Raw genomic sequence first — 60948 nt, forward strand, 5'->3', positions numbered from 1 at the left:
GTTTTTCTTTCCTAATTATTTATCGCTTTCAAAGCTACAGAGATAAGAAAGTTTTTACCTTGTCATAATACTTAACTACCCAGCCCTTGTTCGCTTCTCCTTATCACTTTTTGGCAGAGCAGAGCAAAGCTCGTGGCAGGTATTTTCCATCTGACTCCAAGCCGAAACTTAGAAGCAAATATAACCCGGGGCGCTTAGAATTTCCTTTTTTCATCTCACACGTGTTTGAATATCCAGGTTCACTTAATACTGACAAACAATATCCAGGGAAAAATATTAAAATTTAGAAAAATAATCAATTTTGGAAGAAAAAAAGGATAAGAATTAGAAAAAGCGGCAACAATAATAGTTAACAATAATATTGTTAAGATCAACTTAAAGTTAAGTTGTTTGTTGAATTAAGCGCAAAGCTACACAATGGACTATCAGTGCTCTGCCCACCAAGGGTATCGAAACGCGGTTTTTAGCGTTGTAAGTCCACAGACACACCGCTGAGCCACTGGAGGACTGCTTGAAGTAAGCAAGCAAAGGCGGAGAAAACTATAGACTCAAAATCAACGATTTTTAAAGGGGAGAGGGAGAGAAAATATTAAAAATGTTTAATGTCACTTCTTATGTATCCTGTATGTATGAATTTGTTTCATTTTCTCAACGAAAAAATTAAGCTTGTACATATGTATATATGTATTTAAGAGTCAAATATATAACTAAATTTATATTGATAAAATCATAGAATTAATGAAAAAAATAACTTTATATGATAAGTATCAGAAATCAGTTTTATATTAAACTTATCGATAAGTAGTTGCACTTTTTGTGTAATTAATCTTTCGATCGTAAAAAACTATATTTTTTGCAGATTTTCCACATTTTGTCTTTACCCCAAGAATCCGTTCTTATCAGTGAAGCCATGTTCGATCTTGCTATGTTGTTGTAAAGAAAGATATATCTCTTTCTCATATTAAAGAAAACACTATTAATAAAACTAAACTAATGTTATAAATACAACGAACAACAGGCTGGATTGTATGAAAAGTAAAAAAAAAAAACCAAATAAAATTCAAATGTGTTAAGCACTCTCATTTATGTAAATATTCATGTTGATTCTGTATAATTGAAGAGGAAACTACCTTTTGAGATTTATATGAAAAATACTCGAACCATTTTTCACTGTGTTTATCCCGAGAAACATTTCACGAGCTTGAAAAAAATTATTTTGGTTGTTAATTCCTATGATAAAAGTTGCTTAAATGATTGACTTTTAGAACAAAATAGCATAACTTAATCAGGGTCATTGTCATAGATTCTACTACAAAAAAAGCACGAAATCAGCAATTTTGTTCTACTTTCATTATTTATAAAAAATAGTCTATGATTTACTTGAATGCATTAGGTCATCCCTTAAGTAATATCCGATTTTAGGTTCAGAAAAAGATAGATTTCAAACGCTTTTAATGTTAGTTAATCAATAATGTATATTCCATTATCATTAACTATTTCCTGTCAATGATTCACAAGCTTCTGAATGCCACTTTTATAAAATTCTTGGGGTATGGAGGAAAAGAATGTGGAGAGAGTAGTTTTAACGTCTTCATGTGTTCCAAGCTCTTTTCCATCAAAAGAGTTTTGTAAACATCAGAACAGATGATAATAAGATGGGGCAAGGTCTGGAGAATAAGGAGGATATGGAAGTTTATCCTAGTCTCACTCTTCAATCTTTGCAAATGTGATCCTTGCTGGATGGGGCAGTGCATTATCCTGGTGTAACACAACACCTTTACGATAGATCAAACCAAGCCTCTTTATCTTTCAGTGCAACATTCAAGCGCTCGAACGGTTGACAGTAGAAGTCTGATGTAATTGTTACATTGAGTGACAGCAACGTAAAGTGGATCACACCAACAATATCCCACCAAACGCTTAACAAGTCTTTCCTTGGGTGGAGATCCATTTTGAGCTGTGCTTTAGCCAGTTTATTTGCACTGAGTCATTGTCTGAGACACTTAACATTTTTATGATACATCCAATTTTCACCTCCAGTCATTAACCTGTCTATAAAAGGTGAGTCACGTTCACGAGAGTGCAGAGAAGTGCAAATATTTATTCTAGTTCTAAGGTTGACTTCTGTAAAATCAAGGAGAACCCATTTTCCAAGTTTTGACATCTTTCCAAGCTGTTGCAGATGACGGTGAACTGTTGAATGGGTTGAATTAAGCTTCTGTGCTAGTTATTAAAGTGCTACAGCACAATCTTCATCAAGCGCAGCTAGCAGTATGTCATCATTAAACTCAAAAGGACGATCTGAACATGGCGCATCACTTAAGCTGTAGTCATCTGATCTGAACTTCTGAAACCACCTTTGATATTTTCTTTCATTGAGACTCCGCATCATAAGCACCTTGAATATTTCGTATGGATTCTGATGCAATATTGCCTTTTTTAAACTTATAAAGCATTACATGCCTAATGTGCTCCTCAGACACATTCATTTTTATAAGAGTTTATTTGATTAATGATCTGAAAAAGTGAAGTTGGGTTAGTTTCTTTTATTTGTCTGAACATTTTTATACACATCCCACTACACATTTTAGTTATTAAAGCCTTCTACAAAAACAGAAATGATGATGCACTCTCTGTATTAAATTTTTGAACATAACTTATGGGATGATCTGATATTTAAAATGCACTGTACATAAACATGTAGAAAAGCTTTATTTTTCGTAGAACATTCACGAACAGAAAACCTAGCACTGTACGTTAAGAACTGAGAACATTTAATGAAGGTGTTGGAAATGTTTTATGAGCATTAAGCGACACAACAACTAAAGTTCAGTTTGCTCATACCATTAAGGTGGGCTCAGCATGGCCCGGTGGTTAAGGCCCTCGACTCGTAATCGAAGGTCGAGGGTTCGAATCCCCATCACACTAAATATGCTTGTTCTTTTAGCCGAGGAGGCGTTATAATGTTACGGTCAATCCCACTCGTTGGTAAAGGAGTAGCCCAAGAGTTGGCGGTGGGTGGCGATGACTAGCTGTCTCCTTTCTACTTTTAAAATTAATTATAATACCCCCCGCTAGTACAGCAGTCTGTCTACGCATTTACAACGCTACAATCAGGGGTTCGATTCCTCTCGGTGGGCTGGGCAGATAGCCTGATGTGGCTTTGCTATAAGAAAACACACAAACATGCAAAAATTAATTATAAATAAACATTTTCGGATTTATAGTATACCCTGTTCTATTTTTTGTTTGCAAACAATTTCTTCGGAAGTCTAGTAAAGTTGCAGGTGATAAAATCATTTGTTATATGTGCTATCCTTTCTACCTTGTGCTAAGGCCTGGCATGGGCAGGTGGGTTAAAACGTGCGACTCGTAATCTGAGGGTCGCGGGTTCGTATCCCCGTCGCACCAAACATGCTCGCTTTTTCAGCCGTGGGGTCGTTATAATGTTTCGGTCAATCCCACTATTCGTTGGTAAAATAGTAGCCCAAGTGTTGGCGGTGGGTGGTGATGACTAGCTGCCTTCCCTCTAGTCTTACACGTCTAAATTAGGGACGGCTAGCGCAGATAGCCCTCGAGTAGCTTTGCGTGAAATTAAACAAACAAACAAATCTTGTGTTAATATCTGAAAGTTTATTTAAAAAATGAACAAACAAATAATTCAGATTTTATGCGTAATATCAATCGACAAATGTACTTTAACCTTCCATGCATATTTTAATAAAATAAAATAAGTGAATCTCTGGATGAATTTGCAATTTATTTTTAGTATTTCTACTATTCATGCACACACACACAAATATACGCACGTATATGCACAACTATATTTTACATCTAGAAAAAAAGTTATACATTATATTTAAAGTATTTAAGTGAAATGGGAAATAAATTAATACAAAATGCAACTCTTATAGGATTTCTCCTTTTCAAATGTATGCAAATGAACTATACCTCATATGGATTTACATATTTGTTGCTAAAACTATGATTGTCTAAACATTCAACCAGTTAAATAGTGTCACAACAACTTAATAACTATAAAAGTATAGACAGTCTTACCATTCTCAGCATCAATATGGATATTATACTCGAGTCTTCCCGAACAGAAATGGCATATGTCATGTATATGGTAAGAGTAACTAGACAAACCTTTTATACTGGTAGTAGACAAAGTAGAAATATTAAACTATGTAAAAGTGTTGTTAGGTAACTCAGAGCATGTTCTTAACGAGAGACACAAAACGTCTTTAAAAATTTTGTCAATAACGTTGTTGTAAGCATAAGTGAAAATTTTACCTCCGGAACAATAAGATATATGTCAGTACAAAGAGGTATTAATGGTTATGTAGCTACTTAAAAGCCATTGCTTAGAAGATGTGATCAAATCAAAAACTAAAATGAGCATCCGATTTCAAGGAAAGAAATGAACAAATCTGGAAGAGGACGTACTTATTCACTTTCAACTTGTTTGGGAATGATATTTTGTTAAATGGCAAGAAAGAGAACGATATCACGAGGAGAGAACAATACTACATCAATCCCCAATGTGAAGTTTATTTATGGGGAGAGAACAATACTATACCAATCCCCAATGTGAAGTTTATTTATGGTGAGAGAACAATACTACACCAATCCCCAATGTGAAGTTTATTTATGGGGAGAGAACAATACTATACCAATCCCCAACGTGAAGTTTATTTATGGGGAGAGAACAATGCTACACCAATCCCCAATGTGAAGTTTATTTATGAGGAGAGAACAATACTACACCAATCCCCAATGTGAAGATTATTTATGGGAGAGAACAATACTACACCAATGTTCAGGGTTAAGGTTATTTATAGAGTATGTGTGTGTGTGTTTTTTTTTTTACCGAGAGGAATCGAGCCCCTGATTTTAGCGGCATAAATCCGTAGACCCACTGCTGTCTCAACGGGGAATATTTATGGAAAGAGAATATTACTACCCAAATTCCCAGCGTGAAGATTAGTTATGGGGAGAGAACGTTACTACCCCAATCCCCATCACTGTTCAAAATTATAGAAATTCGTGTGATTGGTATATCAAAACCAACGCACCAGAGACAAAGATTAGTATTATTATTGGTCAGCTACAGTCAGTGTGATATCGACCTAGGAAGCTATAACTGTGATTAACGCCTATTAATTCGAAAACTACAGAATTTGACCACGAATATTTATAGAACTTTGTTATTTCTACGAGGACATTAAATATCTTTGTTGTAAAGAGTCAGATAGTGCCAGATGTGTGGCTATCCAAGAAAAGACATCGTTAGCACATGCGAAGTGTAACAAAATCAACTCAGACTTAATTATCTCGTCGTGGACCTGGATTGTTGATAAAATTTTCAGTTCTAGACCGGATATAAAACTTAGTGTTATCTGTATGTTTGTAAAACTCTTGTATATAAACCGTCATTTGTTATAATTGTTAGTAATAACCGTTATTGTAAATTGTATTTTTGTTTATTTGTATATTAACATATTTTCGTATTAAAAAAGGAAATTGTGTGTATCAATCTTGCTGGCAAACAACACAAAGTTAATATACATTAATATTTAATTAACTGCTAAATTAAAATTAAAATTTCCGGCTATCTGAAGTAGTAATACATAACTTACGTAACATAATAAATCGGAAATACGTCCGAAATAAATTATAACACGTAACATAATTTATTAGATAACATTTCTATGTAAAAACGTTGATTGTTTTTCAGGTTCTAATACCATACCTTATGTACAAGATCATATAAATATAAAATACACCAGACAGTTTAGTAGCCAGGAAATATGCCAAATATCAAATCTAAGTGTATTTTTTTCCAAAATCCTATTATTTTCTTTATTTTATATATGTCTAATTTTGCAGTAATTTATAAAATTACCTGGCAAGTAATGGAATAGCCTAGTATAATGATAATTATATTCCACAGTTAATTATAATTTAGCTCATAAACAGCCAATGAATGCCAAGGTAAGCATACATTTTAAAATACTATATGTATCATAAAACCATGTTTATGAATTGAATGTTACTTAAATTATTGTTATTTCCTGAAAGTGGAATTAATGAGAAGTTATTATTTCGAATGCTTTTATCCTTTATAATTATAGTATTGTATGTATATGTTCAAAAATAAATAATACCATTGGAATACTTTATTGCTCTTAACAAGATGAGACACGTTAGTTGAAAAAGGAACCGTAAATAATCTTCCTTCTTTTAATCTAAAACATAAAAGAAATAACCCTGAATCCTCCTTCAAAGAAAGAAATTTTCCGTTTCAAGCTATGTAACGTACACATAAATTGTTTTAATCACATTAGGCTATGTTCGACGACCTTGTGGATAAACACAGGTATATTTACAATTTGTTGATCATTCTGTTGATGTTTGTTTCATATGTTGCTATCTTATCTTTCTAAGATAGTCTCTGTTAGTTGCTAAAAGTTACAAAATGTGTTTCCACTATTATGTTATTGGATCAAGGATTATATTTTCTATAGAGCTTTTGTGTTTATTGTTATCAGGAGTGTTAGGTAAAAATGATTCGATAATCTTAATGGACCGTGAATACAACAAAACATGTTGAGCATTATTGTTATTTGCGAATGATACAAATAGGAATTTCAAATATTAGACGTCCTTAATAGATGTTGTTTAGGTAACCATAAGTTTGTTTTATAACTCAAACATGTCAATATTACGTATATTGTGTTAGAATATCTTAGGAAACAATTTCTATGCTTGAAAATGAAACATTCAGTGATAATTCCGTCAAATATGTTTTGTTGTCAACCATATTTTTGTTAACGCGACGTTTTAGAAATCTTTATAATGGCAGGTTCAACTGTGTAATTTCACTAATCAGATAAGTTAGTTATTTAATTTTACGTCTCTTTAGCATAAAACTTTAAAATTTCTAGCTTAAAAGGGTTAGTTTGTTGTTAAGCAAAATTCTGTACAAGGAGATATCTGTGCTTTCCTCACTTCAAACATCGAAACCCGATGTTTAACGTTATAATCCGTCAGGTTTACTGTTTAACCAAGGAGTGAAACTGGAAAAAACAACAACTTTCATATTAATTTTTTTCCTGTCCTTTGGCGTAGTTATCACTATACGAAATTAAACAATTACCGAAAGGAAAGTAACTTATAACTACTGCACCCCTCAGTAACAGCGATATATCTACAGACTCACACTGCTAGAAACCAGGTTTTCATTCTCGTGGTGAGCAGAGGAAAAATAGCCCATTGTGTAGCTTTAAACTGAATTCCAAACAGCCAAACAATTATAACTACTGTAATAATTTGATTATTTTCCACGTATAGCGTGACATGATTTTTTAGAATACAGCTTGAATTATCACACGATATTTTGTTTAAAAAAATTTAACAAGAGATGAAAGAAAATACTTTCAACCTTTGAAGTTTACATGAGGTTGAAATAAGAATCAATATCATTTAAAATTTATCTTTTTAATCAATTCTCTTAAGATTTTTTTTCAATACACGGAATATCTTCAAAACAATTCAGACTCATTAGGTTATCAGTTCAAGTTTTGTGTTGTAGTTTTTAATGCAACATTCTTTCTTGCTGGAGTTATTTGTGCCTACAAATAAGATAACTGGTATTATGAAGAACAATTAAGATAAAAGGTAGTGGTTGATGTCCTTGGAGTAGATTTTTTTTATCTTTTACTCCATTAGCAATTAATCAGGCCTGTGGAAAGGGCAAATAAATAACATACATTCTTTCCTCGTGCCAATGCATTATTGAAGATTACCTGTTTGTTTTGAATTTCACGCAAAGGTACAAAAGCTCCATTTGCTAATTCATTTAGCAATGAAAGACTAGAGGAAGGCAACTAGTCAACGCCAACCACCATCAACGTTGAGTGCTGACAATGATTCCTCTGATTCACAGATCAATCTCTCTAAACATTAATTCACACTCGACCTACGCTGCTAACTCTCTAAACAGTAAATTAAGAAAAACATTGCAGACTGATTTGCATAAAAGCTTTAAATATTAGCATACATAAATGATGACAGCACCTAGCCCGGTGTAGCTTTCCTATAAGAAAAACACGACGAACTGACAGAATATTTTAGGTATGTGCTGCCATCTGTTGATTGATGTTCCAAGATTTATAAATTAATTATATTTATAAGCTGTAACGCATATTTTCCCCATATTTTTTTTCAAATATTAACAACTTGCTTAACCTTACACACTCTTTGTGTTGAAAGTCGTCACTGCTATAAAAATATTATCCAACTTATAGGCGAATGTATAAATACAGTCCACCTGGTTTTGTTTTGGAATTCCGCACAAAGCTACTCGAGGGCTATCTGTGCTAAGCGTCCCTAATTTAGTAGTGTAAGACTCTTAGGCTACTCTTTTTACCAACGAATAGTGGGATTGACCGTCACATTATACGCCCTCACGGCTGGGAGGGCGAACATGTTTAGCGCGACGCGGGCACGAACCCGCGAATTACGAGTCGCACGCCTTACGCGCTTGGCCATGCCAGGCCCTTAGTCCATCTGGTGACTCAGCTGTGAGATTGAAATTTTATAACGATAAACTTCAGGACTTGACCATTGTGCAACACATAACGATTAAAACTGTTTGCGCCTAACAAAATACAGACTAAAATAACAAGCATAAAGTGACCCGGCATGGCCAAGCGTGTTAAGGCGTGCGACTCGTAATCTGCGGGTCGCGGGTTCGCATCACCGTCGCGCCAAACATGCTTACCCTTTCAGCCGTGGGGGCGTTATAATGTGACGGTCAATCCCACTATTCGTTGGTAAAATAGTGGCCCAAGAGTTGGCGGTGGGTGGTGATGATTAGCTGCCTTCTCTCTAGTTTTACACTACTAAATTAGGGACGGCTAGCACAGATAGTCCTGGAGTAGCTTTGTGCGAAATTCAAAAACAAACAAAATCAAGCATAAATTTGAAGTTGAACACATATTTTGTCAAATACTGTATTTACTTATTTTTTTATGCATTTGTAATCCATTATCCGCCTGCGATAATGCTGCGACGATTCCGTTATGGTTGAAACACACAAGCTTGTTTTGAGTCTGCTAACACTAAAGATTCTACTAAAATATATTTAATAATCGAAAATTTTTTTCACAATCTTCAGTCTGCTTAAAATGCATTTTGGTCTTAACGAGAGCTGAGAAAAGAATCACAATATTCAATAAATTGGTAATTAGTAATACAAAACAAGACCCTTGGCCCATCGAGGTGGGTTCCTGAACATGGTGTTAAGATCTCCTAGAAAATTTTCTGCACTTCCAGTTTACTTCCTCTGGGATCAAGACATTTACATACATTGTTAGCGTTCGACTACCGCATAAAACCGCGCTTCGCAGCAGGGAAGTGGGTGCGCCGTAACAGTGAAAGTCGAATCCTACTAATCAGCTAAAGAAGAGAATTCCATGCGTGGTGCCCCGTGAAGGGGAGGAAAGGATTGTAGTGGTTGAAGGGGTCTTTGAATTCCTGTGGACGGTAGACCTTGGTGTGCTCCCCTAGGGTCAATCGCTATGTCCACTATAACTAGGGTCAATCGAGTGCAGGTGTTTGATGTTCTCAACAGGTGTTGTGGACATTGTGTCTGATGCTGATGTTTGGGTATAGTGCTCATGAACCATTAGCTTTGCTGTAATATATTTGTTTGGCACTACAGTGTTTCACTTCACATTGAGCACTAAACGATATTCTATTTATTATGGAAAAAGTGAAAATCAAACAGATTATCGGAAAACGACCATGTATGGACGACTTTGTTCGCCAATTATCTGTACCTCGAGTTTTGATTACACATTCCTTATTCGAGAAATCCTTAAAGCAAATGTGTCCATTTGTCATTCAAAAGGGCTTAGATGGTCTTGCTGACTCCCTGAAGTCAGTGAGGAAGCTGTGCTCAAGAGACATTTTGTTGGAAACATCACAGTACACCAAACTCCTCTTGATATCGAAGGCTATGATGGATATATATCGAAGAGTTATTGTTGAGAGGGATGTGAAGAAATCTGCAAGTAAGAGATTCTCGCTGGTTTCTCCATCCAAGGAGTTTCTGCACGAAGTTATGTCTGCCAACCAATGTTTTACTTTTGACGTTTACATCAACCCGTTCACCTGCCACCATTAAGGCACGTTACGTAAACTATAAAGTACGATCATGTGTTCACAACCCTCTCTGATGTTTCCATTGTCAGCTGTTTGGTCATTCGTAAACGTCTTGTCGCGATTTTTTGAAGTGTACTCGTTGCGATGTCTAGGACTATGATCCCTACGAGTTCGAAATGTACGCTCACTGTGTTAATTGTAGAGGCTCTCCGGAGGAAAAGAGAGATACAATGTTTGAAAACGGTTCACCACATTTCTTACCCCTAAGCTCCAAAGTTACTGTCCACTACTCCATTTCGGACTATACTGCTACACTGTTCCACTGCTACTGTGGGAGCGCAGACAAATCTCTCCGTGTTTCCTACAGAGTCGTTTTCAAATTACTTGAAGAATCGTTTTTTCTTTAGGGTTAAGAGAGTTGACGAATCAACGTCAACACTTATCTCTATCCCCACAATTCCTTTCAGTGGCTCCCCAGATTTATTTCCTTTAGTTCCAGCTTCTGGCGTTTCCTCGCATCTATCTTCTTCTTTGACCCCGAGATGAAGAACTGTTCTTTGTTCACGCCTTCATTCACTGGAATCTTCCTCTACTGACAGAAACCTGCTCATTCGACCCAGGACTGAATCCATGGAGGTCGATAAACCTCTTTCTACTTAAAAAAATAAAGAGAAAAGACGTGGCCGAGAACAGAAGGGCTCTTCGCCCAATTCTTCTCTGTGTAAATAAAATTGGCTATATTGATACTGTGAAACTCTCGAGACTTCCGTTCTAATTTGGATTACATCAAGGTACTGATTGATTCTTATCATCTTGTGTATCTCTCTTTACAGGAAATGTTTTTGGAACTTGCATATGAAGACGGCTTTTGTTGTTATTAAAAAGTTTATTAAAGTAAAGCAGAGAACATCGTTTCGACCTTCTTAGGTGATAAATGAGTGCAGGGATTTGTGTCACTGTTGGTTGACAAGTACGTGATTGTTCTATCTTTGCCATTCGACACAATCTTGGAGGCCGTACTCATCCGTGATTTCCTGGATAGTACAGTTACTGTTTGTTCTTTCTACTTGTTTCCTGGAAAGAGCTGTGATCAATTGGACCTTAATGCTTTTACTGAACAGATGCCTTTTCCATTTTTAATCCTGGTGGACTTTAATGGACATAATTCCGTCTGGGGAGGTGCTGATATTGATGGGAGGCATCGCTTTTATAGAGCGTATGCTCTCTGATCACAACCTTACTCTCTTTAATACAGGTATTTATAGTTATTTTCATATACCTAGTCAGTCTTTTACTGCTATTGATCTCTCTGTCTACTCCCATTCACTTTTCCTCACTTCTCTTAGAGGTTGACAGTGACCCACGAGGCAGTGATCATTTTCCTATCATTTTTAGAGAGACTGGGTGTGGTCGTTGCCATCTGACCAGCCTCCCTAGGTGGAAATTGGACTAAGGCTACTGACCCTCTTTCACTTCTCTCTTGGAACTTCATCCTGCCGTAGTCTGTAAGCAATCAACAAACGACTGTGTGGCAGCACTAACTGTATTGTCCAACAGCTACTCAATCCATTCCTAAAACCTCGACTCGTTTTCCACGGTATCCTCTTCCACGATGAACTCCCGCCTTTCACATGACAAGGAAAGCTAAAAACCGGGAATGGGTTACCTTTTGTAGTTATCAAATACTTTTAAACCGCATCGCTTTCCAGCCAGCAGTGCAAACGCTCGGCAACTAACACGTCAAAGACAGAAGGAATGCTGAATTGAGTTCACAAATAGCATCTCTTTTACCACCAGTTCCAAATTGATATGGAACAAGATTCAGTAGGTTAGTGGACAGTATATTTCTGACCACCTTTCGATCGTGCTCTCAGATGGCAAGAAGTTGCTGATGCCCGGAGCAAAACTTTTCTCGTACATTTAACACTTCTGCTTTATCCCCACTTTCTTAGCCATCACGACTCGGGGAGAGTGATTACTTTTTTCCTATCGGATTGATCGTCTCTACGACTATATTCGCCCTTTTACACTGGTGGAACTCAAACTTGCTCTTCATCAACCTGACAGTACATCAGTTGGATCTGCTGATACTTACTATGAGATGCTGCATCATCTCTCTTCTGCCTTTTTTGCTATTCTTCTGGTTGTTTTAACTGGATCTGGCAGGAGAATGCTTTTTCTCATGATTGGTGCCAGGCTATTGTCCTCCCATATTTTAAGCTCTGGAAGGATCATAAGATTCCTTCAAACTATCTTCCAATAGTTTTGAAAAACTGTCTCTGTTAGACCTTAGAGACTGGTTAATGCTCGTCTTGTTTGGTTTCTCGAATCAAACAACATCCTCTCGCCCACCCATTGTGAATTTTGACGAGAGTGGTCTACCATGGACCCCCTAATTCGACTTAAAACGTCGATTAGAGAAGCCTTTCTCAAGTAACAACATCTTGTGTCATTATTATTTGACTTTGAAAAGGATTAGAATACGACACAGAGATATGGCAGTCTGCAAAATTTCCACTCATGTAGGTTGAGTGGCCATTTGCCAATTTTTATCAAAAAAATTTAATAAGCTGGCGATTCTAAATTCATCTGCGCTCGACAGTTCCCACAGGAACTTAGAGTCACTCAAAATTATGTCTTGAGTGTGACACTTTTAAGAATAAAGATTAACGCCATCACTGGACAGCTATCTCTTACCGTTGCAAATGGGCTCTATGTTAACGACTTCATACCTTGTGTCAGTCGTCGAGTATAAGGTTTATTGAGCGGCAGCTTTAAACTGTCCTTAATCGTTTATTGAAGTGGACCACAGTAAAAGGTTTTACGTTTTATTTCTCTAAAACTGTTTGTATGCACTTTTTGCTGCCAACTGGGTATTCACCCCTATCCCGAGCTTTGTCTCGGTAATATTGGATATTGTTCTTTCTGTGGTCCCTGAAGCAATGTTCTTGGAAGATGATAAAGAAAATTTACGACAGAATTGTTTCAGTGCTTTTGGGGCGATGTATTGTTCTTCATAGTTCTAAACATATATATGTACCATATGTAAGAATGTAACATTCTAAAAACACTTATTTATTGTTATTGTTACTGATAAAGCTGAAATTAGCTCTGATTTCACAAGAAAAGATTTATGCAAAGTATAGTAAATAAATAATAATATTGATTTACATTCTCTGTTATAAATCACAGAAGTAAATATACTATGAAAAGCAACAGCGATTGTAAAACTTAAAGAAATACAGCAAAAAACAAATATATATGTATACACTGCTGGTCAAAATCTTAAGGCCAATGAACATAAAGAAAAATATGCATTTTGCGTTGTTAGACTCAACCACTTATTTTAGTAGAGCTTCGAAAGATGAAAATAAGAAAAGGGAAAATAAAAATATTTTTTTAGCATTTAATATAGAAAATATGAACACTATGAAATTAGCCTCAATACTAGTTGGTCAAAAGTTTAAGACCATACCAAAAAGAAGTCCTAAACAGGGTAGGAAATGCCCAACAAGAGGTCTCAGTCGTGAGTTGCACGGCCGTCATTGCGAATAACTGGAAACATTCGCTTTGGTATGGTCGATATAAGCGTTTGAAAAAGGCTGGCTGGAATATTTATTCAAGTGGTGAAGATGGCTTCACGAAGATCATGCATTGTTTGGAATTGACGTCCATTTCTATATAATTCCCTTGCCATCCATCCTCAAACATTTTCAATAGAGTTCAGTTCGGGCGAACACGCTGGATGGTCCAAAAGAACCACGTTGTTCGCCATAAAAAAGTCCTTTGTCCTGCAGGCATTGTGGATTGCAGCGTTGTCCTGCTGAAAGATCCAATCATTTCCACACAAGCGGGGGTCTTCAGTCAGGTTCTATCATGATCTGGGGTGCTCTCTCCAACATGCCAATGTAGCCAGCTGCTGTTTGACGACCCTATATAACCTGAAGCTCCATTGTTTCATGGAAGGAGAAAGCACTCCAGATCATGATAGAACCTCCTCCACTGTGTCGTGCAAAAAAATGTCTCCGGTGGGATATCCTTATCATGCCAGTAACGTTGGAAGCCATTTGGACCATCCAAGTTAAATTTTTTCTCATCAGAAAACAAAACCTTCGTCCACTTTTCTACGTCCCATGTTTGGTGATTCTCAACAAAGTTTAACCGAGATGTTTCGTAGTGTGGAAGGAGACGTGGCCTTTGAAGACGTTTACGGTTTTTAAAGCCTTTGTCTTGTAGATGCCGTCTTATTGTTCTTGAGCTGCATTCTGCGTCCGTAAGGGCCTTAACCTAGTTTGACAATCGGCTGGGGTCTTGCCAGACAAACCGTTGAATCCTGCTGCTCAATGCCGGCGAAATTTTCTTGGACCGACCACTTGAAATTCTCGTTCCGTATCCCTCAGAGTCTTAAGAAATTTGCAACAGCAGTTTTACTACGCCCAATCTCACGAGCGATGGTACATAGAAAAATACCTTGCTTTTCCAGCTCGACAATTCTGCCACGTTCAAACTTTGTCAATTTTTAGCCTTTGCCGTGTTTTTACCCAGTGTAACACAGGAGATATCAGTGGGAGATATTGACAACGCTAATGCTCGAACACAAATGACTAAATTTCGTTATGTGTTCACCGATTAACGCTTCGTTTCAGTATGGTCTTAATCTTTTGACCAGCTAGTATTTAGGCTAATTTCATAGCCCACATTTTCCCTATTAAACGCTAAAAAGTTTTATATTTTTATTTGCCCTTTTTTTATTTTCATCTTTCGAAGCTTTACTCAAATAAGTAATTGAGTCTAACAATGCAAAATGTGTATTTTTTCTTTATGTTCATTGGCCTTAAGATTTTGGCCAGCAGTGTATATGATAGTTCTACCAGGATCTCTGTCTTGAAAATATTGGACTCCATTCACCATCTGGAGCTTTGGCTTTGTACAGGAGCTTTCCACAGTTCTCCAGTCTATTGTTTCTACACCGAGTCTCATGAATCTCCTATTTTCCTCTGCCTTTTGCAACTTTCTTTACTCTATACTTCGAAACTTTGATATTTACTACTGCATCACGCCTGTAGTTGTGTTTTCTTTCCTCAAAAAGGCTATGCTTTTTCAGAATAGATGGTTTACCATTATTCCTTTTGGACTTTGTATCCAGACGCAGCTGGCTGAATTGAATCTGTCTTAGGGTGGCATTGCTATATTCACTGGTCAGCCTATGCTACCATGGCTATGATTATCTACAAACGTGGCCTTTCTTTGAGTAATCTAAAGAAGGTGGATACTTCCGATTGTAAGTACTATCCTCTATTTGTTGAACATATTTTGAACCATTCCTCAATTCACATTTATACGGATGGTTAGAAATTAGTTGACTCTGTTGGCTCTGCCATGGTTTTTTGTTGTTAAGTGGTTGAACACAGGATTCATCCTACAGTTTTTGTGTTCACTGTCAAATTGTATGCCATTTCCCTTGCTCTGGATTACTTAGAAGCTCTGCAGTGCACGAACTGTACTATTTATACCGACTTACTTAGTTCTTTATTGTCTCTAGAATCGCTTCACATTAGTTCTCACCTTGTTCTCGTTGACTTACTGGTCCATTTCTTTTTATCATCTATTTCTATCTATCATTTGTGGAAAGATGATTTGCAAAGTCATTTAACAAAGCTTAAAGTTTTATTGGATTGTCACTGTGGTTTCACTATGAAGAAAATCTTGCCTTAAGAATCTTTTAACATTCTTTGAAAATGTTACTGTTTATGCAGATGAGGGTAACGGTATAGATTTTGTGTATCTGAATATTCAGAACGCATTTGACCAGATGCTACATAAAAGGCTTGTAAAAATTCTGCCTGTAGATGAGGTAGATAAGTTGGGTAAGTGGTTATAAAAGTGGCTGTATGGAGGGATCTATAGCATTGTTATAAATGGAGGTCTAGATTAATGTTACAAACACGGTATCTTACTGCATTTGATCGTTTTGATTTACATTAATGACACAGATAAAGTAATTGTCAATAAATTACTAAAATTTGCTGGTGATATTAACATCCAGGGTGTTGCTAGCTGTGAAGAGGAGAAGGATGCTTTTCAAAAGGATTTACACCACTTACTGAGTTGGGTGAATAAATAACAGATGGTTTTTAATCATAATATATGCAAGATAATGCATGGACCTACTGTACTTTTAATTATAAGTGTTATTTTGATGGGAATAACCTTAGTAGTGTATGAGAGAAAGAAATCTTGATGCAGTTTTTGCTCAGTCTTTTAAGCCATCCAAGTGGTACAATGTTGTACTAGCAGATGAAATATCCTTTATGAATATTGAATGTGAGTCTACAGAGTTTATAATTCATTAATAAAGCCACATTTGAAGAATTATGTTCAAACTTTGAATCCTTACTTTAGAAAGAGCATTGTATTCTTGGAAAAGGTTCAGAGAAAAGTTACTGAGATAATGCGTAGAATGAAAGAAAAGGTTGTAATGAGGTAAGGTTAAAATATTTGAAATTTTTTTCTATTCAAAAAAGAAGAGTTTAAAGGAATTTGACTAAGGTATTTAAGATTGTTAAGAGGATTTATAGTATTAATGTATCATAAATTTTCGTATTTTATAATGATAAAGGTATGAATAGGAACTCAAATATAAATTTTGGCAAGGCAAGAGTTATCTTCAGATTAACTGATTTTGTTTTCCTAATAATGTTTTGTCCTTTACACCTGGTTGCCTTCAGATGTGTTAGATGAACTTAAAATAATATTTAAATGAATTTAAGAAAAAATTGATAAATGTTTGAATGGTAAGGTTTGGCTATAAGTTTTATTTTAGACTTTAGCATGTCAGCTAGAACAACCTAGATGGACCAACAGGTCTCTTGTTGTTCTTAAGTAATTTATGTGTAAACTCTACTGTTTCTGGGTACAGTCTGGCTGGCATTGAATAACCTTCTAATGTAAAATCAGAAACTTTTTGTCAGGTTAAAATTAACTGATAAGCTCTGAAGAACACTCATTCCAAGAATTTCGACTTCAAAACTGAGGTTGAGATGACTAGCTTCATTCTGTGAAAAATGCCTTTTAGGCACAGTTGGAAATTTCGTTTCTACGTTTACATCTAGTTTATATCCACTTCCTAAAATGAGATCAGTGTCAACTAGCTGTAAGGTGTGACTTTTTTCTGTGTACCTGATACATAACAACATTTACCAATATTTTGGTTACTCTTCTATTAGCCATAAATACCGCCTTTTGCCCCTTTTACTCTATGAGGCACATATCAGACTTGTCCAGCCATGAGAAAGTTGAGCACCACCACTTGTCCTTCGGTATAAGCTATTTTTTGCACTTCCACAAACTGGTAACCAGGTTCAGCTTTAGCTTCATTAGTTTCCAGAAGTTGTAGCAGCAGAATTATCCACTTACCTCTGATAGTCATAATTTTGCTGAAATTTTAGTTACAATTGAGAGCATTACCTAACCTATTGTATGGCAAAACATAAGAAATTGATTTATAGTAACCCAACATGTCAAAACAAAAGCATATGCTTTACCCTTTCCTTTCAGAGTAATGTTTAGGCTTGGAAATCATTTATGGAGATTGTGGTATGGACACCACAAAAGAACAATAGTGATCTGGAGATGTACAGATGGGTAATTGACTCTAACGCCCTGTGATTTTCTTCATCTCATTGGTTAGTACTTCACATATTGGTCAATGAATATATTATTGTTATCTAATGAGCCTATTGCAAAGAATACTTTAATCTTGCAAATGGTATATATTATCTGCATAAGTGGTTACTTTCTTATTGGTGCTCCTGTTTAAAGCTGTGAAATCAGTCCAATAATTTTCCATCAGGTTGACCCATAATTGGAACTTAGCAGTGAGTTTATCCTAGTCTCAGAGTTGTATCTTACTCAAATATTTGATGCAGTCAAGGGCTGGATTGTCAACCTCAAGATCAGACATTGTACCACCTAAATCTGGAGATCAGCCATTCCAAGTAGTCATTTTCATGAAACAATTTACATGAAAGTTTCAAAAAAATTCCAAACCTTATTTTGAATGCTGAAGGTAAGATCTGTTTCATCTCACTCACATGGATCAATCTGTGGTTACAGCCAAAGCCTCTGCCATGTACGTGAGGTGTTCTAGCAATTGTATATACAGTGTGGTAGGCATATTAAAAAACACTGACAATTTTACGAGTGGTAGGTTCTTGTTTTAATGTGGCAGAGTAATGAGTAATTTGTCTGTCAGCTTTGCAAGACTCCAGATTTATGTGTGGCCCATGGTTACCCTGACAAGTCATTTCCCTGGTTTAGAGAGTCTCATTGCTGCCCCACGGTTCATCAATATCACCAGTAGATGTCTGAGATCTTACTTTCCAGTGAAACAGTTCTATCTGATATACTTGGTTTTCGTGGCCTTACCAGAGCCGGAGGTTGTGTTACTTTTTCTGGCAAACGTCTGAGAGCCTTGTGCAGAGTCTTCTATGCAGTCTTGGACCCACTATGCACAATGCCATTACGACAACCCTTAGTCATATGTATTTTCTTCAAATTCAGAGGGAACATTATTGGGCATTTTGGATAAATCACACAATTATTTCTCCCTCCTGTATGTGTAGGTACATCAAGAATAGTCTTTTGCCTTCCAACCCGCAGTAAAAGTTTGAAGTTTGGGTTTGTTTGTTAGTTTTAGAAAAACCATCTTGGATTATCTGCTGCGCCCACTGCATGGAATCGAGCCCCAGATTCTAACATTTTAAGTCCGTAGGTTTAGTATTGTCCCATCCGGAAAATCCTAAGCGTAGAAGTAAGTTTTTCTTACACCTGAAAACTCTCTCAGTTTGTTTGTTAGTTTTAGCAAAGCGACAATAGACTATTATTGTATCTACTGCAGAGAAATGAGCCACAAATTTTAGCATTGTAAGTACTTAGACTTATCGATGCTCCACCTAGGAGAGATCTGAAAACATCTTCAACTAAATAATTCTATATTTTCTCACTAACTGAATTTGTGAGAAACAATGAAACTTAATTCAAATAAACAATCAGAAGAAGCACATTGAACATATGTATTTTTATCTATCACAATGGAGAATTAAATTTAAAGATTTTTCTGTATTAATTCATACCTATACAAGACTAGCTGTTATTTTTCTTTTACAGATCGAGTAAAGCTCGCATTATTGACTTAAATTATATTGTTATCAACGTGATTGATCATTTCCAGTGAAACTGAAGAGACCGTTGCCTTAAGAGATTATAGGACTGTCTTTAGGAAATATAACTTCACATATGACAAATAACTAAGCTTGGATCTATCTTTCTTACGGAAAAGTAACAAGTGTTTATGTGGATGACACAAAACTACAGATAGCTATAGCAAAAACTTAACTATCTTCTTGATCAATACGGTATGTGGGAATTGAACAAATAAAAAAAAAGAAAATTTCCTGTTTATGATGTGTTATTTAGCGTAAATATACAGATTGATTTTTGTAATTAATGAATTTTATATGGTAATTATTCGTTGTTTAATTGTGTGACTCTCTAATACACTTTTTCTCGGAAAAATGTCATTTGTAAATAGATACACAGTAAATGTTACTGTCGTTGTATAAAAAAAGTTACGTATACAAACACTATCGATATGAATGCTATGGTAAACATCGTAAAGAGTTGAGAAATATTATTTAGTCGCTTTTTAAGAGACTGTCTTCACATATTTAAAGATTTTACGAAAAGTTAGTTTTTGTAAGCTCGTGTAACTGACCTCTTTCGTTCTCTGATAACAAACGTCACAAAATAATGTTCCGAACCAGCTGCGGTGACGCTTAATGTATTATAACTTACATTTGTAGCTTGGAGAAGTTGAATTTCTTTAGATGTAATTAAACTTACACTTTTATCTGTATCTAACACTTTATATTCTGTTTCAAATAGTTTCAGTGTATTGCAGGTCCTGTAGTGGAGTCTTCATTATACAAAATATCACAGAGCTTTGAAGTAAGTGGTTATTTTAAATTTAAATAACAGTTACTGATATAGTAGTACAAATAGTAGTTATTACAACGCTTTTAATGAAACCCGTTGTGGCCTCACTGTTGTTGATCGTTACTAGTGTTGCACAAGAAAATGACAGTTCATGTGGAAATGTCATTACTATCCAGAGTGAGATTTGCCAGCATAATTTAAACCAACTTTAAATACTCTGTTGCCTATCGTAAGCTAACAGTTGTTAAATAATAGCTTCTTATATTTTGTAAAACATAAATATAAACCAATTTATGTTTGAGAGGTAGGTTAACAGTTCCACAATATATTAAAAATTAAAGGAACGATATTTTCTACATATATATTTGTATGCTGAGGGTGGATACACCATTGCTTTGTTAATAATAACAGCTTGAGATGTAATGCTTCAGTCTTTTGTTTTCAATTTCTTTTTTTGGCTCAATCATTATAAAAAAATTACACAAACTTTAACCAAGTAAACTCAAGTCAGAACCATAAAATAATTCATGCCTTATCACATTGCTACAATTTATTTATGACATTGGTGCTGAAACTATTACTATTGGCGTGTTTATTACTTTATGTGTTTGTGTGCTTTAGATGTACAGTCTAGTAAAATCCTGTGGTTTCATAAAATGTGAAAATGATTGCATATTTGGTGTGACTGTAACAAGAGGGCATGAGTAATATTATTGTTTTCAATTAATCTTTTATAATAATCTATGTAGAATTTCAGCAGGCTTAGTTTGATAGTGTGATACAGAGAATAGATTGAGGCCAGTTTTTTGACAGTGAGCTGCTTGGTCAGAGTAGAAGGCTACAGATAAGTTTCAGGTGCAAGGACATTAGATGATTATGTGAACACACACGTAATAATATATATTTATTTTCTGTACAGAGCATGTATGTGCACATGCATATATACACATGATATGTATAACAGAAAATAAAATATCAGAACAACAGGGGATTTTTTGATCCATCTTGGCCATGCAATCCACTAATCTAAAATTTAAATTAAAATACTCAGAGCAAGCTCTTATTATTTGCATAAATTTCATTTCATCACATCTGAAAGCAATAGATTCTAAATGATATCTTGCAGGTTAAAAAAAGTAGTAGTTAAAAATAATATCAAATAAGAAAAAGTTTGACACTGACAATTCCCTTAACAACTTTAAATGGACCAGTAAGAACCTCTAACTTCTTTTCTCAAAAGAAAAATAATTCCATAAAACATAATCTGTTTTCAATGGACAAACTTTCATCCCAGTTACCATCTTAGAAGCCATTTTCTGAACCCTCATTCAACGTCCTTGGAATAAGGAACTGTCAACCAAACAGAGTAATCAAAATATGGCATAAACAGTGACCTATACAATGAAAATATAATTTCCCTAGATCTATATTCAGTGTTAGGTACAACCTAAAATCCTAGTTACCCTGTCACTAGCTATCAACAGCATACTGCTTTGATGCCTTAAAAGGCTGATGAACTAGGTCACCAACATCCTCTTTTTCATTACACTGTAAAATTTATTCCTGTTAAAGTTATTAATCAAGATGTATCTCACATGTATTGTCTTTCATTTATTGTAATTAATAGGCATCTCTTATTTATTTGTTATGTCACAAAATAATCCAAATCCTTTTGTAAACTGGCAGCAACATCCTCACAGCCAGTAACACCCCAAAACTTCAATATAATCAGCAAATTTAAATAACTTGTTGACCATTTCTTCATCTTTGTTATTAATGTAAAATAAAAACAGCAACATTCTTAACACTGAGCGTGATCAAAGTGCCATACTATCCAACCACTTTTCTATTTATTTAAGAAGCTTTATTTTGGCACCTTTGTCAAATGTTTTTTGTTTTGAAAATCCAGAACAATCAAATATACATCACTGTTTTAAACTTTATCAGTAGCAACATCTTCAAAGAATGTCAAAAGATTAGTAAAGCAAGATGCTTCCCATAGTAAAACCATTTTGTTGAGTGTACAGCAAAATTTTGAACTTTTTAAAGGACTTTGCAAACCACTTTTCTTCAGACTTCCAAAACTTTTTCCACTACTGATGTAAGACTAATAGGCTTATAATATTTATTACCATTTATTTAAAAAAATGGAGTATCATTAGGCAACTTGCAATATTCCGGTATCTGCTCACTATTTCAGGACTTTCAAAATATAGTAGCAAGTGACCCGCATGTCCAATCTTAAATCTTCAAAACTTTTGAGAAAATATCTGGCTAAGGACTCTTATCAGTCTTTAAACTTTCCAAATTTTTCATAACAACCTCAGAATTAATGTGATCATTTTGTTTCCATCGGCCAGATGTTCAAGTTGAATATTTTGTAAACCTTCAAAAGTCTGCTCACTGCAACTTAAGCCTCATAGATTAACAAAGCTTAGTTTAGACAAACTGCTTGTTTTATCAGATTCTAGTAATATCTAGTCTTAATAAAATGTAAAATAAAACAAGTGTAAAATAACCTTAGTAATATAAACCTATAGCTTTTTGATGTATAACATAAAAACATAAATGATTGTAATGTCTTTCTAATAAAATTTTTGTCCATTATTGAATACTTTTGTTGTGGTTTACTAGAGTTCCTGCCATGTTTTTTTTTTTTTTTTTTTCATTTTTTCCATATCTGTTTCATGTGTATTTGCCCAACCATTTTAGTAGTTGCTTATTATGATGCACCAAGATGTATTTGTTTGGTCCGTAAAGGAAGGTACAAACAAGTGAAGCCTAAATTTGTTTATTTTATACATAGTTAAAGGGTAGAATTAAAATAAACAATTATTTTAATCTGTGAAGTTTATTTGTATCTACTTTTATCATATTATTATTATTATGCCTGAAATTTAAGCAAGCCATAAAAATCATTTAAGTATAAGTTTTAACACTCCTACGAAAAGACATTTCTAGTCCTGATTTCTCCAAGCCCGTTCCCCTGGCTGTGGTTTCACTAGATAGTAGATAGGGACAGTGGGAATCTCGTAAATCCATTCATAAATGGATTTAAATGGCAATTTTATTTAAACACAAAATTATTAGCCTAATATTAATAACCTTTCAAGTTGCTATGGGGCCTATTAGGACCCACTTTTCGTAGGAGTGTTAATTATGTTATGTCTAGCATATATAAATTGAATTATATTTAATTAAGCAAAGTGTTATAAAGCTTCAAATTCCAAACACTTCATTTATTGTATAGTTACATCAAAACTAACTTAATCTGACATGAATTACATCTTTTCACACCAAGCAGTTTAAGTTTCAATAAATTTTTTTATGGTATAAGCTGTTTCTTTTTACCTACTGTATGTTTTCTTGTTAGTTCACCTTAGGTAAGTCTGCAGTAGCTTAACTATATATAAAAAAGCAATAGGAACTATTATGCCAGTAGGAAAAATACAGCCCAGAAATGTATTGTTTATATCTACTGAAAAATAATATTGTTGATTAACAGGACTGCATATAGGCTTCCAAGTTAGTAGATCTATTATCTGTAATATTCAGGTACTTATTTTCAACTTTTTCATTCTACTATTCAAACAGCCCATTTATCAGAATGTTAAATCCAGGAACAATATGGAGCATATATATTTCCGCACTCCAACTAACATGAATCTCGGACATTTTTTAAGTTAAGTACAACTCGAGCAGTCTCAAAGAGTTTGAGACCTTTGTTCTTCCTTGTTGTAAAGAGACCCACAATGCACATATTATGAATAAGGCCTCATAAATGTCATGTACAATGACAAAATAATCTTGTTCTTAGTAGATGTTCAAAACTGGTAAATCATGTTTTCTACTGAATATTTTTTTGATAGGGAGGAAAAAACTTGTTCAGTGATAAATGTGGTGTGGGACAGGGTGTCTGAGGAGCAGTATGCACATCTTGTATAAGAAGCAAGTTTTTTTTTTTCTAATCTTCCATATCCCATGCATAACTTTAAACTTGTCAGAATTGAATTTCTTTTTTTCTTTTTTTAAATCCTAGACCAGACATTTAACACTGCTCAACTCATTATCAGACAGAATTTGAAAACTGCCTTCATTAACTTCCTAAAGAAGTGGAGTGCTGAAGGTGTGTAAAGAGTGCCTCAAGTACAAATATTGGATGAAATTTTGGGCATATTTCCCCAGAAAATTTTATATGGTCTGAGAACATTCCAGGACATTCTAGTAAAAGCTCTGTTTAATAGCATATTTAATGCAAATGACATTATTCTTTATACTTTTGTTTGCTTTTCTGAAAAAATATATTAACATTGTGTCACCTACTGTGTCCAAAAAATGTATTTTTAATTGTATCACTTGTCTTGATTCTCTAAAACCAGAGTTGATTTACATGCTAGTCACAATCATTCAAGTCATTTTTATTTTGAAACGTATTGATGTCATCTGCATATTGAAATATCTGTCTATAATGATAAATCTATTTGTCTGTGTATGTGATCGCACAGCTCCAAGAGTAAAAGATTTAATGATCCAAAACTTTACTTGTATACTAAGGGTAGTCAGGGTAGTCACTTTGGTATTATTTTTTAGACTTGACTAAAAAAATTGTTGATGATTTTGCTTTTTACCTATAACACTTTAGCTCCATAATTCTGCTTCCTAAAGATCTATAAAAATACTATCATATTTTTCTAATTCTCACTTTCTGAATAAATAATATGTAAAGGTTTCCTGCCATGTATTGTTGAAAAAGTACCCAAAAAATCTGTTTTCACTGGTCAAGACTGATTGAAAGTCTCCTCATTTCCTCTCACTGACTAGTGCTGAATAAATTAACTAAAAGGAATAAGAAGTGATAAGATTACATATGATCAAAAGAAAGGGTATTATGTGTTCATGTATTGGCCTGTGTTAAGAGCTGCCCTTCATGTAATCAATAGTTTCATAACTATTGACATCTTGCTCAGACTGCCATCATGTAACTTTGTGCAAAATCAAACAAAATTAATGAGACAAAGTAACTTCTTTCCCAACATGTCCCTTTGATGTGGATTCCTGTACATGGTGAGAGGACCTCCCAAGGAAGGTTCTGTTCTTTCAGTTTACCTCCTCTGAGATCTAAACATCCACCCATGTGTTTGTTGTGCATGGTGATACATGAAGGTGAGAGGATCCTGGTGGTTGAGGGTCCAACCCTAACACAACACTTTGGCCTTGAATTCCTGTAAATGGGTAACCTTGGGGTGGCCTCCCTAAGCTCAATTGGCTGGTCTGTTTGGGTTAGGGTCAATCAAGTACTAGTGTTGGATGTTCTCAACAGGTGTTGTGTACATTGTATCTGATGCTGGTGTTTGGGTATAGTGCCTACAAAATCCTGGCATTGCTGCAGTGTCCTTGTTTGGCATTGTAATACGTCCCCTCATAGGGCTTCATGGTGGGTGGAGTCAGTGGGTGCAAAACATTCTTTTTTGTTATGGACACTCCAAGTAAAAACTTAAATAAAATAGTGAAAAAACCAACAGTCCATGGGTAAATGACCGTGTCTTGAAGATTCTGAGCAGCAATCTTCAACATCTGTGTAACATCTGTACCTCATTTTCTTAAATTACATTTTCTTTTAGATGAACGTTTAGGACAAATATTTTTTTTTATCCAGAAGGAATTAGAGGGACTTGCTGGCTCTCCAAAGTCAGTCAAAAAGCTTTGCTCTTATGAAATATTGGTGGAAACATTCACATCTAAACACAGTGAATGCCTCTTGCATTCAAGGGCAATTGGGGATATACCCATTGAGGTTATGTCTCATGCTGCTTTAAATTTGTCACTAGGAGTTATTATTGAGAGGGATTTGAAGAACATCCTTTTGGAGATTCTTGCTGGTTTCTCCATACAAGGAGTTTCTGCAGAGAGGCATATCTCCACTTGCAAAGGTAGAACTATGATGCTGACCAGTGTCCTCATTTTAACATTTACATCACCATGTACACTTGCCACATCAAGGCAGGTTATCTTAATTACAAGGTATAGCCATACATTCCAAACCCTCTCAGGTGTTTCCAGTGTCAGTCATTCGGTGACTCAAAGACATCACGTTGTGATTCCTTGACATGTGCTTGTTGCAGTGGCAAGGACCATGATACCTATGAGTGTGAAACAGACCCTCATTGCATCATTGCAGTGGCTTTCACCCATTCTACTTTCGTTCTTACTGTACATGGTTGGAAAAAAGCATTTGATGACCATTCAAAACATTACTTACCTTGAGGCTTGAAAGTTGCTGTCCACAACTTCATCTTGGATGTATAATGCTGCTGCAGTTTGTTCCACTACTGCAGTGGGAGTACAGATGGATCTCTCTGTGCCTCCAAAAGAATCGCTCTCAAACCATATGAAAAGTCTTCCAATGATAAAGACCTGCCCAATCGACCCAGGGCAGGATCCATGGAGGTCGACAGACCTTCCTTGAATGAAGAAAATAAAGAAAAAAGACATGGTTGAAAATAGAAGGGCTCATCACCCAATTTGCCTGCACATAAATTAAAATGGCCACCTTGATACAGTGGAACTGTTGAGGGTTAAGTTTTAATCTGGATGTCATCAAAGCACAGATTATTTCCTGCCATCCTGTATGTTTTCTTGCAGGAAACATTACTGAAATTTACTGATACAGTCACCTTTCAGCAGTTGTTTTTTGTACAGAAATTACAGGCTATATGATAGATGAGTGCATGGAGGGGTGGCACTGCTGGTTCATCAGCATGTGCTCACCCTGTCTTTGCCACTCAACACACCCTTGTAGGCCGTAGCCATCGGTGTTTCCTTTGGTTGTACCATCACTGTTTGTTCTCTCTACCTGTATCCTGAAGAGACCTATGATCAATCAGACCTTGATGCTTTCATTGAACAGTTGTTATCTCCTTTTTTAATCCTGGGAGACTTTAATGGACATAATCCCCTCTGGGGAGATGCTGATATTGATGGGAGGGGTTGCTCAATCCTTTACTGCTAGTGATTTTTCAGTTTACTCCCGTTCTTTATTCTCCCACTTTTCATTGAGGGTTACAATAACCAATGAGGCAAGGATCACTTTGATATCATTTTGAGAGGGTCTATCCGTGGTTGATGGCACCCTACCCACATGCCCCAGTGGAAACTGGATCAAGCCAACTGGCTCTTTTCACTGCTCTTGCAGAACTTGATCCTGCCATCGTCTGTAAGCTATGAATGCACAACTGCATGGCAGCAGTGACTGACTGTATTATACAGGCAGCTGCTCAATGTATTCCTAAAACCTCAACATGTTTACCATTATATCCTCGTCTGTGGTAGAATCCTGCCTGCCACATGGCATGAAAGGCTCAAAAACAGGCCTGAGGTACTTTTCATAGATATCCCACACTCTTAAACCGCATCGCTTTTTAGCAGCCTCGTGTACATGCTCGGCAGATAAGACATCAAAGCCAGAAGAAATCTTGGATTAAGTAGTATCTTCTACTACCAGTTCCAAAGTCATGTGGGACAAGATTCGAAAGATCAGTTGGCAATATAATTCTGCCTCCTCTCGATCTTTGCTTTCTTATGGAAGTAGCTGATACCCAAAGCATTGCTGATATTCAAGGTGAAAGCTTTTGCTGGGTATCTTGCACTTCTTAGCCATTAAGATATAGGCAGAGTGATCAGCTCTTTCCTTTTGAGCTGATTGTCTCTATAACTATAATCGCCCCTTTACACTGGTGGAGCTCAAACTTGCCCTTCATCAGTCTGGCATTACATCAGTCGAACCTGGTATACACTGCGAGATGCTGCGACATCTATCTCCTGCTATTCTTTTGATTGTTTTTAACCTGATCTGGCAGAAGAATGTTTTTCCTTATGCCTGGCACTGGGCTAGTGTCCTACCTTTCTCTAAGCCTGGGAAGGATCCCGAGATTTTATCAAGCTACCACCCAAATGTTTTGACGAGCTGTTTCTGTAAGACCTTAGAGAGGATGGTTAATGCTTGATTGATTTGGTTTTTCGAATCAAAGAGCCTCCTTTCACCCACCCAGTGTGGATTCCGACGCCAGCGCTCTACCATGGACCGCCTGATTTGACTTGAAACGTCAATCAGAGAAGCCTTTCTCAAACGACAACATCTTGTATCAATATTCTTTGATATTGAGAAGGCTTATGATACTACATGGGGGGTATAGCATTTTGCGAGACCTCTATTTATATGGGTTACGTGGTCATTTGTCCATTTTTATTTAAAAACAATTTAATGGGCAGGCATTTCTAAGTTTGTGTGGGTTGGACACTTTCTCGTTCTTTTCTGCAGGAACTTAGAGTCCCTCAAGACTGTGTTTTGAGTGCCACACTTTTCAGTATAAATATCAATGCTATCACTGGATATCTCCCTCTTACTGTTGCAAATAGGATCTATGTCGACAACTTTTACATCTCACGTCAGTCGTTGAACGTGAGGTATATTGAGTGGCAGCATTGGCCACAGTTTGTTAACTCGTCATTTTCTGTTATCTGGGACTGATGCATTAATGTGTTGTCTGTGTAACACTGAGGTCACAATAAGCCATATTGTACTGTCTTGCTGTCGTTATGATTCTCAGCGACGGCACCATTTTAAACGTGTTTTGTCCTAAGGTTTATCTATAACGTTAGTGTCATTAGCGATGGTAACACTGGCCACCTTACAAATGCTTTTAGTTTTTAAAGGCCCTTAATCTTTGTAATGCTATTTAAGTTTTTAATTTATAAATTAGACATTTTTTATTAATGTGATTCTTTTTTAAGAATTGAACTACAACTCGTTCGATTTGAAATTAGAAAATGGCCTTGACGTCAAATAACTCGAAACCAGGACTGGAAAGACCAACTTCAGGTGTCTAACGCTGATGTTTGAACTACCCGTTAGTCATCCTGGCGAGTTATAGCAATAAAAATTTTGTTACAGAAAGTCTTTTAAAACACGTATATTTCTGAAAATGGCCGTGACGTCAAATAACTCGAAGCAAGGACTGGAAAGGCCAACTTCAAGTGACTAACGCTGATGTTTGAACTTACCTGTTAGTCAGCCTGGTGAGTTATGGTAATTAAAATTATGCTACAGAAAGCCCTTCACAACTTGTATTACTGTAGTTTCTCTTTTACTGCTGTAAACTAGATATAAAAACGCTATTTATGTTTTTAATTCACAAATTAATTTTTTTGTTTTTCTTTAATTCCTTTTTACGAATTTTAATAATTTTACTTGAATTTTAACTTTTTACCGGATATATATTTCTCGACATCATTGATTTTTACCGGATGTTTGGCGCAATAGCCTTATTACTTTACACCATAAAACGCCAAACCAACCAACCAAACCAACACATTTTCAGTTATTACGCACAAAATAATTTATATTTATAAATGCATTGCCTCGTATTAACGTGTATTGTTAATGTCGCAATATATATTTTAAACAATAACGTTTAACGATAACTAAATGTCTCACAATTTGTGTAAACATAAGACATAGTTACTTTCGTGTAAGTTTTCTTTATCAAGTATATGAAGTATTAAAACTGTATTTTATGTTCGTGAACATTGAATGTCGAACAGAAAACGTCGTGCCTGTAACTATAATCTATAACTAATATGGTTTTGTAGAAATTTCGCCCCTACATCACACACTGTTATGTGTTTACCATATTTTAATATAAATGTATAACATTTCTTGAAAACTCTAGGCGGATGCACATACAACATTGAAATCGATAAAATGCAAGAAGTGATAAAGGTCATAATATTTGTATATGATTGCCGAATCAAAGAGAGAGATTTCGTCAGCCTTATTTTTGTGTATGTGTAGCCAGCGTTTACGACTGTAGATTTTCAAGCACGTGCGGTTCTAAGTCTCGCGTGTGTCATTCACAGTTTGACTTAGCATTTTTTTTTCTTTTGCTAGCATTATATCGTATCATTACAAGACTGTATTGAATTAAAAAGAAATATTTTAATAATATACACGATACATTAAACAATTATTATGCGTGCATTTAGTTTGAATAATATTAACCGAATGGTTATAAATTCGTGAGACTATTTGCTTATATATGGATACAAACAATAAAATCGGTAGTGTACAGGCAGTAGACAAGTTTCAACCTGTATTGCTGATTGGACATAGTGATGTTTACACATAAATGCCTTTACTTACAGTTACCGTAACGACCACGATACGGCTGCGCTGTAAGATTAGCTGATGCAAGAAGAGGTAATAGGGAAAATATAAACAATCCTCTGTTATATTCAGTTTTCAACTTAGCAGTTGGATGCAAAAGCACTAAAACAGAAAATAGAAATCATATCTTGCCAAAAGGATATCACTTTGACTTAGGTAAGTGTGCATTTTGTTGAAGTTTAGGATAGAAAATTCTCATTCAATGATTTGAAAGTATGATTTAATTTTGACTAATGATGGTTTTGATAGCTTTGTTACAGATTGACAATGATATCTGTAATTTATTTCCATGCTCAGTTCTATATAAAATCTGCACTATTTTGATAGAAATACAGTAAATATTCATAAAAAGTTTTGATTAGCTGTGTTATGTGTTGTTAAAATTAGTAAGATACAAACATAGATTTATTCAAAATTAAATTATCATATACTGTAACATAAATTTGTGTTGATGTAAACTATATTTTAAGTATTTTCATTAAATCATTTCCTTCGTTGTAGCTTACACTGATAAAATATTATAGAGAAATTGTTGCTAAGTTTGAGTATCAAGTTATTTTGTGAGAAAAATAGTTAGGCATTTGTTGATTGTGGAAGTATTCTAGTAAAATTGAATCAGTTAACCAAAAACTTTATGGATGATAGAGGTTTAAAGTAAAATAATTTTGAAAGCTTCATTTATGGAACAAACTCTTAAGTGGATTGTGAAATAAAACCAAAATATAACTTTTCATTTTGAATCTAGGTGAACTGGTGGTTAACATGCTGAACAGTGGAATTGAGGGTTCCTTAATGGTTGTCCTGTTGTCACAAAATCGCTCACCAAATTTTGGGCTTGTGAGTGTATTATAAAAGTGACAGTTGATTACAGTATTCATTTAGTGTAGCCATTGAGTTGGTAGTGGGTATTGTTGATTTGTGGCTTACATTGCAGTCTGTCAGAAATTATGGACAGCTTGCTTTGTGAATATATCTGAAGCAATATTATTATCCTATGTTTTGATATTTTCTTTATATTGTCTATTGGATCATCTTTTTCCTCTTCCAGGTCCATGCTCTTATTTTAGCATGGCATCTGCTTCTTATGCCTCTATTTAAGTCATTGGGGCATCTTCTTGAATCTAGGTGAACTGGTGGTTAACATGCTAAACAGTGAAATTGAGGGTTCCTTAATTGGTTGCCCTGTTGTCACAAAATTCAGATTTGCTCAAAGCAGTTAACACGAACTCATTCTCATTACAATATAGGTGTAGCCTAATCTCTCAATACCACCTGAACTACTATTGAAGGATAACATTGTTGACATGTTTAAACAATGTTCAATATTGAGCAATATTCTCTCCAGGCTGTTAACTGATATAATATGCTCCAAGAACAACAAAAGAACAAATGTAGTGTACTGTAAAATTACTTAAAAGCTTTTTCAACCATAGAATATTAAATAAACATTATAATATTAGAAGAAGATAGAATTGCATAGTATATTCAAATACCACAAAAGTAGAAGTGTCATATGCTTTGTCTTAAATAATTTGTGAAGTACAGTGGTACCTTGGTTCTCAAACTTAATCCGTTCCAGAAGGCTGTTCGAAAACCGAATCAATTTTTCCCATAAGAAATACTGTACATTAAATTAATCCATTACAGACCTCCAAAAATTACGCATTGTGAAGCATTTTAAGTAAAAATATTGCTTATTTATATCTGTATAATAATACATGCATAAAGTCAACCACAAAAACTATAAACACAATAAAAAAAACAATAAATAAAAATTTAACTGCACTTTACCTGTGCTGAGGAGAACTGATGGTGTAAGTGAAAGGTGGTGAGGAATGTGGAGAGTAGGAGGGTTATTATTGTTTGGAAGGGGAGTCACCTTCCATAAAAACGTCAAGTAACTCTCCTTCTGGGGTTCTTTCTTTTTTCTGTCTCTTTGCACTGCTAGAACCTGCTTGAGACTCACTGGACCTATTTCTCGTGAAAAACTTGTCTAATGAGGTTTGTTTCTGCTTACATTTTAAAATATTTCTGAAGTAAGACATGGCATTGTAATTGAAAAGGTTTATGCTGTGGTTTGCTACAGCTTTGTCAGGGTAAACGTTTTCCACAAAACTTTGTAACTCTCCCCATTTTCCACATGTTTCCTTGATTAGTGAACAAGGAACATCCTCCCTTCCCTCCTCCTCATCTGAAGACACTTCCTCAGTTGCCTTTTGTTGCTGCTCCTTCTGAAGGTCTTGGAGTTCTTCCATGGTGAGCTCAGTGTTGTAGTCTTCCACCAATTCCTCCACATCATCACCACTCACATTCAAGCCCATACACTTGCCTAGTGAGACAATATCCTCGACAATAGGCTCAGCCTCAAAGCCTTCAAAGTCTCTCTCTGCTACTGAGTCTGGCCACAATTTCTTCCAGGCTGAGTTCATGGTCCTCTTTGGCATTTTTTTTCCAAAAGAGGCCTGTCTCATCACAGTTGAACACTTGTTGGGGAATAAAACCCTCAGCTTCTACATAGTCCTACATAGCAGCATCTTTGTTAGAACTGGCACTCACCCCATGACTCACCATACTATGTATGCCACTTCTCTTCCTAAATTTTTCAAACCACCCCCTTCCTGCCTTGAAGACATCTTGTATCAGCACTCATTCCAGGGGTGTTTTTCAGGAGGTCAGCATGCAACTGCTTTGCTTTCTCACAAATGGTCTCAGAAATGCTATCACCAGCTAACTGTTTTTCGTTTACCCAAATTAATAATTTTTTCTACCTCTTCCATTGTTTATGATCTTTGTTTTGTAAGCACTGTCACTCTTTTTGCAACATCAGCTCATTTTATGACCTCTTTATTTTTCAGTATGGTGCAGACTGTAGACTTCACTATACCAAACTGTGTAGCAAGGTTAGACACGCGAACACCATTCTCATACTTCGCTATGAAATTTTTGTTTCACTTCTATTGTGGCTCTAACAACTTTTCTTTTTGGTTTGCTGCTTTCATTATCCTTCTTTGACCCCATGGTGGCTTATTTAATCAGAATATTTAGAAAGACAACAAAAACAAAACAAAAAGAAAAACGAGAATGTTCACAGCAGATTTTTAGCAGGGGTGTGGACTGAGCAACAGGTGAGGGTAAAATGTTTTGGGCAAGCTTGACATGGGCTGAATATGGTCGAAGGGCCATTCGGGTCATCAGTCGGGTTATTTCAGGGATTCGGGCCACGACAGCTTGGTTTGGGAACAGAGTTTATGTTTGACAACAGACATTTTTTTCTCAAACAATATGTTCAAAAACCGAATTGTTCGAGAACTGAGGTACCACTGTATTTGAATAAATTCACCAATATTCTTTATAACAGTAATCTAGTGTGTGTATGTGGAACTATTTGCATGTTATTTATTGAAAAAGCCTTGCTAATTCATGTATGTGAAGAGGAAATCTAAAATGATGGTGAATATATTGGGCAGGATTTTCTCTTAACAAAAAGCAGTTACACATATCTTATTTAAAAGAATATACAACAAGAGGTGTGTTAATATAATTTGTTACATTTTATATTCATATGAATAAAATACATTTTCTTGACACAAATGAGATTTTGTAGCATACTGTATTGAAGGAAAATTTGATGTCATAAAAATAGTTTCATTCCTTTGTACTGCTGCTTGCACTTTCTATATTTGAAAGTGATTTTGCCAGTTTTACTGTAAGTATTGTATTGTTCTTTCTGTTTCAATAGTATTTGCTAATTTTTACTTTAGGAGACAACCCTCAAAGGATTAAGTACACCTTCTGTGTACAATGTTTGATGGAATTGCAGCCTATTTCTTTAAAGGAGAAGAGGCTCCAGAATCCAAGAATGAAGAGGAGACGTCTTACGTGACAAAGGAAGCAGAAGATGATTGGATTCTTGTGGATATCTGGGGTAACTAGTTCTTTTATCTAATTATTAACTGAAGTAAAGCACATCTTAGCAATTTCATCAAATATTAACTAGGGGGTGTTATAAGAGTGATTGATAACGTTAAGCTTGTAAAGAATAGGAAAATGTGTTACTACTCATTTTGTAATTTATTCAGGTATTTTATGTGAAAAACTGTTAGGTATAAGAATAACTACAAGAAGTATCAATAATTTTATTTTTCTGTTTTTGTGCTCAAGTGTCTTATAATTAAAACTACAATTGTCTCTTGTCTGTAAAATATTAGCCTCATCATATAATTCATAATATTCAAAGCTAGAAAACTTTATTTTTAACTATTGTTTATAAAATGTAAGTTTTCAAACTAACTATTAGTAAGTTTCATGTAAAGTATAGATAATTATAAAAAGCTCTCTTCATATTGTTTTACTAACAGTTAATATATTATAGGGACATATTTTATTCAATGCTAATTTCTCTAGTTTTTAATATTTGCATAAGGATATTTTGTCATAGATGCTGTTTGAACTACAACTATGAGAGGTCAAGTAATTGTAGTAAAAGCATGTCATATGCATAAATGTGTGTGTATGTATGCTAGCATTTAATAAATAGGGTTGGTTTAGTAATGAGATATGGTACTGTAGAACTTGATGACACTTTATTGACTTTCAGTATAACATGAATTGTGTAAATCACATGAATGTACATGTAATGGCTTAAGGCATAGCTGATATGTCAAACTTAATTACTTTGTGAAGTGTTTCAAATGAGAGAAAGCAACAGATCTAAAATAAATTAATTCTTTTTTTTATCTTATTTCAATTTTTTTTAGAATCTCATAATCCTTCATCTATACATCAAGTGGATCTTAAACTACACTCCATCTCAAAAAATGAAAATATGAAATGTAAACACCTTTGCCCTAAAGTTAATGGTACTGCTCCTCTCTCTGTTCGAATTCCAGAAAAAGTAGAATCTGCTGCAACCTTACCAGATAGTCCGGTAAGCCCAATCCTTATGGAAGGAAGTTGGTACATAACACCACCTCCTTGTTTTACTGCTCAAGGACTGGTTCATGTAGAGACATCTCCTTTGGAAGACCTGCTCATTGAACACCCCAGTATGAGTGTTTATGGATCTGATTATCTACGAGTTTTGTCTTCTGTGAATAAAGAGGTATATACCTCTCAGAATTATGATAGAGAAAATGATGAAATTTCTTCCTTGAGTATTCAAGAAGATGAATCACAGCCATCTTTAGCAACCAGTACTGTTATAATTAACATGGATAGGTTTTGTAGAAGAACAAGAAAGAGGCAACAAACATCTGCTGTTTCTGCGACAATGGGTAACTGTAAAATATAGTTTAACTACAAGTATGATTTCATTTAAATTTTTTTTTCTAATGATCTTTAGTTAATATTAAATTTATATCCTTACATATTTAGGATTTGAAAAGTTGTAATTAACAAACTATAATTGTAATGTTGAACAAAAATTTACTGAAGAAAATGAGTAATATTTGAGCAGAATTTAGTACTAAGGTTTTGCTAACTTATCAGGTGCTTTAGGAAGTTTGCTTTCTTCTCATAATATATCTTAAGAAATTGGTTACCGTGAAATATCAAATACCCTGCATTTTGTTCGGTTTGTTTTGTTTTGAATTTTGCACAAAGCTACATGAGGGCTATCTGTGCTAGCCAGCTCTAATTTAGAGGTGTAAGATTAGAGGGAAGATAACCTGTCTTCACCACACACTGCCAACTCTTGGGTTACTCTTTTACCAACTAATAGTTGGATTGATTGTCACATTATAATTCAATTCCATCATGGCTGAAAGGGTGAGCACGTTTGGTATGGCAGAGATTCAATCCTGCAACCCTCGGATTACGAGTTGAGTGCCTTAACTACCTGGCCTTGTTGGGTCCATTTTGTTTGGAATTTGTTTCTCAGTTACCAGTAACTAAAAAGATAAAAACATTTAGGATTCCATGCTACCTTGAATTATTCAAGTTCACTTACTGTCATTTTTCTTCATGGAAATACAACCATTTAAGTGTTGTTCCATAATCATGTGTAGAGGGTTGTGAAAAATAATTTAGGCTTTAAATGTGAATTTTTTTTCCATTTCCAAGGCTTTGTTTTTCTGATTTTTTAGATGTACTCAAGTTTATTGAGAATGTGAAACCAGCTCAGCGAGCATGGAAGAGACGTGAGCAGAAACAACTACAGAAGTCCTACCTTGACAGACAGAATCGGACTCGCCATATGCGCACTGGCATTAAGCATCCTCAGAGGAAAGAATATCTGATGCACCACTCAGGGGTTAATAATAATAGGAAGCATTAAAAGGTTTACTGCTTATCAGTTTCCAATAATGATTTTATTGTAATTTTGAATTGTATTATTTTTAGATAGTCCATATGGTGTTGAAAAAATTCAATGGGGAAAAGGAAGACATAACATTTTTAATTTTGCAGCTCTTCCATATAATATTCTTAGGATTGAAAGCAAATATCCATTTGAATTAATACTTTTATGTGTTGTACATTCAAGGTTAGTGATAGTTATTATCTGAGGTTATTAAATGTTTATTACATGTTAATGGCATTCACTAAATCAAATGAAATAAGTAGAAGCAGATAAAGAGATAGTGTTATCGTTTGTATACAAAAACTAAAATTTGAAAAGCTTATCAAATTTTTCTTTTAAGTATTTTAATTTTGTGAAGATCTATATATATATATATGGTAAGTTGTATTAGGCTTTTATAACTAAATAGTTTTTTGAAAATGTACATGACATGTAATTCATATTGCATTATTGATAGCTTGTAAGTTATTTATATTTTTATTTCACAGTTCATCATTCATAATGAAATTTTGCTTGATTTCAATGTGTATGTTATGTAAAATCACTTGCTTTGGTTAAAACATTTGATTGAAATATGAGAAAATCATGTAAATGTTTTTTAGCAAAAACATTAGAGGTTAACAATTAAACGTGTAAAGTATATTTAACTTTGCCAAATTACAGTGTCTGAAGAACCGTGTATGTAAATATATTTGTGATTTGTATTTCTATTTGTTGTCAAAGAAATTACTCAAATTTGTTAATCAACTGATCATCAGGCTTATTAACTGATTAAATTCAGTTAATTATTTATTAAAATGAGACAAGAAAATAACATTTAAAAGCACAAATTTTGATTAGTTTGTTATTTTCATGCGTTATGATGCTAACTGATGAAATTGAACAAGAACTAAATTTTTTGATAATTATAATGAGAACTCAGTTACCTGTGTAGTTTGAATAATCAAACTGTGATGATTTGAAGCATTTAAATACAGCAAGTTAATTTTTACATGACGTTAAATGATTTAATCATAACATTGATTAGCTGATTATTTTATGTGGTTTATCTGGGTGATCTATTGTAACAGGTAGTTGATTAATTGTGTGTTAACCTCATGGTTTTAGTTGGAGTAAATTGTTTTTTCTTCTGTAGAAATGTTTTTCAGTATAAATTTTGAAATTTGTTTAGTTGTCTGAGATTAGTTGAGTAATGATGAATTATTTTAATCAAAATCTGTTATTTATGAATTAATTTTATGACACGTCAAAATTAAACGTTCTAAAATCTGGTTTAAACAGTAGCTGAGAACTACACATAATTTATAACTCCTTAAAGATTTATATCTTGATTAAAAAGTAGATATATTTTGTAGTAGTTACATTTCACTAGATAGCTAAATTAACTACATTTAGAAGACCTTATTATCCTATAAAAATTGTATCAGAAAAAATTCTACAAATATAATATGTAATTGATGTTTTAACAATTTTTGTTGCTTTATTAGGTGCATTTAACTATTAAGATTTACTTTAAATTTTAAGTATACACTGTAGCTATTTCTTCTTTTTTTTATAACTGATTATGAAAATTCTCCTTAAAAATGGCTTAGAATAAAAGTAAGTTTATTGTAATGAAATGAAACTTATGGGAAACATCTAATTATAATTCTGTGAAGAAACAGAGGATTTCACAGTACATTCCAAATTACTTCATAATATGTTTTAACAGATGGATATCTTATTATTCTTCCACATTTTAATATTTTTTCCTAATGCTTTTAAAAATAGTAAAGTTGGAATTATAAATTAGTTACTTCACATCTTTACAAGTTTGAAATGCAGTATTTTTATTACATGAAAATTATCTTTGGTTTAATTTTCTGTTTATATACTACAGTTTCCTTTTTCATTGTTTCAGGTCTTTTGTTTCTACTGTTTAAAAGACATGGATGACTTTTATAAGTAAGAGTTTAATTTAATTTGAACCTGTCCATTCAACTCCATGCACTAGTCAGGGTCAATATGTGCAATGTTATACAGTGTACCATTCAAGGTAGTATTATGTGTTTGTTGTCAGAGTTACCAAATTTTCATGTTACACTACACTGTTGATTTTGCAACAGTTCTTGTTAGAGTAGAAAAATATTAGGTATATAATCCTGGAAACTTTATATATGCATTTATGAGGTTGTTGACATCATGCAAATGAAATTTGGAAATTGTACAGTAAACAAAAACTTTTTTTTCACATGAACATTGTCTAGCACAGCACTCCAACTTGTCAGAGTCTAAATTAGACTAACTTCAGTATTTCACAGATGTATCTTTGGTACAAAAGCTTTAGCAACATATCTGAATTTATTTATTTACAACAAACTTGTACTTTTGTTCTTCTGAGGATGCACTTTATAATTATAGTCAACATTACTTTTTCTGTACAAGATTAGTCTATTGGTCAAACTTTGTGTGCATTTGTTTAATAATCAGTTGTGTGTGTGTGTGTGTATGCATATATATTTCACACATTTATTTTGAGCCATAATTTTGACTTGTGCACAAAAATATTGAGGTTTCTTGGTTTTAATACTTTAAGTTTTATTTGTATTTAGTATATCTTTCAGCATGTTATATTGTTTAATCAAGTGGAAATAGCAATTTTTTCCATGGTTTGTTTATTTGTTGTTAAATACATAAATGCACATATACAGCTGGCTATATATTTGCTGCACTTACTACTGATCCACTAAGGGGTGTATTTTAAGATCAGATTAACCAGTTTATGTATTATATACAAGTTAGCTGTGTTTTGAAAATTTTGTTTAAATCAAAATCAGTGAGAAGGGAAATAATATAAAATGTATTAATATAGTATGATATAGTAGATAATATAGTATTAATACAGTAATATACTGATCATGTTTAATAGAAATTCAATGAATTATTAACTGAGCTTAGAAAAATCAAAATTTATATTTTAAATATAATTACTTGTTTGTTAAGCCAGTAGATTATATAGAAGTCCATAAAAAAGGTGCTAACATTCTACTTACTTTTATGACAGTAGTCTTGTCTTTTATTCTATGCATTAAGCATCTGTGATATTCTTTTTGTTGCTTTTACTGCATAGGATCTGTGGTATGGTTGTAGCATGAGAATTCTACTTAATAAACTTTTGAAATACAATAGTAAATATAATTATTTTTGATTTGTAACAGCAAAAACATTGCTGAAGTAATAGCAAATAATAATATAAAGATAGAAGTATGAGGTTAAAATGTCAAATTGCATGCTATTACAGTATGAAATAAAAGTATGCTCTAAATTCAGTTCAGTGTAATATCCACTGAAAATGTGCAGACCTGTACATCCACCACCGTGGAAACAAATGTATCATTAAGTAGAAAGGAATGTTTGGTATTTTGTTATTTATATTTATAAACAGACACAGTGTGAATCAGAGTGTTTTTATACATTTGTGCAATTATAAATTGTTAAGATCTCTTAAAACTGTAATCTTTAACTTGTGTATTACATACATAATGACTGAAAGAAGAACATACTTGTATAGATCAATATTTTATGATTTGTTCTACATTGTATGCAAGGGTTCTTGTTTGTATTTACCTTTGTCTAAAATGTTTCTCGTAAGTACATGTAATGCACTAGTAAGTGTTGAAATATATACAAGTAAAAAGATTCAAATGTTATTTTAACTGTAATTACCATATTTTAAAATGTTCATTGTATATTTAAATAAAATATGAATTTTATTTGTCTGCACATTTTTGTCAGTCTAAAGTGTATATGAATATAAATGTGAGGGAAGAGTCAAACAGGTGTATATACTGCAAATTACAAATGCTGTATTCATAGTGTATGTTACTGAGAAAAGCACTGAACATGATTGTGATTAACATAATATTTTTTTTAAAAGTTAAAATTAATGTTGAAGCTGAATTTAATGGTAATTTCTTTAAAGATGTGTTTCATTTGTATAATAGAAATTATTTGTTTGTTTTGAATTTTTGGCAAAGTTACTCAAGGGCTATCTGCACTAGTCATCCCTAATTTTGCAGTGTAAGGATAGAGGGAAGGTAGCTAGTCATCACCACCCACTGCCAACTCTTGGGCTACTCTATTACCAAAGAATAGTGGGATTTACCGTCGCATTATAATGTCTCCACGGCTGAAAGGGCGAGCATGTTTGGTGTGACAGGGATTTTATTCTGCAATTCTCAGATTGCGAGATGAGTGCCTTAACCACCTGGCCATACTGGGCCCTATAATAGAAATAAGACTTGTTGATTCAAACCAATACCATTTCCAGTTGGTAACTTTTATTTAATATTTTCATGTAATATGGTAATGGTTTTGGTTTTTTCTGGTGAATGTAATAGTAAATAAAGGGTATTTGTGTTTGTTGAAACTTTTAACTATTTTGGGTTATTTATAAAGAAAATGAACAATATATTATTCTTACATATAGATATTTTTTCTAATAAAAATTTATATTTCGTAACTCCTTATACACTGTTTTCTAAAATCTTCTGTATTTTTAACACTATCTATTATAACAATTATCAATACTATGATACAATGAATTTACTTTTTAAATTAAAATGTTTTACTTTTGCCACCATAACCTTAGCTTCATGTAACAATCTTTTTTTTTGACATAGTTAATAGTTTTACCACACACATAACTAATAATAACCAAATAAAAAGGGAAACAAAACCTAATTTTATTGTCATTTTTGCATTTTCAAAGTTAAACCATAAAAGAGCTGATGTGGCATGGAGGTTTGAGCTTTCGACTCTCAATTTGTAGGTTGCAGGTTTGAAGCCCACTGCCAAACATAGTTGCTCCTTCAATTGTGGGGGTGTTATTAGTAAATAGTTGACATGAGTGGTGGTGTTTAGCTGTATTCTCTCTAGTTTATCACTTATCACTTGAAATTTAGAGATGGTTAGTGCAGATATCCTTCTTGTAGCTTCATGTAAATATTCAGCAATCATGCAAACAAAAAATACACTCCACAATTTGGGGATAAGAGTTTAGTTCCAACTATTTGATTGCAGTAGTCAATATTTTGTAGTGGTATTGACTAGTTGCCATATATCTTTTTATCATCCCAAAATTTGGGACAGAGGAAGATAACTCTTGTATAGAATTTAATGGTATTAAATAACTACATTTTCTATCTTTATCATAGTTTATTAACTTTCACAAGTTTTAGTATATCTTACCTCTCTCACAAAATAGTTTACCTCTATTAGAATTGGCACAAATTTTTAACATTAACCACAATTCTTCCTCCTCTTGCTTATGCACATCCACATGTAAATGATTGTAGAACAGCTCTCCACTAATAGGAGAACAACACATCTACTATTGTAACCAGTGACCTTTTGATGTTTCTACTCATTAATCACTTCCTGTGCTGAATTTGTTGACATTTTACTTTATACCACAGATTTAAAAGGTTTTTCTTCACTACTTCATTTAACCTTTCATGTTTTGGAATTGTGAAAGGTTGATTTTTTCCAGCTTTTATTATTTCTTTAGGAGTTTGTTTGGCTAGTGTATTGTGGATCCCATTTTATGGTAACTGATGCCTGACTTGGTATATTTTTTTCAAAATCTTCACTGTACATGCAGTGTTCATTCTCAGTGTCAGTTACATTGTAACCTTTCTTGCCATGAATATGATGTAGAATTCTAGATGCCACCAGGTGTCTTGTTTGTGTCTTCATTCTATTGTCATCTATGCTTAAACAATTACATCACAGGATTGGGTTATGCACACCTGTGCAATTTGTAGTAGTTCTTTCTAGTGATTTTTTTGTCATAAATATGGACTAACATGAGTAAAGCAGTCAGATATTTACCCATTTCTAATACTCCACAGCATTGAGACTTTTTTTTTACTGCAGACCTGATGTACAATTCCAGGTGCTGTAAGATTTTGGTTGAGCAACTCTGTTTACATGGTAGTTCTGCTTTTCAAAATATGGTAACATCTGTGATGACGAGAAAACCCATTTGCAGAGAAAAATATATATGTAAAAACGGCTGGTTTGGGTTGAGAAAAATTTTTATGTTCAGGAGTGAACAACGTTTAGACCTTAAAAAATGGATACAGATGAAACTGAAATGAGGCAAATTACCTAAAAAATAAAAAATATCATTTAGAACACTGAGATAAATTATATAAGAAAACCTACTTGTTTCTTTAATTTTTTTGAGCAGTATATATTTGGATTACGAAAAATTCATACTAGAACATTATATAGAACCAGTAATTTTCAATATTGGCACCAGTAATCATGATAAATTTGTTTTTTCTAATTAGCTTTCTTTTTTAATATATGAGCAGTGAATTCATCATTAAAGATGGTTTTAATTTTCAGCTTCAGTAGAGAACTTAATTGGAGTTTAATCATAATGTGTGTATGGTCAACTTTTAGAATTGTACGCAATTATTAAAACTTTAATTATGAAATAGCTCAATCAAATTTTTTTAAAACTTAACGAATTTCATAGTACATTCGTTGTCAGATAAATTAGTGAAATGGAAGACGCATCGATCACTCTTAAGTATTGAAGTTTGATGAGACAATGAAACCAGTTATAGTAGTGGCACAGTGGTATGTCTGCGGACTTACACACTAAAAACCGGGTTTCGATACCCGTGGTGGGCAGAGCACAGATAGCCCATTGAGTAGCTTTGTGCTTAATTCTAAACAAACAAAATAATAGTGTTACTAGATTTGGGTCTGATTTCACAATAGACATTTGGAGTGGTGTCATCCATGCGAGTTTTTTTCGAATGTAATACTAATAAATTTGGCTTTAGAACATAATTTAATTTCCACATTACTTAATTTTAGTTTTACTTTTTCAGATTTTTTAAAATGCTTATTTAAGCTTCTTTGAAATATTAAATCTAGAGTTTCATTGGAGTTCAGCATGACCCACCAATCATTTTTGATACATCACAAACTGCAATTTCATCAATATATTGGAAAACATAATTGAAATTAACCTGTCACAGTGTTTAATTTTATATGATTCCCACCGTAAACTACTACATGAAAACTATGAAATGTAATAAATGCATAAAAAATAAGATTGTCAGTGGCTGCATGTCAAGTAATCAACATTTTTTTTGGGTAATGAAAAACAAATATAAATCTGAACACAAATACATTTAAGTTCATATTAATTTACTATCATTCACAAAATATTTCATCTTTTGAATTTCTTTTTGCTTTGCTGTTTGTAAGAAAATAATCATATAATAAATAATCCGGATTTGTTCCATCACTTTTTATTGTGTTTGCTGTACCTTAATCTGCATCTAAAAAACTTGAGAGGTGCCGAGTACATCGAAAGAAGCTAGCAGCATCAGTAGCTACTATTAGAAGTGCTGCGTAAAAAGTCGAAAATAATATATTGGTGGAGAACGTTAAGAAAAGGATCCAATCAAAATTGGTTTGAATTTCGTGCAAAACTACACGAGGGCTTTCCCTGCTAGTTATCTCTAGTTCAGCAGTGAAAGACAAGAGGAAAGGCAGCTAGCCATCACCAACCCTTGTGCTACTGTTTTACCAACGAATAGTGAGCTTGATCGTAACTTATAAACTTTCAATGGCTAAAAGGGTGAGCATGTTTGGTGGGACGAGGATTCGAATCTGCGACCCTCAGATGATAAGTTATCACCCTAACGACCAAAATAATGTGAATTTTTACTTTTCTTGAACAATGAACTTAGTGATATGTTTCAATGTTCATGCTCTCGTGATAGTGTAAATGAGGTCTAGAGTGTGAATACGTGCATTTAAAATTTTTTAATTAGAGTGCATAAATACCTACAAACTAAGGGAAGTAACTAACATCCTGAAGGAAAAATTAGCTCTCAACATGCTTTAGTTATGAGATTGTCAAATTATTTTTATCTTGTTTTGTTATTATATACTGATATTAATGATATTAAATCTTTTCGGTGGATTCATGATATGCCTGGAGAACAATTATGCATGCATCTTATTGTAGAATACCATATCTTGTTGAAGAAGGTAAGATTTGGCTTCATGATAAAGACACAGCAGCTACATTTAATATTTTACATTTTATGATTTCCAGAACAAGGCGAAGACGAGTGCAAGTTACTGACCGAGTTATTTTATCTTTGATAATAGCCTAATAAGGTAGCTGTCAGACAGTATTTGCTTAAACTATTTTAGAGAAGATTTTATAGATGCCTCTATATAAATTATTGTTTCAGAGTATTTATTGAGCGATCTTCTGATATTACTGTTAGGGTACAGGTGTCGTCACATTACAAACGATGCAGTACTGTTATAATGTTGTTTTGTAGTTGGACGGGTTGCAGTATACCAAAGAGGTAGCACAAATATTAGTTCTGATCACAAAAAAACTAAGTTAAAATCGTATTTTTGATACATTCTGCCATTAATTATAATTTATGTTCCCGTGTAGAGAGAACTAGTTGAGGTTAGTGTCTGATAGGTGGCAGCACGTTACAGTAAGACAGCATAACTCATTCATTCGAGCACTTAGATTCTAGCAGTATGTACTTAGACTGTCACATTAATTCTTTGAAACAGCTTGTAACTAAAACAGATTATAAAGAGAATACTAACATCGAACGACTTGATCACGTTTCTCACCTTTGAAACAATTACATGTAATAAAGTATTCTCATGTTTCGCTAGTTACTACTTGTCACCCAAAACTAAACAACCTACCCCGAATACTAATACAAAACAAAAAACACACACATCTACCTCCTTTAACTTAACGATCGACTAAAACCAATTTTTTTACACAAGTTTCTATTGTTTCTTTAAGAAAAAATAAAACTTTAAATTCGCACTTAGTACAAGCTAGCATCAATTTTAAGTCAACACCAGATGAATGTCATTCTTGTAATAGTAAGCTATACCGAACCTGTAAGTTCAAAAGCAGTTGAGAATCCCTAAACCCTTAACCTGCTCTATAAAACGTGAGTTACTTAATCCAATGCTGAAAATGCAACTTGCAATGTGTATATCAAGCCAAAACAACTATACAAAAACGTTTTATTAACAACAAATCAACAATAAAAACAAACACAGAACTTTCGGTCGTAAAACACTTTATCTATCATGTCTGGACACTGTCTTGAAGACATCAAAATTGAGAGATATATAGACAAATTATGCATCTAACAGAAACATGGAAGTTAAAAAAAACTTACTGGACGGCACTGAAAAATATTGTAACACCACATGGCATCAATCTTGATTCCGGGAATGTTGAGTTTCGTATTTCAAACCTAAATTCACAGTTACACTATCAAGCATTAATTTCTCTATACCGGTATTATTATTATTATTATTCCATATATTCTGTCATAGTATCGTTTTCTGTATTTCCCACCACCTATTGTTGTTATTTTATTTTTATGTTCATAAAGACTGGTTAAAATTTCTTGTAACTATTATTAAACTTAAGTCTTTTGTGTATTGTACACACCTCTTTGACACAAACTAATTCTGACACTAACAACGCTATGTTATGATTGGCTAGTTCTCAAGGCTAACTCATATTGAACATACGGTTTACGTGATATCGACATCCGTGTTTATACATTTTATTACACTTATTAAGCATAACCCATTATTCTCATGAAACAGATCAGTGAAATATTAAAAACAGCTCGAGTTTTGGGTGTCGTTTGAAAACCATTACAGCTATAGAGACAGAAATGAAATGGAATCCCTGTAACCCAAGCGCTTTCAAAAGGTGAACATTTCTTCTTCAGTAGCAAACTGGAGGCACTATAGAGATATGTAGCTATCATATGCTTACAGCCATTGCAACGGTCTGAGAACTGGAAGTTATTTGTCTATCACTACTAGTATATTTGTAAATATGCAACTTTGAGACATATGTGGATGAAAATATACATTTATCAATATATATGTGTGTTTGAAATTATACACGTGTGTACGTTACACAAAGTCACTCTTCAGTGAAGTATGACATGAGTGAACCAATTATCCTTAAATAAATTGGTAAGAGTAAAATTGTACATGTTAGAGGGTGCCATTTAACATAGTATGACATATTTGATGTCACAGTTATCAACTATTCATTTTAACGAACTGAAATCTTGATACACAATTTAAGAATACGTGAATAAAATTGTCAAATTACTTTCACCGTCGTTTACAACACGCAAATATATTTTATTTACGAAGATATTCTTTATGGGCCTGATTTTAACTTTATATGAAATTAGAGAGTTTGTCTCTTATTAATTTTATGTTCGATGGGGAATTAATTTGTGTTGTTTACTTGAAATCTATGTTACTTTCTTTATTTCATCATTCTGAAAATTTAGTTCTCTTGATTAGAATTACCTTCCTGAGATTTAAAAAATAATATTAATGCTTCCCAATAGTGAGGAACGATAAATTTATAGTGATGAGTAAATGTGGGTGCATTTTTGGAGGAAAACTATTTAGGAGAACACCTTACTTTATATGGACGTATGGATTTAATCAAATTATTTTGCTTATTTATCTTCAATAGTGATAGTGGTGTCGTGTAATTACCTAAAATTAAAACGAAAACAATAAAACTGTAAATATTATGTATTAATTTTATATACGTACAGTATTCATTACCTAAATATTCTGAAAAAATTCATTATTCTGACAACCTTTACAGTAAAAATAAACAGCAGTGAGTTTTGGTATTAAACAAAGGGCCTCATAGACAAAAAGCTTGTAGCTTTGAAAAATAAAAATATGTTTGTCGTTAAGTTCAACGATACACAATTGGCTATCTCTGCTATGCCCACGATAGGTATTTAAACCTGATGTTTAACATCGTAAGTTTACAGACTTACAGCTGAGCTATAAAGGGTTTGTTTTGGAATTTCCCACAAGGCTATTCGAGGGCTATCTGTGCTAGCCGTCTCTAATTTAGCAGTGTAAGACTAGAGGGAAGGCAGCTAGTCATCACCACCCACCGTAAACTCTTGGGCTACTCTTTTACCAACGAATAGTGGGATTGACCGTCACATTATAACGCCCCCACGGCTGGGAGGGCGAGCATGTTTGGCGCGACGCCGGCGCGAACCCGCGACCCTCGGATTACGAATCGCACGCCTTACGCGCCTGGCCATGCCAGGCCGCTATAAAGGGACGTCAAAAGAAAGAAAGATCTGAAATATAAAGTTATCCAGAAATTAATGTCGGAATTCTCACTATGACATTTATAAGCTAAATATTGAGTAAATTATCGTTGGTTGGTTGGTTTAATCCAATGTTTGTTGCTTATAAGGTGTCTAAATTGTCTGATATTTCAACTCTACTTAGAGCAAGTTTCACAACCCCCAAGGCAGCATGAACGAGAGGGGATTTTGTCTGATTTTTCCTCTATGACTTCAAACTTGGACGAAAAGCTATCGAAAATACATGGAACATCAACCAGTCATTCGGCCATTGATCTATTACTGAACGTACAGTTCAGCTTTGGTTCCAAGGGTTTCGACATGGAGATGAAAGCCTTGAAGACCACGAAGGTCATTGAAGGAAGCCATTCTTAGATGAAAACTCATTAAGGGAAGCAGTTGAGACGGATCCTCTCACAACAGTACATGAGCTTGTAGGAAAGCTAGACACAAGCATTACCAACCACTTGAGTGCGATTGAAAAGACAAAAACGTTGGATAAGTGGGTTCCTCATGAACTGCCTGAAGATAAAAAATCGGTGTCATGAGACCTGTCAAGGATGACGCTCCACCTTATTCCCCAAACCTTTCCCCTACAGGTTTTCATTTATTTCAAGCACTTTAACAACTTTTTGAACAATATTTTTGCGCGAAATTCAAAAACAGATAAACTAAATTCCTGAACTACGGTCTTGATACTAGAAAAGTCAACTTTGTGATGGTGTAATTCATCATATTTTTGTTGAGGCTTAAGCGTTTCAAATCTGAACTTCATGTGTAAAGATTTTGTTTTTTTGCGATGAAATTGGGAACGAGGTCCTATTGAAGCTTGGATGGGTCGTTTTTGGGTCATATATACTATTAATATCTGGAAGTGAGTTAAATTAGTTTTGTAGTTTTCTCGTAGTCTTTCATTACTTTCAGTTAATTAATTAACTTAATTTTAAAACTCTATGACTTAAGCCCATTTTAACAATAAGTTTCAGATAAATATTCTTAATTAACAAAGCAGTGTATGAACTTCAATTTTAAAGATTTTTGTCATTATATAGTGAATCAGCTTTATTAACATAAAGTTTTCTTTTAAGTGATAAAACTTTATACAGTAGTTGTAGTTACTGCTCAAATAGCTGGCTTTACTCTTCAATCTATATCAACATTTTCAAAATTGAGAACATTATAATAAAAAAGCCCAACAACTTTATTAAATTTTGTGTATAAGTTAATCTACAATTTCCTTGCTTATCTATACCTACGTTTTTCTCATTTCATATTTTAGTTTACGCTCACAAATTCTCAGAACGTATATTAAGAAAATCCTGCAGGCTTTTAATAACAGCTTTCAAACTTTTAAAGATCTCTGTCTCCAGAATCGTTAATTTATAATAAACAAAAACGAGATTTCCATAAAATAAATAGCTAGACCATACTAACTTTTCAAACATTAAACAGTTTTACCTACCAAACGTTGAATTATTTGTAAGGAAATCAAAATTAACAGAATTTAAATTAATAATGTACAATCAAACCTTTTTAAGTTTTCTAAATTTTAAAGGGATGCAAACTGTGTCATAAACGTAGTTAGAAGTTAAATGCAATATCGTTAAAATGTACATGGAGGAAATATAATATAAGATGCTTTTTCAAAAAACAAAAACGAGATTTCCATAAAAAAGGAAATTTCCATTTAAAAGGATGCAAATTGTGCCCTAAACATAGTTAGAAATTAAATGCAATTTCGTTAAAATGTACTTGGAGGTAAAATATAACAATTTTTTCAAACTTTAACTAATTGTATCTAGAAACAGAGACCTAAACTTAACGAAATTTTGAAAAAAAAAATGGTTATGAATGAAAATACTTTTACATCTCATAATGATGTTTATTCTAAATATCTTAACTTCTAAATCTTAGTTCAAAATTAAATAAAACGTTTATCACTGTTTTATATCAAATGAAATATTAAGAAAATTAATTTGAACAAAAATACAAAATGTCTATATTATTTAATAAACTCCTAGGATTTACACAGTTCTATTGCATTAAATAATGAAATATCTTTGGAATTTAAATAGAATGTATGTTAAGAAACATCCCTAATCCCCTTAAATAATCTGCTATCCTCCACCGGATGCGTAATGATGAGTGAAGGCAGGTAATAGAGTCTTAGCACAAAATAAAAATAAATGATCAGCGTTTAAAGTAAAACATATAACTCAAAATGTATGTCATGCCTCATGTAAAGAGACGGTGAAAATCAAAATGGAATGTAAGATAATCGTCAGTAAAATGAATATATTAAAAGAACAACAACAACACACCATTGGAATATGGAAATAATAACGGATATGAACAACGTCATATCCTGAGGTCAGGGAGAAAAAAATGCCAAGAAATAAGGTAGTAGTAATAAATTAATGAACGTAAACTGTAGGATACATCCCATAATCAGTAGGTTTGTTTATTTGTTTTGTGAATTTTGCGCAAAGCTACTCGAGGGCTATCTGCGCTAGCCGTTCCTAATTTAGCAGTGTAAGACTAGAGGGAAGGCAGCTAATCATCACCACCCACCGCCAACTCTTGGGTTACTCTTTTACCAATGAATAGTGGCATTGGCCGTCACATTATAACGCCCCCACGGCTGAAAAGGCGAGCATGTTTGGTGCGACGGGGATGCAGCTTTGCGTGAAATTTAAACCAAACAAAGCATTCGGGGAATAAGAGTATCAACATATTTTGAAAGTGTGTAAGTGGAATCAAAATACATAGCTGACCCTATTTAATCTGTTTTTGTTTTTGAGTTTCTACGATTCTGAGTGAACTTGAATTTCATAGCGTAGACTTGTGTCAAACAAAACTAATGAGTGCAAGAGATGACTGGTCTGAAATTCCACTAGCAATTGGGATAGAGAAAGCCTAGATCGCGTAACTCAGTACTTCATCTGTACTATTTGGTTAATATGTGCAGGAAGGTCCATTTGAAGAGACGTATCAATGAACAAAAGCAGACATATTTGATTGTCAGTGTCGTAATAACTAAGTGTAAAGGAAGAGTTTTGATAGAGTTAAAACAACTGAGTCAGCGAGAATGGAACTAATGGTTTAGACAGATTAATTTTACATTTTGTGGGTAAACGATAAAGGTGTGTTGGTCAATGTAGAGACTGTGTAGGATCATGTTGAGGTACTAAATAAGGTTTATCATAAAGCAATTTGGCAGTTCAGTGGAGCGAGAGTTACTGTTTATTTTAACACAAAGCTACACAGTGAGAAGGTCACTTGTGCTTTATCAGCTGTGGGAATCTATCCTGAAATTAGTCGTTATGAGATTTCAAGTTAACCTTTAAATCTTCAAGGATAGGAGAGGGTGTACAATGGGAAAATAGAAATACACATCTTACCAAAGATAGAGCAGTTGACACAAACAAGTTTACAGTTAAAATTTAGTGACGTTATAACTAAAATAACCAAAACTTATCAATATGGATATAGCTCGGTAAAGACCACAGAACATAAACCCCATGCCAATAACGAAAGAATCTCGGAAATTGTCAGTATTTTAGATACTATATAATTAGTTGGTAAGAAGGCGCTAAAATTTAGAGAGAAATTACCGGGTATCCTATAGCGATAAGATTCCATCATAGCGATTAAACAACAGTTTCTGTTTGATCGTAATGCTCAACAACAGCATAATAAGCTTTTCGTGATATGAGAAGCTGGAAAACTGATGTGCCCCAAATGGCAAGTGATGCTACAGGGTAGGTAAAAGTGTATTTCAGTGCTGTAATAGGTTATCTTTGCACAGCATACAATAGTTATGTAGCTAAATGAAATAACTTCTATCTCCAGGTAATATCACAAGTTGAAAGCATTAAACATCACAGGTGCTATCACAACCTCCTGCTGTTTTTTGGCACATTGTAATTTTTTCCGATAATTGTTTTGTAAAAACTGACTATATGATTTGTTCATCATTGGATACTTCGGAAAATACCCACGACCAAATTCAAATGTATTTCTGTTATGGTGTGAACTGCCATTTGAGCAGCTGGTGGTGTGTGTAGGGATGGTCACCACTTCTCGTTAATTAAACATTTGTAGAGCAAGGTCTGTTAACGCTAATGATGGTTCTATGACCAGTAGTTTCATTTAAGGTGTGCACGTGCTCATCTAAGTTAATTCACAACTTGAAAGTTACGGAATTATAATTCTCTCACGGTCAAGCTTACCGAATTTGAACCTTATCGAGTATAGGTGGCCTATTTTGATTATTCCATGCCAAAGCGATCCAAATAAATAACTTCTGTGGTTATTCTCATCCAGGCTCTTCTCCAGAAGAAAGGTGCAATCCTACAGATCCAAACTTCCTGTTTTGTAAATACGATGGATCATGCTTCCATCTTGAATATTGTAAAGGGTACATTTATCAAATACTAAAGCTAAATCTATATTCCTTGTTTAATAAACTGGGATTCATTCTGCAGTGAACGTTTATTTATTCATTGATATGCTGTGTAAAATTATATAATAAAACAAATATTATTTATTTGTCTATGCAATTTAATTTTTACAAAAACAATACACTTAAGATGTCGTAATCTAATTTTTTTGCAGAATAATTGTAATATTTAATTATATATTCATACAAAATAAATTTGTTACAAATAACATTTTAAAGATTTCTAAATATAATCAATTTATTCAATAACTCTTTCATCAATATTCGTAGTCTGAAAAATTACTTCGGTATATATCAAGATGTGTAATAAATGTAAATGTTCAAGCAGTAATTAGAAACACATCTTAAATAAGAAGTTTTTTTTTTTTCAATATCCTGACTAAATCTGATATTTAGAAGAATGATTTTGTATTCATTTAAACACTTTTTAGATAAAAACAAAAGTATGGCAGTGTCTGTATTATAAATCTTAAAACAATATATAACTGTATATAGCACATTAAAGACACAACTATATCAGCCTGCTTTATTAAATGACACAGAAGATCTGTACTTTTTGATTTCTTATCAGTTTATACCAAATATTCACAGTTAAAAAAGTAAGTGGTTTAAACAATACTATTTATAAAATATGCCATCTTTGTATAAATACTGTTTATAAAATATCCCATCTTTGTATACTTTCTCTGAACGTCCTTTATTCTTCCAGTACGTTTTCTGTTTTCTCATATATACTAATTTAATTCTCAAGGATGTACAAGCTCTTTCGGTAAATAGGGCCCGGCATGGCCAGGTGGTTAGGGCACTCTACTCGTAATCTGAGGAACACGGGTTCGAATCCCTGTCGCACCAAACATGCTCTCCATTTCAACTGTGGGGACGTTATAATGTGACGGTCAATTTCACTATTCGTTGTTAAAAGAGTAGCCCAAGAATTAGCAGTGGGTAGCGATAACTAGCTGTCTTCCCTCTAGCTTTACACTGCTAAATTAGGGACGGATAGCGCAGATAGCCCTCGAGTAGCTTTGCGCGAAATTAAAAAAATAAGCGAACAAACAATCAATAAATATTTCAGAAATGCATCTTTAATTTTATAGTTGTTTTCCAGTTTCTAGACATTATTTCGGCTAGCTTCAAGAAAAACAACAACAAAATGAAAGTCACATGTTTAAAAAGACTAATAACGTTGATGATGTGTTCACTTGAGACAGATTGTTCAAGGAGACAGATTGCTGGATCGCCTCTTTTTTCTAAATGAACAAGTTAAATCGAAACAAACAACAACACACGTGGAGTTAAAATGTATAAATAATTCTTACTTTTCTACTGATATGCTATGATAGAATAAAATTAATGAAATATCACACTTTGTCCACGTAACACGGTTTACACCATTGGCGTTGTTGTCAAATGTTATTATGTATCTTGTATCACAGCTGACAAGAACAGCTTTCCTACTAGGCGAAATACTTCATCGTTACAAGATTTCGAGATTTAGTGTGGTTGAAATATTATTATACAATCACCTTTACCATGAATAATTAGTTAAAGGGCAATAGATGTAATGAACTTATTATTTTCAATGTGTATAATATAGTCATACAAAAGTAAGTGATTTCCCATTTTATTATTTTGGACAACGTTTGAAGGTAACCTTCTCAGGAACTAAGAGATGGCCAGTTGCATTAGAGAACAGACAATCAAACCTTCTTATAGCACAGAGACGACATTACAAGACGTCTTCGGTTTCAAATAGAACAGAAAACAAACACTTCCATCTCTTTTACTGTGAATAAAAATTAGATTGGATTTTAAGGTGGCTTAATTATGTTTTGTTTAACTCACTTCGTAGTTTGAAGCTAAAGGTTATGAGAAATTTGGACACTTTTCATATTTCGGTACTATTTAATGAGTGTTTGACTTCGTTTATTCAATTAACAATTTTTGAACAGTAGATTTGTTTGTTTTTGAATTTCGCGCAAAGCTACATGAGGGCTATCCGCCCCTAATTTAGCAGTGTAAGACTAGAGAGAAGGCGGCTAGTCATCACCACCCACCGCCTACTCTTGGGCTACTCTTTTACCAATGAATAGTGGGATTGACTGTCACACTATAACGCCACTATAGCTGAAAGGGCAAGCATGTTGGTGTGAAGGGAATTCGAACCCACAACCCTTGGATTGGGAGTCGAGTGCCCAAACCACCTGGCCATACCGGGCCATTGAATAGTAGAAAAAAGCTTACAAGGTTTGGGAATTTGAGAAAAAAAATTAATGTAGCAATTGATAGTTTTTTTTATTTGTATAGATGTGAAGAATATCTTGTTGAGTATGCCAGTGTTTCCCAAAGCTATAGATATGAAGGTTTTTCTGAGCGGCCACCAAATAATTCGTCAAAAAACAAAGATGTTGAATTAATTTTAATTCTATATAAACAATAGGTCGATAAAAATTATGATGAATTAATTAAATGATACAGTATGTCGAAAGGAGATTTTGCTGTTTTTACTATGGCAGTGTTGTTCATTCACCATGCTAAAGTAGTGTCTGTGAGAAACATTTTAAAAATCAGACGTTAAGGCATAATTTTAGAAGGCCTCATGTTTTTATCAACATCAAGAGAGCCTAGGCCTACATGTATTTGAGAACCTCTGGAGGATTTATTAATTTTATTTACAACTTTTAAAATTTGAAGTTCTCAACTATACTACAAAGAACTAAAATGAGTAGTGCTCATGTAAAGTGCAGGAATTTTTAATTATTTGTAATTTGTTCAAAATGCTTGAACAAATATAACAACAACGAAGGAAGTGATTCTCTTTACGATTATTGTCTTTTAAAAATGTTTTTTTTTAACTTCTGTGGAAAGCTAAACGAGGACAATCTGCGCTAGCTGTCCCTAATTTAGAAGTGAAAAGCTAGAGGAAAGGCATTATTTATGTAAAAACGGTTGGTATGGATAGAGAAAGCACTATGTAGAGGAGTGAACAACGTTTGATCTTCTTCTGTAATCGTCAGGTTCACAAAGAAAGAAAGAGGTAACTGACCGAAATATGGAACTTAAATTTATATCGAGATGGGTTTTACGCTTGAACAGTATCTTGATCTGTCACAAAAGCTAGTAGTTTTCTCAAATAGAATTATACTATTATTGCTCTATTACGATACTGTAGTAAATACTTTTGAGGTGTTTTTTTTTTTTACCTGTATTAGTGGTCTTTCTAATTTGAACTCTTTGACTGTTACTACTATAATCTCGCCCCCCAGTGGCTCAGCGGTATGTCTGTGGACTTACAACGCTGAAAATCGGGTTTTGATACCCGTGGTGGGCAGAGTACAGATAGCTCATTGTGTAACTTTGTGCTTAATCCAAAACAACAACAATGATTGAAAATTTACATTTAACAAAAAAGATAAAAAAAACTACATTTATACGGCCCGGGATGGCCAGGTGGGTTACAGCACTCGACTCGTAATCTGAGGGTCGCGGGTTCCCATTCTCGCCACACCAAACATGCTCGTCTTTTCAGCCGTGGGGGCGTTATAATGTGACGGTCAATCCCACTATTCGTTGGTAAAAGAGTAGCCCAAGAGTTGGAGGTTGGTGGTGATAACTAGCTGCCTTCCTTCTAGTTTTACACTTCTAAATTAGGGACGGCTAGCACAGATATCCCTCGTGTAGCTTTGCGCGAAATTAAAAAACAAACAAACAAACAAACTATAATCTCATCAAATTTAATGTGTTTCTTTGATGTTTAAAGAAAAATAAATGTAGAGAAACTGCAAGAAGAGGAAACTATCTTTACACAGAATGGTGCAGCTACTTGTGTTATGGACTAATACGTTATAACGTTTGTGAGTTTATACAGCCAGCCTCAATAATAACTCTTCATTACAGTTAGTATGTGTAGTAGTCTACATACATCACGAGAAGCAATAATGCCAGTTTGCTCTTGAGTTGTTATTGTTCGAATGTACCAACCACACGTGTCTCTTCCAAAGAGTAGAATATTTGATAGTTAAATTGCCATCTTCCCAATAAATACTGTTTCTGGCGGTTAATCCACCTTTTTTTATTATTTCAATAATAAGCTAAATAAAATACATTACCATTATTTATCTGCAAATAGAATGCTATTTCATGTAAACATCTGTCGTTTAAAATATACTTTTTCCTTAGGTTACTGTAAAACCCTGTTTGAACGCTTGCTATTTAACATGAATCGTTGGATAAATAATGTTTAATTTTCAAGTAACTATAAAGAACTGAATTTTTTGGTCTTTTTTATCAAATGTTGCTTTTTAATTTGGCTCTCAAGAGTTACCGCGACTTACTTTACTATATTAAAATAAATATTAATATATATGAGGATAAAAGTAATAATTCCTGAGTGACTTTTCAGGTTTTTAACGTGACTACTCATATTTGTTTTGAATAATGTATTTAGATTATCACAACGTTATCTTACCCTACAAGTTTTGGGTTTAATTATCTTAGCCTTCTAGCAATCTTATGATTCGAATTGTTCCATTAGATCCTGTTGTTAATTTAAAGGTACCTCACTGGGACAACGGCAAGACTTCAGATTTACAATTCTAAAATCAGGGATTCGATTCTCTTCGGTGGACTTAGCAGTTAACCCAATGTGGTTATCTGCTGAGTTCACCGAGAGGAACTGAACCCCTGATTTTAGCGTTGTTAATCTGTAAACTTATTGCTGTACTAGCGGGGAACCACCTGAAGAAAGCTTAGGTAATTTAGCCGAAAGCTTATGCTTTAAAAAAACCCACTAAAAACATAGAAATAGTCCAAATAAATTACCTAATACAAGTAATAGTTTTTCTTTTTCCAAGAAAAATTAATGTAAACAACATTGGGCAGCAACCTCGTTCTATTTTCTTCGTAAACCCCAAAACTGTAGAGAAAGTATAAAACAAATAGGAAATTTAGTTTCCTCTTTGATTTATTTCGTTGTCTACATTTTCTTTCTAATCCTGCAAGATTACTGACTAACATTAGAAAGAACGGGTTTTGATCTCATTCAGAAAATCTTTCAGCGTTCTTTCCTACTTTGATCATAATCTGTAATCATTCAATCGTTGTGAAATACTACTCTAGAAACATTTTTAGCGAGTATAAAAAAAGGGTTTTTGAAACAACTGATTTGAAATATTTAATCCTCTTGCCAGAATTTTTCAATCTTTTTACAAGATGTATTTAAAATAATTCAATTCATGCAAATTTCTACACTTTTAAACACAAGGAAGAGAGCTAGAAATCTCAAATGAAGTACAGAATAATCTACAAGTTCTGTATATAATTAACAATAATCACGAACTAAAATGCAAGCTCGTAGCTTAAAGGCTCTAGAAAAATATTTTGGATAAGTTTGGCCTCCATAAAAGTTTTACACACTCGTCGGTATTTCACTGTGAATGTGCCCGCTATCATTATTGTGTTTTAACTTCATAAAATAGTGTATAATTAATCCTTTGTAAACACGATGATCCTTAGGATTTTATACATAGTTGAGATAAGAAACTCTACTTTCAATTTCTCTATCTTTCAAGTTAATAAACGTGCTGTCTCCAAATTTTGGTAAGTTTATTTTTAAGTAATCTGGTGATCAGAGAGATATAACAACAAATTACGAACATATTCAACTGTGATTTAAAGTGTAATGATTATTTGATTTTTCAAAAGAAGCGTTGTTATTTCACTTTTTGATATTTAAAATACTCATTCAATACCTTTAATGATTACTTACTATTTACTTAATAGTATGGTTCATTTTATTTAAACGTGAAAAGAATAGGTTTTATTCTTACAATTCAATGATCGCTTCAGTGATATTTAAAATATTTATGATTACAAACTTACGGCCCTCTGGTGCCTCAGAAGGAAGTCTTAGGGCTTTTTGATGTTGCTGTCAGCAGCGCACAGATGACTCATTAAGAGGCTTTCTTCTTCAAAATAAATATGTTCATGTTCGAGATAATATTGTAAAGAAAACAAAACAACAAAATAATTTTGTGTGAATTAATACTAAATAAATTCAATCTTCACGTACTGTTTAAAAGTTAGATTAAATTCACTTTTGTTTTGAATTTCACGCATAGCTACGCGAGGGCTATCTGCGCTAGCCGTCCATAATTTAGCATTGTAAGATTAGAGGGAAGGCAGCAAGTCATCACCACTCATCGCCAACTCTTGGGCTACTATTTTATCAACAAATAGTATGATTGACCGTCACATTATAATGCCTCAAGTTTGAAAGGGCGAGCATGTTTGGCGCGACCGGGATTCGAACCCGCGGATTACGAGTTGAACGCCTTAACACACTTGGCCAAGCTGGGCCTAAATTCATTTCTACTTCATTAAAAATTCACTTCTACCTCATTAAAAAGTATAATTACGTCAGAAGATTCGACCAAGGTAAATAACATAATGGCAGATTCAATTTCTAAAATACAACAACAACATAAAGATATAGGTATGAAAAATATCCTGTCTAATCACAGAGTTTCTATTTTTTTATAGGTAGCTGTTGCAACACATATTGATACTTATGTGTGTTTCTTGTACTTACCACTTATTATTTGCATATGAGTACGTCATATAAAAACAACTTTTGATTCTCATCTTGTCGTCAAAGTCCTTGCTGCCACAACTAATAATGGGCCATGGGACATCTTGATAACAAACTTGCAGCACGTCTTATATTGCAAAAGGGTATGTCGTAAAAATGTCAAGTTAAAAAATACCATTCCTCCAAGATGCTTTCCATAGTCCATCTATAATTTGAAAATGATGAGTTTTAGGGTCCCTTTTATCAGTCTGATGGCACAGAAATACAGATACCTTGCATCTGGTTGATATGTTCTCATATGAAATAGCATGAATACCTATTTCATTTTCCAACTGCTTGAAGTAAGCCATAGTTGAACGGATATATTATGGAGGTAACTTTTGTACACATTATTTGTATCACTTTTGCAGACAAAGTTTCTCCTTGATTATGTTGCGTACTGATGGATGACTTTCACAATTGAACTCTGTATTCTTGAATTCTCACATGTAACAAGACACTGTGCTTCGCTTTTTACCACTAGGGAATGACTTGTTGCAGGTTTCATTTAGGATGGTCCCTTGTCTCTAATATCTTTTGTTTTGAAATCTGTTGAGTAGAAGTGTTTGTTTGTTTTTGAATTTCGCGCATAGCTACGCGAGGGCTATCTGCGCTAGCCGTCCCTAATTTAGCAGTGTAGGACTAGAGGAAAGGCATCTAGTTATCTCCACCCACCGCCAACTCTTGGGATACTCTTTTACCAACGAATAGTGGGATTCGCCGTAACATTAGAACGCCCTCACGGCTGAAAGGATGAGTATGTTTGGTGCGACAGGGATTCGAACCCGCGACCCTGAGATTACGAGTCGAGCGCCTTAACCTGCTGGGTATGAGAGCAGAAGTGATATCATCATTTTAAGAAACCTAAATCTCAGATTGGAATGGGTCTTGATGACTGAGTGTATGAATATTTTGTCGGAAAGGTCTGTTACATATTTCCCCTAAAAGTGGTAGCAGAGGTAATGTTATACTCAATCTTCATAAATCATCTGCTTTTTGAAATATTTTAAAGATGGTCTTATTTATATAATTTATTTTTTCGCTAAAGTCTATTGACGTAAATTACTAAACTAGATAGATACAGTTTTGTAATAATGTCTTTTATAATCAATAAAAACAGACCCTACGTTTTCTTTTCACATCACTGTTTAACAAACTTAATATAATTTCTTGTAACACTGGTTTAATTAATTAAACCATTTACAATTGTTTACAATTATACCATTTTATAGTTCGGTCAGAATTTGCATAACACTGATACATAAATAACTTCTACAGCTTAGTCTGCTACCTTTTAAATGTTACGGATGGATGTGATAAGAAATATATATATATATAAAACACTAATTATAGAAAGTATTTCTATTTGTGAACAAATAAGTAAATATGTTTACAAAACCTAAATATTGTTTATGTGTTTGTTTTTCAGAGCATAGCTACATTGCGCTATTTGCTATGTCCACCACGAGAAATTGAACTCTGGATTTTAGCTTTGTAATTCCATAGATTTACCGTTGTTCTGCCGGGTAACAAAAGCCTAAAGAGACTGTACGTTTCCATAGGTTCTCCTAAGCGTTATCGGGGTGCAATCGTTTAATGGAAGCTTACAATAGTTAAAAAAAAAAGAACAATCAATTTTTTGATGGTCAGTAATGATATCACATTATTAAAAACATTAAAAACGTACAACCGTAAGTCTTCAGAGTTGAAACGCTAAAATCAGGAGTTTGATTTCTCTCAGTAGATACAACAGTTAGTCCGATGTGGCTTTTCCAGAATAAAACACACAAATTCATTAAATATAATATGATAGAAGTTAGCACGAGTTTTTATACTGATTAGAAAATGATGATTTCAATAGTAATAAGTTAATCGATAATTTTCTCAATAATCCTGCTAGTATTTTGTTTAACTTCCACTTTTACTAACTTACAATTT

General features: G+C 33.9%; 1 protein-coding gene across 3 annotated transcripts; it reads left to right on the forward strand.

Moving 5' to 3' along the window:
• Positions 1–19936: 19936 nt before the first annotated feature.
• LOC143233143 (uncharacterized) lies at positions 19937–40451 on the forward strand. Of its 3 annotated transcripts, XM_076469084.1 has the most exons (6): positions 19937–20181; positions 30370–30547; positions 34153–34316; positions 35149–35664; positions 36475–36668; positions 38590–40451. In XM_076469084.1, exons 3-5 carry the CDS (start codon positions 34193–34195, stop codon positions 36663–36665), a joined length of 831 nt encoding a protein of 276 aa, XP_076325199.1. In that variant the 5' UTR covers positions 19937–20181; positions 30370–30547; positions 34153–34192; the 3' UTR covers positions 36666–36668; positions 38590–40451. The 3 variants fall into 3 exon arrangements, with proteins under 3 accessions (XP_076325199.1, XP_076325197.1, XP_076325198.1); XM_076469082.1 differs by having other exon boundaries at positions 19943–20181; positions 36475–40451; XM_076469083.1 differs by lacking the exon at positions 19937–20181 and adding an exon at positions 28993–29244 and having other exon boundaries at positions 36475–40451.
• The last annotated feature ends 20497 nt before the right edge of the window (positions 40452–60948 follow it).

This window comes from Tachypleus tridentatus, chromosome 12 (genome assembly GCF_004210375.1).
Source record: "Tachypleus tridentatus isolate NWPU-2018 chromosome 12, ASM421037v1, whole genome shotgun sequence".
NCBI classification, from domain to species: Eukaryota; Metazoa; Arthropoda; class Merostomata; order Xiphosura; family Limulidae; genus Tachypleus; species Tachypleus tridentatus.

What these genes read in the sequence shown, in the direction of transcription:
- LOC143233143 (XM_076469084.1), top strand. Translation starts at nt 34,193, where the DNA reads ATGTTTGATGGAATTGCAGCCTATTTCTTTAAAGGAGAAGAGGCTCCA. An exon ending in GATTCTTGTGGATATCTGGG is followed by an intron (nt 34,317 to 35,148) that starts GTAACTAGTTCT and finishes AATTTTTTTTAG; the next exon opens with AATCTCATAATCCTTCATCT. An exon ending in TGCTGTTTCTGCGACAATGG is followed by an intron (nt 35,665 to 36,474) that starts GTAACTGTAAAA and finishes CTGATTTTTTAG; the next exon opens with ATGTACTCAAGTTTATTGAG.